Source organism: Culex pipiens, chromosome 1 (assembly GCF_016801865.2).
Source record: "Culex pipiens pallens isolate TS chromosome 1, TS_CPP_V2, whole genome shotgun sequence".
NCBI lineage: Eukaryota > Metazoa > Arthropoda > Insecta > Diptera > Culicidae > Culex > Culex pipiens.
Window position 1 is genome coordinate 67,225,829 of NC_068937.1, and position 72,089 is coordinate 67,297,917.

The window sequence follows — 72,089 nt, forward strand, 5'->3', positions numbered from 1 at the left end:
GAGAATGTGTGCGTGAGAAAACGAGAAATAAATCAGCCGTGTGTTTTGCTTGGGCATGAAAAGACAAGTCTTGTTATTTGAATCCGAAATATTGGTAAATCGTGGAATAAATCAGGTGAAAGTCACGACAATGGAGCAGCAATTGCTCCCATCGCGAGTGTGTAGAGTAATTTTGTGAAAATGAAGTGAATTTTGCGTTTTTGCTAGGCGAAACGTATTTGCAGTGCAGCAGCAGCAGCAGCCATGATGGCGTCGGTTTTTGTTTGACCATGGTAGTAGCAGAAGATTTGTAGCCGAGCTTTATTGTTTGGAATGACGGAGTGGCGATTTTTCACTTCCTTCAGTTGTGTTTGGATGGTTTAAGAAGAAATTTTACAGCAGCTGTGTTTGTGAGATTGTTTGGCGTGCGGCTATGAGCAGCCGCCATGATGGCGTAAGTGTTTTTTTTTTTGAAGTTGCAGCAGTGTTGAAAATCTGACGCCTGTGACCTTGGTGGCAGCAGAGAGGTTACAAACGAACTGTGTTGTGGGGAAAGACATATTGGCGATTTTTGTTTTTTTTTTTGTTGTGCTGTGTTCGGGTGGTTCTTTTTTGCTGAAAGTTTACAGTAGCCCCCGAAAGAAAAAAAATGTAAAAAGGAAAAAAAAGATGACATCTGAGTGTATGCGTTTCCCCCGCTAAGGTAAGAAGAACAAAGTACAGATAAATGTGGGCCGGCTTTTCACGAAGGTTTTTGTATAGTAATCACTCTACTGTTGGGCCGATGGCGGTCCGATGTTGGACGGAATTTTAGATTTTTGTAGTACCGGTGCTGGAATTGAAGAGTTATGTACGACTAATACTTTTCTCGAGTGTTGTTGTTTAACAACAAGATTAACGTTGTTGAGATTTAATCATGGGTAATTTAAATGCATAATGTTTGGACTGCTTCTAGTGAGAGGCTCGGATTGGTTCGGGTTAGTTTTGCGGTTAAAATTGTTTAATAATTGAGAGGCTGTATAAAAGTTTTCAACGGCTTTGTATGCGATTTTAAGGTTTCCTCGTTTTATCGTTCAGCAGAAAAATATGAACGATCTGTTTGCCGATCATTGGTCTGGAAGACTCGTGGTAAACTTGCCTGGACATTATCACGTTGAACCTTGAAAACAGTAATGTCGTTGTTTTTTGTGCTTGAGTGCTAGAGTCTGCGAGGATAGAGCGTGATTGTTGGAGTTTTTGAGCTTGAGTTCCCTGAGAGGGTAGAGCGTGATTATAAAAACTTTGAGCTTGAGTCCCCTGAGAGGGTAGAGCGTGATTGTTGGAGTTTGTGAGCTTGAGTCCCCTGAGAAGGTAGAGCGTGATTATAAAAACTTTGAGCTTGAGTCCCCTGAGAGGGTAGAGTGTGATTGTTGGAGTTTGTGAGCTTGAGTCCCTTGAGAGGGTAGAGCGTGATTGTTGGAGTTTTGAGCTTGAGTCCCCTGTGAGGGTAAAGCGTGATTTTTGGAGTTTGTGAGCTTGAGTCCCCTGTGAAGGTACACAGCTAAAAAAGTAGTAATCCAGCTGCGTGTAAAAGGCCAGGGTGTAAAATAAATATTGCATTATTTCATGCAATTTGATGTGATTTTACACCCTGAAATATGTAGCTCATTCGTATGGGAAACCTACTTGACCGAATTGTCAAGCGGATATATGCGTTCATCCTTTCCATTCTTCATCGGTCTGATGGCCGAGTGGGCTAAGGCGCCAGTCCTTACTGTTGGTGCTGGGTTTGAATCCCGTCGGTTGCAACTTTTTTTTGAGTTTACAAAAATTGTACATGCAGTGTGTAATATTAAGTGTTTATTTTGACGAAGGTGATGTGCATGCTTTTGCATGCGATTTTACCATCTGATTTTTTGCTGTGTAGAGCGTGATTTTTTGAGTTTTTTTGTGCTTGAGTCTCCTGTGAGGGTAGAGCGTGATTTTTGGAGTTTTGAGCTTGAGTCCCCTGTGAGGGTAGAGCGTGATTTTTGGAGTTTTGAGCTTGAGTCCCCTGAGAGGGTAGAGCGTGATTGCTGGAGTTTTGAGCTTGAGTCCCCTGTGAAGGTAGAGCGTGATTTTTTGAGTTTTTCTGAGCTTGAGTCCCCTGTGAGGGTAGAGCGTGATTTTTTAAGTTTTGAGCTTGAGTCCCCTGAGAGGGTAGAGCGTTATTATTGGAGTTTGTGAGCTTGAGTCCCCTGAGAGGGTAGAGCGTGATTATAAAAACTTTGAGCTTGAGTCCCCTGAGAGGGTAGAGCGTGATTGTTGGAGTTTTGAGCTTGAGTCCCCTGTGAGGGTAGAGCGCGATATTTTGAGTTTTGAGCTTGAGTCCCCTGTGAGGGTGGAGCGTGATTGTAGGAGTTTTGAACTAGAGTCCCCTGTGAGGGTAGAGCGTGATTTTTTGAGTTTTTTTGAGCTTGAGTCCCCTGTGAGGGTAGAGCGTGATTGTTGGCCTTTTTGAGCTTGAGTCCCCTGTGAGGGTAGAGCTTGATTTTTGGAGTTTTTAGCTTGAGTCCCCTGTGAGGGTAGAACGTGATATTTTGAGTTTTGAGCTTGAGTCCCCTGTGAGGGTAGAGCGTGGATGATAAATATTTAAACTTGAGCCCCCAGCGAGGGTAGAGCATGGAAAATGATTTTTTTGAGCTTGAGTCCCCTGCGAGGTTAGAGCCTGGTAGATGAAGCTTTGAGCTTTGAGTCCCCTGCGAGGGTAGAGCCTGGAAGATGACTTTTTTTAGCTTGAGTCCCCTGTGAGGGTAGAGTGTATTTGCTGGAGTTTTGAGCTTGAGTCCCTTGTGAGCGTAGAGCATGACTATTGGAGTTTGTGAGCTTGAGTCCCCTGAGAGGGTAAAGCGTGATTGCTGGAGTTTTTTTAGCTTGAGTCCCCTGTGAGGGTAGAGCGTAATTTTTTGAGTTTGTGGGCTTGAATCCCCTGCGAGGGTAGAGCATAGAAGATGATATATTTTTTTACCTAAAAATATATTCGGAGAGTTATATTAAAGGATAAATATAATCGATTGCTGGAAAAGTATGTAATTTTTAACGAAGTTTCAATCTTTTGAAGTGATGATTTAAGAATCGATAGGCTTATAACCTACACGGCTTAAATTTGAGCTCATGTTTGGATTTTAAAAGATAAATTTTATCGATTGTTGGAGAAGTTAGGAATGGAATTTTCAGATTTTTAATATTGTTAAAGTTATGGTTTTGAGAATCGATAGGCTCATAACCTACACGACCTAATTTAGAGCTTATTTTTGTGTCCGAAATATTCAAAATTCATGGAAAATTTGGCTCGTCAATGATTGGAATTCGTATATTGTTATATTATCGATTGCTGAACAAGCTGAAGTGATGATTTAACAGACAATAGGCTTGTAACCTACACGACTAAAATTTGAGTTTATAATTGGATTCAGGGAAGATCTATTAATACATAAATATTATCGATTGTTGGAAAAGTTTGGGAAGACTTTTTTTATATCTTTGAGAAATGATTTATGAATAGACAGGTTTAAATTCGTGCTCATGATTGAAATTGAGGGAAGATTTAAAATCAAAAATCAAATTATTCGCTCTACAGCATTGCCTTGGCGTTCTCGATTGCGAGATTCCTACTCGAAACTAGGTGTCCGAAGGCTTGATTGTTGAGGCAATTGCAAACCTCTTTTTACACCTTAGCTTCCATCCACCCCGGGATTCGAACTGACGACCTTTGGATTGTGAGTCCAACTGCCTACCAGCGACTCCACCGAGACAGGACCCAGGGAGACGACTCCTACACCTGGATTGAGCTAACGACCTAACCTCTAGGTTAGACCGGGACCAACATTTACTTCCCTGTCCGACGGAAGCGTGATCAGACAAATCTCGTCTCAAAATTTGCCACCGGGACCGTCCGGGATCAAACCCAGGCCGACTGGGTGAGAGGCAATCACGCTTACCCCTACACCACGGTCCCGGAGGGAAGATTTAATAAGAGGTAAATTTTATCGATGTTTGGGAAGTTGGAAAATTGTTTTCAGATTTCAATATTGTTAAAGTCAAGGGGTAGGACAGAGAGTTATATTGAGAAAGTTTGAATAATTTTGAGTAACATTGAGCCACTCAAAGTTTTTCAATCCTCCCAAACGACGTAACGAATTTTGACACTGACATTTGGCACCAGAGAGAGACGACTGATTTTGACAGACACAAAACTAAGCCCTAACGTGGAGCGGAAAAAAGATCCCGTTCCGGTTTTATTGCTGGCAGCTATTTACGGCGTCGATCCTACCCAAGGCTGTCATGGATCCTACCCAAGATCCTACCCCTTGCAGGACCAGTTCCATAGAAAAATCCGGCATCTCATGCAAGCCGGAATCGGAACGAAATATTGTGTTTTGGGTATTTCGCGCCGAGCAGCTGCAGGACGTCTTCGGATTGTCATCCGGAGGAGGATGATCTGAAGGTGTGTAGGGTGCTGGTGGACATTGCAGAGATCACGTTCCGCTGCGTGAAAAAAAAACGCTCTTCGAAATCGGTATCGCCGAAACGATCGTCCAAATTATGAAAATCCACGAGGTCAGTAAAATTCCTGAGCCACGGCGCCGAGAACGCGCTCAACCAGGCCCTGACCGATCATTCCTCGATTGCGCACGACGTTAAGTCGGTGTTGCGTGACATCGGCCTGGAAGTGGCGTGGACAGCACACTCGTTCATCCAGAACGAGGACTCGGAGGACATCGGCGCCTTTCAAGACTGTTTACCCAACCTTTTTTTTCTGCGGACCAAAGGCATCGAAACCGCATTAAAAAAAAACTAAGCAAAAAGCAGAAATAAACACTTTTATTTATTTGTTTTGTTTGAATCTTTTGGCAAAAACTGATTTCTCGCAAGTACCGGCAGGACAAACCGGAAATCGACTGCTGGAGGCTTGGGTGGGACCAGGAAGACGATAGCGTCATCACCAGACTTGATGGACTTTAGATGATCCTCGGTGGACTTGCCGGAACGACGAAAGATGTTCTCCTTGATCTTGCTGAACTCCCTAGCAATGTGAACGGTGTGGCAATCCAGCACGGGGTATCCGTTAGAGATCTGACCGGGGTGGTTCAGCACGATGACCTGGGCGGTGAAACTTCGAGTCATCGGCGACGTATCCACGACGCAGTTCCTTGACGGGCACGTTCTTGACGTTGTCTCCGGGCACAGCCTCCGGCAGGGCTTCTTTGTGCATTTCGACGGACTTGACATGATTTTTTAAGAATCGATAGGCATCACTTGCAAAACTTAAATTTAAGGTTATGATTGGATTCAGGGAAGATGAAGCAAAAGAATTTTAGGAATTTTGAAGGAATTGTTTAAATTTTCAATCTTTTTGAAGTGATGATTTAAGAAACGATAGGCTTGTAACCTAAACGACTTGAATCAGAGCTCCTAATAATATTTCTTGGAAGATTGTAGGGTATATTTCCAGGTGTATTATTCAATCAATTAATTACACGATAGCTTTTCAAGTTGTCGTAATATTCAATGTTTGGCCCTTTTGAAATGTTAGTCTAGATTTGAAAATTTTGAAAATAATGTTTTCGAATAGATCGGAAAATTTCACAAATGTTTCATATATTAACATTGAAAATCGGACCATTAGTTGCTGAGATATCGACATTAAAAAATGGTGGGCTGTTTGGGTGAGACTTAGAAAACATCAATTTTCCTGTTTTTAAACCTTTGCATTGCAATATCTCAGCAACTGAAGGTCGTATCAACAAAGTCCAAAGAAGCAAAATATAGAGAATTTTCTCAGCTTTTTAAAAATATTTTTTCCAAAAGTGTGCAAACATGTGCACTAATTTAAAAAAATGAAAAACTGCGACTATTGAGCATGAGCATGAGCATGAGCATGGTTGACTGCCAATGAGCTGCTACTCCGTTATTGACGGATCAGCAGAAGTTACACAATGAACCAACAGATGAATAGTGGGAGCTAATCATCCTCACTGTATCTCTGCTTTTAGTCAATACCGGCGCCCCCCAAGGAGATGCAGTTCAACAAAGGTAGGAATGTTAGTCCGATAGTTGAAGTTGCAGACTCATCAGACACAGAGTTTGTCCGCTGCCAGACCGTTGAATCCACAGCATCTCCTTCAAGCATCACGGGAAGTGGGGGAATTGTGTTAGTAGGGGAAGGAAAGGGAAGGTCAGGATTCATCTTGGTAGATGATATGACCAGAATGTGAATCATAATCGTTGCCTTCTGAGCTACGGCGCTGTGAGAAGGACTTATCATTCACGTATTTTTTACTTCAAACCGCCGGCGTGCCATCCGAGCATCGATGCTATGGGAAGGTCTTTCAAAACGAAATGTAATTATAATTAACGATTTACGTGCAATCGAAAATAGATCAGGATTCAATCTAAGTAGATGATATGAATAGAAAGTAAAACATAATCGATGCCTCCCGAGTTACGACGCTATAAGAAGGACTTATCAATTCTTCACTCGCGTAATGTTTACTTCATGTAAACCTCAAATAGTGTTCATATACCCAACTGTTTCAATTAATTCTAAAAACTTCGTTGAGTTCTTCGCGCACGATTTATTCACAGCAAACTTCACTACGAATTTACCCCGTCCGGAACGCGAGCAACCGGCTCAACTGCAGAAATTCAACATACACACGACAACGAGAATGCCTTTTTCAATGATTCCAGAATCTTCCACCACTTTCTTGCGGATTCTCGCGCGCGACATCACACACTGATCCCCCCGACGAACACCACACGACTGATGGCCCAACTTCCAAGGCCTCGACGCGAACCTCTTTTTCAATGATTCCAGAATCTTCCACCACTTTCTCGAAAAAAAAAAATGAAAAACTGTGACTATTTTTAAAAAAGTCACCTAAATATGGATTTAACTTGAAAACGGTGCACTTTATCAAAATTTCAGTAAAGTACTTTTTGATTGCAAATTTGATTTTACATCAAAAAATAAAGTTGAAAAAATTTTGCGACAAATATTTCGATTTTTTGAAAAAATCAGTATTGATTAAAAAATTCATAACTCGGTCAATGATTTTTTGCACAACCTGGAAATTTCTGAAAAGTTGGCATTTTATGTCCTCTAAAACATATCAAAAAATAAAAAAAAAATAAAAATAGTGTTTTTTTGCAAATCAAGTTTTAGTGATAAAAAGTTAAATAAAAAAAATCACCAAATTTTTTTTACCGTGTATCATTTTTTTCCAGTGTAGTCCTTTTCTCATACCTACAACTTTGCCGAAGACACCAAATCGATCAAAAAATTCCTTCAAAAGATACAGATTTTTGAATTTTCATACATCATTTTTGTATGGACAGCTGCCAAATTTGTATGGAAAATTATATGGACAAACTAATGATGCAAAATGGCTTCTTTGGGCATACCGAAAGCACCAAAAAAGTTTCAGTCGGATTAAAAAATACAAAAATTAAAATTGAAGAAAAAAGACCGATTTCGTAGAGAATTGCTCAGTAGGAAAGAACGAGGATGTAGTGAATGAGTGTGGCAGAGAAGAGAGAGAGAGTGAGAAGAGAGAGCGTTCATGTAGCGTAATGAGAGAGCAGGTCAGCCGAGAGAGAAGTTGAGAATGTGTGCGTGATAAAACGAGAAATAAATCAGTCGTGTGTTTTGCTTGGGCATGAAAAGACGCGTCTTGTTATTTCACGGAGAGACTGTGCCCAGAAATTTTAACAATTAAAATTGTTGATTTTACTTTCGTTAATTTTAACAAAAACGTACTTGTTACTGTCAATTTTCAGTTTAATTAACCAAAATTCAGTAATAATTTAATAACCTGTTTGTTGAAAATGCTAAAGGCAAAAAGCTAACAGATTTCCCGAACTCGAATGAACGTGCTCGACTGTTAGCTTTGGTTTTAGGAAAATCAAAAATTTTGTTGTTTGAATATAATTTACATTAGGTTGAATATTTAAAAGATACACTTGGGTTTGTTTACGTCTGTCATTTGAAGTCAGGCTTCGAACGAGAGCGGTCGATTTGTTGAGTTTGTGTTGTTAGAGGATGTGAAAGGTAAAAATTACACTATTTAGCTAATGTTGAAGTGGCAAATCAAAGTGTTGCAACTGGGGAGGTGGAATTGGTGAGTAGGTTTGTTGATGATTTCTTTGCATAAACTATGAAGAGCAAGAGGACGACCTTCGCCATGAGGACCTCTAATGCGAGTGAGTTGAACACGTTATAAGAATGTTTGATGGAAAGAGAGGGCAATAGAAGGGAAATGTGGGCCGACTCTTCACGGATAGAGCAGCCCGGGCAAATTTAACAAAATGTTGGTTAATCCAAGTAAGTATGGGTTTATTTTTGCACAATAATTTATCTAATGTGATTTTTATTAGAAAACTGAATCATTAAAAATCTTCGTGCTCACGACGGATAAAATCTTAATGAACCATTATTTTTTTCAGAATCATCAATTATAAATTACATAGAAATGCGTACACATGACAACATAAAAAATTGAGATGAAGTAAAATATAATAAAATAAAAATATGTAAAATATATAAAAGAAGATAATTATTATCTTGAAAGTTCTGTTGCAATACGTCTGCTCAATAAACTGGTAAGTAAAACTTTAAATATTTTTTTCAGGAATCGGAGTACGTTGAATAAATTGAATCAAATGCAATGATAGTTTGTTGCCAAAACTAATTGTTAAATTAATGCAAGCTTGGTGAGTAGCATTATTGATATTTCTTCTTTCCTCAATATAATTACATTTATTTACGTTTCTTTTTTCAGTTTATAGCCGAAATTAAGAATTTTGTATTAAATTACTAATACATCTCCCATGTCTATTTGCAGCAAAAGGTTCACTTAGTGAAAATTCTGTGTCCAACCACAAGAAAAATAACTAAACCTGAGACCATTGTAGATGATGATGACTTATCGGAAGATTTCACAATGAATGCAACACTTAATTTTATACAACATAATAAAAATATAAGCTTAAAACTTGGTGAAAATTTTGCTCGGTTTCTATTTTTAAGGAATTCACGAGAAATTAAACATCTTTTTTAAATATGTTTAACAAAATTTGTAATATGCTTTTTTATTATTTTTTAGTTTAATGCAACGTAATTATATAAAACATTAATTAAACTTTACAGGTTTTATAACAACAGTTAAAAAAAGTTTTGTTTTGATGCTTTTAAACAGTAATTTAACAACTTCATGCAAAAAAAAACAAAGTAGTACAAAACGTTAAATTTTTAGGCAGATTAAATGCGATTATAAAAACATTCATCATTAATTTGTGAGGCATTATTACAAAATTTACTGCAAATTCAATAAAATATTGCTAACAGCTGCTAGTTATTGACTACATGTACAAATATTTTTCTGTATTCAAGTAAGACATTAGTTAAAATATAGCTAGAAATTCAGCCCAGCCTGTATCGTTAGATAATTAAATTTAAAATATATATCAACACTTACATAAATTATGTCTAATTAAGAAATGTTTTGTTATAAACCACTAATAATTTGCTGCATTCAAAAATATTTCGGTTGATACAACGAAAAAAAATTGTTGAAAAATATTTCCCAGCCATTTTTTAACAGAATATTCCACAATATTTCAGCTGAAAACAAGAAATTTTTAGTTAATTTTCTGAAAAAAATATTCTAGCAGTCGACAGCTAGAATTTTTTTCGGCTGATGTCTTGGACTTATGTACAGACAACAATTTGAAGACGTGATAAAAATGATGGAGGCATTATCACATGGTATGTAAAGTGCAGCGACCTCAAATTTAAATTATTAAATTTGTCCATTTTTCGATCCTCACCACAGTTCTGACCATGCGCGCTTACGCAAGCATAAATAATTTTACACGTCGACTCGCGTTGCGCGACAAATAATTAAGCTTATGTACAGGTGTGGATCATGAGTCATCCTCACCTGAAAAGCCCTTTATTAAATTTCGCCAATTGTTAGGCAATCAAAAAATGGTTAATTATGAATGTGCGATGTTATTACACAGGGGAAATTGAGGGTGTGGCTTAACCAAATTCATTGGCATGTTTGTTCAATGGAGAATTCGACCTTCTCATTATTGACCAACATTTTTGAGAATGTTTGAGGAACATAATTTTGATATTCCAATAACATAATTTAAAGTTTCACGACAATTGTTCGAATCCATGACTTCCGATTTTGAGGTGTACTCACTACACCATACGGAAAGTCATGAAGAATTGCAGAGGTCTGCATAATTTAATTCATGAGGTTCATCGATGCTTCTCATCGAAACGGACCACTTTTAGCAGAACAAAATTTAGTAGAGTTTTCGGGGACTGACTATGAAAACCCCAAAATTCTTGAGGAGGGCAGTTAGTTCCAATCAGTTCCAGCCAGTTCAAGCCCAGTCCAGTTCCAGATCCTGAAGAAGCCCCAGACCAGCCGGACCCGCCAGCAGCCACCAGTAGCAGAGGCCCCAGTCCAGCCGAACTTAGCGGTGGAGGCCGCAGTCCGCCGGGACTTAGCCGCTGTGAAGAGTCCGCCGGGACTTAGCCGCCGTGAAGAGTCCACCCGGGACTTAGGAGTTCGGGTCTGGCATGGCTCGGCGAAGAGGTCTGGAGGACAAGTCTGGCTTCAACGTAGAGAATTGGCTCGACAAAGGTCTTAATGAAATTAGCAACAAAAAGTTGAGTGATGTGATCGTGCGCGTAAAAGTTGAGAGTGTTACCGCAAAAATGTAATCGTTAAAAAGTGTAATATACAAATAAGTGAAGTTTACTGATCTGTTTTGACTCTACAAGTAAATATCACAAAAATCCTGAAAGCCTAAACCGCTCGGGCCGTTCAAAAGCTACTGTATTATTGCAGTTGTGAAGTTAAAATGCATACAAATATATTTTACCAATTAAGAGGTTACATACATGTAAATCGGCAAAAATGTTAAAGGTTGATACACGGAGAGACCGGCCGGGGCAAATCTAAGAAAATCTTGGTTAATTTAACTAAAAGTATGGGTTAATTTTTACACAGCTTTTTTTCAACAATTGATTGTTGATTTTGTTAACCCGAAATTGCTGACCACCGATAATTAAAATTAACTAAAAAATACTTGGAATTGCCATTTTTGTTGGTTAAATGGCCGAAAAAAATTCTAGCAGTCGACTGCTAGAATATTTTTTTCAGAAAATTAACTAAAAATTTCTTGTTTTCAGCTGAAATATTGTGGAATATTCTTTTGAAGACTGGCTGGGAAATGTTTTTCAACTTTTTTTCAACATTTTTTTTTCGTTGTATCAACCGAAATATTTTTTCATGCAGCAAATTATTAGTATTTTATAACAAAACATTTCTTAATTAGACATAATTTATGTAAGTGTTGATATATATTTTTTTTAATCATCTAACGATATAGGCTGGGCCGAATTTCTAGCTATATTTTAACTATTGTCTTACTTGAATTCAGAAAAATATTCGTACATGTAGTCAATAATTAGCTGTTGTTAGCAATATTAATATTGAATTTGCCGAAAATTTTGTAATAATGCCTCACAAATTAATGCTGAGTGTTTTTATTTTCGCATTTATTCTGCCTAAAAATTTAACGTTTTGTACTAATTTGTTTTTTTTTTGTGCATGAAGTTGTTAAGTTACTGTTAAAAAGCATCAAAACAAAACTTTTTTTTAACTGTTGTTATAAAACATGTAAAGTTTGATTAATGTTTTAAAAAATTACGTTGCATAAAACTAAAAATAATGAAAAAGCATATTACAAATTTTGTTAAACATATTTAAAAAAAGATGTTTAATTTAACATGAATTCCTGAAAAATAGAAATCGAGCAAAATTTTCACCAAGTTTTAAGCTTATATTTTTATTATGTTGTATAAAATTAAGTGTTGTATTCACTTACCATTACTGTGAAATCATCCGATAAGTCATCATCATCTACAATGGTCTCAGGTTTAGTTATTTTTCTTGTGGTTGGAAACAGAATTTTCACTAAAGTGAACCTTTTGCTGCAAATAGACATGTGAAATGTATTAGTAATTTAATACAAAATTCTTAATTTCGGCTATAAACTGAAAAAAGGAACGTAAATAAATGAAATTATATTGAGGAAAGAAGAAATATCAATAATGCTACTTACCAAGGTTGCATTAATTTAACAATTACTTTTGGCAAGAAACTTTCATTGCATTTGATTCAATTTATTCAACGTACTCCGATTCCTGGAAAAAAATATTTTGAGTTTTACTTACCAGTTTATTGAGCAGTCGTATTGCAACAAAACTTTCAAGATAATAATTATCTTCTTTTATATATTTTATATATATATATTTTTTTATATTTGCCCGGGCTGCTCTATCCGTGAAGAGTCGGCCCGCATTTCCCTTCTATTGCCCTCTCGTCCCATCAAACATTCTTCTAACATCTTCAACTCACTCGCATTGGAGGTCCTCATGGCAAATCGTCCTCTTGCTCTTCATAGTTTATCGCCTGCAAAGAAATTATCAACAAACCTACTCATCAATTCCACCTCCCCACTATTTAGCTAATGTTGAAGTGGCACATCAAAGTGTTGCAAAATAGTGTAATTTTCACCTTTCACATCCTCTCACTTCATAATTAACAACACAAACTCAACAAATCGACCGCTCTCGTTCGAATCCTGACTTCAAATGACAGACGTAAACAAACCCAAGTTCATCTTTTAAATATTCAACCAAATGTAAATTATATTCAAACAACAAAATTTTTGATTTTCCTAAAACCAAAGCTAACAGTCGAGCACGTTCATTCTAGTTCGGGATAACTGTTAGCTTTTTGCCTCTAGCATTTTCAACAAACAGGTTATTAAATTAATGCTAAATTTTAGTTATTTTAACGGAATATTTGCAGTAACAAGTACGTTTTTGTTAAAATTAACGAAAGTAAAATCAACAATTTTAATTGTTAAAATGTCTGGGCACTAGCGTGGTTCACGTTTCTATGAAAAAGACAAAAGTTGTTATTTTGTCTTGCATCAACCGGAATTTCGTTCTTTTATGTCCCCAGAAGCACTCCTGTAAATTTGAGCCCATTTGGTAAGGTCTAGGAGCTCCAGTTTTAATTTGAAATTTATATGGGATTTTGATTTATTTTCCATGGGAAACTATCTTTTTTTACATTGTATTAGGATTTTTTTTTATAAATCGATGAAATGACTTGATTCTTATAGTAGGAGATAGGTTTTGAACTGGGGAACAACTTTGTAGAACATACCAACATGCTAGGAAGTGACCCTTTAAAGATACAGATACTTTTAGATGGTGGCTTTTGAAGGGGCCAGCCACCATCTAAAAGTATCTGTATCTTTAAAGGGTCACTTCCTAGCATGTTGGTATGTTCTACAAAGTTGTTCCCCAGTTCAAAACCTATCTCCTACTATAAGAATCAAGTCATTTCATCGATTTATAAAAAAAAAACGAATAAAAAGGAAAAAAAGATAGTTTCCCATGGAAAATAAATCAAAATCCCATATAAATTTCAAATTAAAACTGGAGCTCCTAGACCTTACCAAATGGGCTCAAATTTTCAGGAGTGCTTCTGGGGACATAAAAGAACGAAATTCCGGTTGATGCAAGACAAAATAACAACTTTTGTCTTTTTCATAGAAACGTGAACCACGCTACTGGGCACGGTCTCTCCGTGTACATTTTTATCTATTAACAAAACAAATTTGAAAACAGATTATATGGTAGACAAACTTCTTATAGGTCGATCGTCGCGGGTGCTCCGGGATTTGTAGTGAATTTTCGTGTATTTTGTCATTCTGTAGTGCTGGAGATGTTGTGAAGATATAATTAGTGACGCGCGTTCTCCGATAGAAGTGTTTTTCAGCTTTGTTTGCTGTTTTAAAAGACATTCCTTGAATTTTTCTCTTAGCAACAAGTGATGTTTGTTTTTATTTACGCGTAGCTTTTTCACTACGTTTCATTTCCACCGTTCCTTCGAGTTGGCAATTTGACAACAAGTCAATGATAGCTTCGGCTCTGTTTTGCTGAGAGTGAGCTTTTGCGCAGTGGTGTGAGATCGTTTGAGCTTTTTGAGTGTATTGAAAATTTATTGAAGGAAGAACCGATGCAGTTTGAAAAAATAGTGATAAAGAAGAAGAATAGAAAGTTTCGCACTACTAGAGCATTGCTTTCTACCTAAGGTACTCGCGATTGAGTGTGTAGTAGTGCGGTTGTCAAAATCGTTATCTCTGACTTTCTCACTCCACTGCCACTGACATTGTTTATGTTTTGCTTTTCCTGGCACGGTCCATTGTTCGTTTGTTATTGTTTTGGTTTTAGTGGCACGGAGTCATGCACTCACACTAATGCAAAGTTCTCCTTCTTCATTTTCTTGTTTTCTTATTGCTTATTGCTTATCATCCCATTTTTTAAGTCATTCTTTAATTTCTATTTAACAATAATTTCTCAGCTAAAAAATCTCTCCTTTTGTTCTGATTATAATCATTCACAATGTTGTTTTTTAGGGAACTATCTCTTGTGGAATCGATCGTCGCGCTTGAAATTCGTCGTCGTTGACTTGTCTGTTTCTCCCCTTATGTATGCGTGCATTTATATTTTCATTTTCATTTTTGAGTGTTCCTTTCGGGCGGTTTGCGTGAGTTGACAATTGATTATGTGCATTCTGGCGGTTTCGCCTTGACCGTCGGGTTTGAATTTTAAATTTATTGCAGAAATTCGTTAAATATAGACATCTTGTCATCGCCACGTTTTTGATTAAAAATCGGTCGTTAAATAAAAGCTATTTTCGGTATTATAACCTTTGTTTACAATTATCTCTTCACGATTTCGCGATTTCAATAGATTTCGATCCGTTATGTAGCATTTATGTCGCATCGCAGATTATCACGATCGTACGCTTTACGTTTAATTAAATAATCAAGTATGTAGATCGCTCCAAATAACTCACTGAGATTAATATTTTACCCTCTTTTTACATATAGCTTTGGTTTTATCTTTCCACAGTCGGCTGTCTAAGATTACACCATATCATTTAAAATTTAACAACAGATAAACGGGAAATGTCTCATCCGATTGCTTGTCTTGAGAATAATATTGTGGATTTTGCTCGTAGCTGGATTTTCTAGCATCTTCTCACGGTCATTGGAAACGGTCGTGGATAGACCTAGGGGTTCCCAGTTGGAGTGAAAATATTCAATTTATAGAAATATTATGGATTAAAATTTTGCTTTTTTATCACTTCTCCGACATTATGAATAATTGTTTGAACATGCTCGCAATTTTTTTATTCGGTCGGAAAAATATTATTTTTCTTGAAAAAACTTTCATTTTTAATCACATGATCACCCCTAATTCTGGCTCGATGCCACCATCATTCGACCGCGTGCTCCGTTTGTTTGTCAACAAAGCTGCAGCTGGATGGTGAGACGAAGTGAGGGGGGAAGAGTTTTTGACATTTTTATGCCCGCATCTGGCTCGCCACCTATTTCGTCGGTCGTTGAGTTGCCGGTCGTTTCCAGTGACCTAGTCCAGCTAGGAACTGATCGTACAATACATCATCCCTCTAAACAAAACATTCGATTTTGGGTCACATCATCATCTTCTATGATGAATCCTGACCAAACACCCTATCCCACTAACACATTTTCAGGTTCCTGTCGCTCGTGGGGTGTAATCACAGAGTGAATCTGCTGCCCTAGTAGCAACTTGCGCTAACTAACATTCCCGTCCCTTAAAATCGAGATCTACAAACTGACATGGCGGGCGCCGTTGGTGACCAATGACTGTTACCTATTCGCAACTGATCTAGTTTTGGCAATCACGGTGTTTTATCTTTTCAGCGCATTCATACATGCTGTTGATAAGGGAAACGCCACTAGATCTCCGAAGCCTATGATCAGTAGTTCTGAAAGGATATTACGGTTCTGTTCAGCAACGGAGGGGCAACCATGGGTGGTCTCTCATGCTCATGCTCATGCTCTTTTCGGAACTCAATCGGTGAATGTATATTTTGAATAGAGACAGGAAGCTGGTTCCAATTAGCAACGCCCCTAACAAAAAAGCTTTCATTGTAATGTGATGATCTGTGCTGTGGTATTATATAATTTCTTGTTCGTGTACTGCGAGAATTTAAAAGTTTATCAACTAGATATTGTACGATCAGTTCCTAGCTGGACTCGGTCACTGGAAACGACCGGCGACTCAACGACCGACGAAATAGGCGGCGGGCCAGATGCGGGCATAAAAATGTCAAAATCTCTTCCCCCTTCACTTCGTCTCACAATCCAGCTGCAGCTTTGTTGACAAACAAACGGAGCACGCGGTCGCATAATTAGGGGTGATCATGTGATTAAAAATGAAAGTTTTTTCAAAAAAATAATATTTTTCCGACCGAATAAAAAAATTGCGAGCATGTTCAAACAATTATTCCTAATGTCAGAGAAGTGATAAAAAAGCAAAATTTTAATCCATAATTTTTCTATAAATTGAATTTTTTCACTCCAACTGAGAACCCCAAGGTCTATCCACGACCGTTTCCAATGACCGTGAAAAGATGCCAGAAAATCCAGCTACGAGCTAAATCCATAATATCTAGGGGTAGAAGTATTAATTATTTTAAACAGAGTAAGACATGACCCAAGTTCATAAAAGTTATTAAAAGAACAGCCAAGTAAATTATGCTGGAGGTGAGAAACCCTGTCATATCTTGATGGATTATTTATAGATATAACGTACGCACGCGTTTAAGGCAACACGTTTGTTTGACGTTTGGTTATAATTACACATGTTTACGGTAGTCGAGCTCTTACTTGTGTCAAACGCGCTCTGACCTGAAATCCCTTTGGCCAGTTGTCACACTTACATCAATTTTCAAGCAGTGTCAAGTTAGCACGAGACGAAATATTTCGGTTTTTATTGAATATCTCAGGATTGAAATCGAATTTTGGGTATCTGCACGGAGAAAAAAGAGTTCCCAAAATCGTGAACAAGCGTTCATGAAAATGGGAACCTCGAACAAAGTGTTCAAATCCCATGGTACGATTTTGAAAAAAAAATACAACAAAAAAATCCCAAAAATGGTTTACAACTCGCGCGCGGAGCTTGAATGAAAAAAGTGCATTTTTCCAGTATTTTTCAGAAATGCGCGTAACAATCATACTAAAGACATTCAAATTTGGTCCTTTGGCTTTAAGTTATAGTTTAATGTCCCCTGAACAAATTCTTGTACAGACATAGTCCATAAAAGCTTGTGTTTGGGCATGGCAGGGCGTTTTGGGGAGAAAAATTTGTATTTTTTAGCCAAAAAAAATTCAAAAACCACTCTCTAAAACGAGCCAAAAATTTGGCAGCCAAAACTAATGCTTATAGGAAATTTTACGGAGATCATTTTGCTTTTTTTAACATTCAATGTATGTCCACGCAAAGTCGAGATATTAGTGAACAAAAAGTGACGAATTTTCAAAATTCTTGGTATATAAGCGTTTTTAGCATAAAACATTGGCTACTATGATTACAAACGAGAAAGCATATATTTTGGATATATTTATTTTGTTCGCTCAAAAACGATATTTGTTGATAACATTTCATGAAAAAACATGAGATTTTCTCACAATGTGACGTAAACGACATACTTATAAGTACTGCTCTGTGCTCTTCTCGATATGAACAAATGAACACAATTAACAAATGGGTAACTTTTTTTTTGAAAAAATATGTTTTTTTATAAATAAATTTGTTTTATTCGAATGTACATACAAAAAAAATCACGTCCACAGCTTGGAGATATGAACTTTAATAAAATTAATTTTGATTTATGATTATTTGTCGTTTACGTAACATTGTGAGAAAATCTCATGTTTTTTCATGAAATGTTATTAGCCTTACTTACTTTACTTTACTTTTACTGCTCGTACAACCTCCGGGTCATGAGCTGTCTCCAGATGCGCTGCCACTGAACTCGGTTTTGGGCTGCTACTCTCCAATTCCGACTCGGAACTCCCACACTTCTCAGATCTTCCTCCACTTGGTCTAACCACCTCGCACGTTGCGCCCCCCTTCGCCGCGTTCCAACCGGCTCCGAATTAAACACCAACTTCACCGGGTTGATAGTCTGGTTCGGTTGGCGCGCATCCAGCGCGTCCGGCATTCTTGCGACGTGTCCGGCCCACCGGATTCGGCCAGCCTTGGCGACCTTCCGAATACTTGGCTTGCCGTAGAGTTGCGCCAGCTCGTGGTTCATCCTTCTCCTCCATACAGTGTTCACACGCACGCCGCCAAAGATCGTCCTAAGCACTCGCCGTTCGAAAACTTCAAGCGCTTGCAGGTCCTCCTCGAGCATCGTCCCATCTCGTGCCCGTAGAGGACGACAGGTCTTATCAGCGTTTCGTACATGGTACACTTTGTACGCCGGGAAAGGTGACCAGACCGTAAGGTCTTGTGGAGTCCGTAGTAGGCACGACTACCGGTGATGATACGCCTCCGAATTTCTCTGCTGCAGTTGTTGTCCGACGTAACCAACGATCCGAGGTACACAAACTCCTCCACAACCTCGAACTCGTCGCCGTCGATCGTCACGCTCGGTCCTATGCGAGTCCTAAGGGACTCGGTTCCTCCTGCCAGCAGATACTTCGTCTTCGCAACATTCACCTTCAATCCAACCTTATCCGCTTCCCGCTTCAATTCGGTGTACCGCCTGGCCACATCCTCGAACGTTCTGCCGACAATGTCCATGTCGTCGGCGTAGCAGATGAACTGGTTGGACCGGTTAATGATCGTGCCCCGCATGTTGAAGCCCGCCCGCCTCATAACACCTTCAAGCCCAATGTTGAAACAGAGGCCGGAGATACCGTCGCCTTGTCGCAGTCCCTTGCGCGATTCGATCGGGTCGGACATCGCTCCCGAAATCTTCACGCTGCACCGTGCCCCGTCCATCGCACTATGGGCCATCTCCATACAAACAGGCGGCCAAATTATTTTTTTGCTTTTTAAATGTTTTTTCATACAAATTTGGGTAATTGTATGGTATTGAAATGATATACGTCGATTTTTATGACTTTTCATGTTTTTCAATAGTTGATTGTTTATAATAAATAGTCTTTTCATACATTTGCAAGTGCAACAGAATTGCGTATATATTGTATTGCAAGTTTATATTATTAAATTATGGATAAGCTAATACATCCCCACTTTAAGAACACAACCCCTCCCTCCTCTTTCTTCCCCCCCCCTCTCCTCCTCCCCTCCAACAAAATTTTGTTAAGCGTAATAAATTCATTTTAAGTCAAATATTTATTATTTACTGCTGTGTGTTTCTTTTTGTGAGTCCATGACATATAACTTGAGTCCCGGGGTTACGGGCATAAATTGTGAAAATTTTAATTGTTAAATCAAATAACAGAAAAATAAATTTTATTCAAAATATTAATTATGAAGTAAAACGATAAAATACAAACCATATTCTTAAAATTCATTTGATTATAGAGTTTGTGACAGCTTCAGGATATGTTAAAGGTACTTTTTATGATGTTTTGTACTAACCAACATAGAACATAAATGTGGATCAGTTTCATGGATTGATCGCAGAAATTCATCATGCTAAGTCAACATTTTGCTGAATACTTTTTCCGGTATCAAACTGAGATTCTCCAGTTTCGCTTGAGAAACTTCGGTACGAATACCTTATTTTGACTAAGGTACTCAATTTTAAATGTAGGCAACAGAAAATTCCAATAAAGTCATTTCGAACTTCTTGAAACCAGGTATTGATTTTTGAAGCGACGATGCCCACGAAGTAGGTAGCAAAGCAAGTGAAAAAAGTGGACATATGTAGATTGCAGCAAATTTTGATAAAACGTAAATGTTCAAAATGGCATATTTCCGAAAACGCAAAAAATCGCAGGCTGGAAATTTCAGCAATGTTAGATTATAATCCATTCTTTCAAGTGATCTTAGTTTCATGTTTAGCATCGGTTAGCAAAAAAAGTACTCGATTAACAAACACAAAAAAATAAGTTTTGTCAAAAAAATGCTTCAGTTATTCGATGAAAACTTCAGTTTTTGGTTTGGAAACAACATTTTATCTATTAATAGTTTCAAAGCTTATCTCATTACCTTTCCAACGATGTATATTTGTCCTAATAAAACTTTTGTGTATGAGCGCGGTACGAGGGTGGTCAGGGTTGTCCCGGTATCGGAACCGGATTAGGCGCACAAGACACAATAAAAAGAAGTAGTTTAAGAACTAAAACGTGTATTTACTACTATGGGCGAAATGAGAATGAATCACGACACAAGAGCAGTGACAGATGGAAAGCATAACATTTATGCGCTGTTCTGCTTCACAGGGTGATAGTCTGGCCAGCACTCGTGAGCCAGCGGCGTGCGAGGGGCGAGACACCTCGCACAATTCTTCTGTCCACAACATCTCCCCTCTTAAGTTAGCTGGCGGCAGTCGAACCTGTCAAGCGATCATGCGCTGGATGAGCGCCAAGGTGAGCGAACCAGCTGCGGAGTGACGGATGACTTAGACGAACTCGCTAGGAACCGTGAAGCCGGAGAAGATGTTGATGCTGACGTGGATAGATGTTGAAGCTGCGAGGCAGGGGACGCGCACATGGTGTTGAAGCTTGTTCCGCTGTTGAAAATGCTGGAAACGATGCGGCTGCAGCTTGGAACCGACGATGCTGCAGAACATCCTGCTGGTTCAGTGGTGCCACACGATCGGGTTCAGCGCGGTTTCGTTGTTGTGAGCGGACGTTTCCACTCATCGAAATGGTGGGGCAACCTTTTTGCGTTCGTGTTGCGTTGGAAATCGATTGCACATCCTCTCTCCCTCCTCGAAATTTGTTGAAGGTTTGCGTGGGAGAGCAGAACGCGGGCGTTGGAGGCGGCCAAGGCGGAAGATGATCAATGAACGTTTCGATTTTACCTTGATCTGGCCGCGGTCCACGGCTGATGATGCACAGCAAGAGGGAGCCATTCGCGTTGGCTGCGACCTTGCTCGTTGAAGATGGGAACTGCTTTTGCCGACTGAGCTCCTCTTTGGCGGCACCGTATGCTGCATACGACGCCGGACGGATGACGAGCTGCCCCCGAGGCTGGCCGATGACGTCGACGGAAGTGCTGTTCTTCGCTGTGGTCGACGCTGGAGCTTCGGTGACCTGGCAGCTGAACGGGTTCGCAGGCTTGGGCTGGAACCGCTGGCCGAAACTGTCCGCTCCGTCTTGCTTGGGGACATGGACGATGAATCTGCGATGGTGAACGTCGCTGGTGACGTCACTGATTGTCTCACCTGCTGATTGTGGACCGTCTTCGGAAGCTGCTGGGGCTCGCTTCGGCGATGCTGGAGCCTGGCTTACGGTCTGCTGCGAGGTGGAGATGCTGCTGGTAACGCTGCTGTGAGGTTCGCTGGACTGGCACAGGTGACAGGGCTCTTGGTCGCAGCGGGTGGATGGCATAACCTCAACGTGTTGCTGTGGCTTGGGCACAGGCTGGATGATTGTAGAAGATGGCGCGGCCGCCATCGCGCTTTGCATGGCCGAAAGCGCTTGCTGAAGCTGGAGTTGCTGCTTGAGTAATTGCTCCATCAGCTGCGAGAAGCGGATCATCATTTCGCCAGAGGAGAGCTTGGATGAACTTGCGGCGGCGCCGGGGTGCTGAAGAGCTGCGGCCGGCAGATGAATCTGCGACGGTTCTGCTGCGACATGTCCCGAGCTGGCGGACACGAATCCGCGCGTCTTGTGCTGGAACTCGACAGCGTTGTTTGATGGTGGCTGTTGCGGAACACGGCCCGAGCCGACGGAAAACGGTCCGTCCATTGGCTGCTGCAGCTGGAGGTTCACGTGGCCACCATGCGGAGAACCGGTCGATGGCGATTTGTCCTGCCAAAAGTCCATCTTGTTTTGCTCCTCCCCGCGTGGATTGACTGGAGTGGAACGATTCCACTACAGTACCGGACTCGTCGCCACTTTTGTGTATGAGCGCGGTACGAGGGTGGTCAGGGTTGTCCCGGTATCGGAACCGGATTAGGCGCACAAGACACAATAAAAAGAAGTAGTTTAAGAACTAAAACGTGTATTTACTACTATGGGCGAAATGAGAATGAATCACGACACAAGAGCAGTGACAGATGGAAAGCATAACATTTATGCGCTGTTCTGCTTCACAGGGTGATAGTCTGGCCAGCACTCGTGAGCCAGCGGCGTGCGAGGGGCGAGACACCTCGCACAATTCTTCTGTCCACAACAAAAACATTTAAAATGGCTGAGCAATGTTAAAATTAAACAATCAGCCTTTTTTTCGAAAAACGCTAGTTTTTTACTCCATTTTTTGACTTTCAGCTTGCGTACCTCCGTAATGAACAAACTTAGAGCTTTGAAAATTTGGATTTTTCTTAGTTAGAATGTTTACTTTCGAGAAAAAAATACCAAAAAATATTTGGAGAAGGTCACTTTTTTGAAACTTGGCCACCCAATGTACCATAGTGCATCGTCGATTTCACCAGTCTGATCAGCTTCCCGGGAAAGCCGTTCTCGTACATGATCTTCCATAGCTCTTCGCGATCGACCGAGTCGTACGCGGCTTTGAAATCGATGAACAGGTGGTGCGTCGGGATCTGGTACTCGCGACATTTTTGGAGGATTTGGCGTAGCAAAAAGATTTGGTCCGTCGTCGATTTCCCCTCCACGAAACCGGCTTGGTACGTCCCAACGAAATCCTTTGCTCGCTCCGACAGACGACAGAAGATGATCTGAGACAGCACTTTGTAGGCCGCGTTGAGGATTGTGATGGCACGGTAATTCTCACAATCTAACTTGTCCCCCTTCTTGTAGATCGGGCATATTACTCCCTCTTTCCACTCCTCCGGTAGCTGTTCTGTGTCCCAGACCTTGACTATCAGCCGGTGTAGACAGGCCGCCAGCTTGTCCGGGCCCATCTTGATGAGTTCAGCACCGATACCATCCTTACCCGCTGCTTTGTTGTTCTTCAGCTTCTTGATGGCATCCTTAACTTCCCTCATCGTGGGTGCTGGCTCGTCCTCGCCGTCCACCATACCGCTGACGTCGTTTCCCCCGTCGCCCTGGTACTCCGCCTCCGGGCCGTTCAGGTGCTCGTCGAAGTGCTGCTTCCACCTTTCGATCACCTCACGCTCGTCCGTCAAGATGCCTCCGTCCTTGTCCCGGCACATTTCGGCTCGCGGCATGAAGCCCGTCCGGGATTGACTAAGTTTCTTGTAGAACTTACGTGTTTCGTTGGAGCGATACAGCTGTTCCATGTCCTGGCACTCCAACTCTTCCAGGCGGCGCTTCTTGTCCCGAAAGAGATGGGTTTGCTGTCTTCGCAACTGTTTGTACGACTCCTTGTTCCCACGGGTGTTGTGCAGCAGTCACTTGTCCCGCGCTGCTTTCTTCTCGTCCCAAATCGCCTGACATTCCTCGTCGAACCAGCCGTTCCGTCGAACTCGGTCCACGTACCCGATTGCGCTCGATGCCGCTGCGTTGATGGCTGCTTCCATATGGCTCCAGCAGGCCTCCAGAGGGGCTTCGGCAAGCTCACCCTCGTCAGGCAACGCAGCTTCGAGTTCCCGCGCGTACTGGGTAGCGACCTCAGGATCCTTAAGCCGCTTCAGATTATACCGCTGCGGGCGACGGTACCGGATCTTGTTGACCTCAGACAGGCGTTTTTTTTTTTTAATTTATATTTATTTTGATTTTCTCTTCCATGTACATTCATTCAGTTAAAATATTATTGAGTGTCCAATCACAATCGATGACTTTTCACCTCAATTTTAAATACTAGCAACTTTCATTTATTCATGAAATATTGTAGCTTTCGCTATTCAGTGATTTCAAATGTAGGAGGTCCTACATGTACAAAAGGGAAAAGGGATACCTTAAAACTAACTTATAAACTATATAAAGAGCGGATCAATGCAGCTGAAGACTGCAATGATTTTTGTCGAAATGCATCAATTATCTTATTGGACATAACATCCAAAGTGTCAACTTCGGCTAATTGATGAAGTTCACTGGTGCTGAACCAGGGAGGAAGTTTCAGAATCATTTTCAGAATTTTGTTCTGAATCCTCTGAAGTTTTTTCTTCCTGGTTAAGCAACAGCTTGTCCAGATCGGCACAGCATAAAGCATGGCAGGTCTGAAAATTTGTTTATAAATTAACAGTTTATTCTTGAGACAAAGTCTAGAATTCCTGTTTATAAGTGGATACAAACATTTAATATATTTGTTACATTTAACCTGGATACTTTCAATGTGATCCTTGTAAGTAAGGTTTTTGTCAAAAGCAAGTCCAAGATATTTCACTTGATCCTCCCACTTTAAATTTACCTCATTCATCTTTATAATGTGATGACTTTTTGGTTTAAGAAAATCAGCCCTTGGTTTGTGAGGGAAAATAATAAGTTGAGTTTTTGCAGCATTTGGAGTAATTTTCCATTCTTTCAAATAAGAATTGAAAATATCCAAGCTTTTTTGTAATCTTCTTGTGATGACACGAAGGCTTCTACCTTTGGCGGAGATGCTTGTATCATCAGCAAAAAGTGATTTCTGACATCCTGGGGGCAAATCAGGCAAGTCAGAAGTAAAAATATTGTATAAAATTGGACCCAAAATGCTTCCTTGAGGGACGCCAGCACGTACAGGTAGTTGATCAGATATGCTGTTCTGATAACATACCTGCAGAGTACGATCCGTCAAATAATTTTGAATAATTTTCACGATGTAAATCGGAAAATTAAACCTTTTCAATTTCGCAATCAAACCTTTATGCCAAACACTGTCAAATGCTTTTTCTATGTCTAGAAGAGCAGCGCCAGTAGAATAGCCCTCAGATTTGTTGCTTCGAATCAAATTTGAAACTCTCAACAACTGATGAGTAGTTGAATGCCCAAGGCGAAATCCAAACTGCTCATCAGCGAAAATTGAATTTTCATTAATGTGCGTCATCATTCTATTAAGAATTATTCTTTCTAATAATTTACTAATAGATGAAAGCAAACTAATGGGCCGATAGCTTGAGGCTTCAGCAGGATTTTTATCCGGTTTCAAAATCGGAACTACTTTGGCATTTTTCCAACTACTGGGAAAATATGCCAAATCAAAACATTTGTTGCAAATTTTGACCAAGCTACTTAAAGTTGCTTCAGGTAATTTTTTAATTAAAATGTAAAAAATGCCATCCTCACCAGGGGCTTTCATATTTTTAAACTTTTTGATAATAGATTTTATTTCATTCAGATCCGTATTAAAAACATCATCTGATGAAAACTGTTGTTCAACAATATTCTGAAATTCTATTGAAATTTGATTTTCAATAGGACTCAGAACATTTAAGTTGAAATTATGAGCACTCTCGAACTGCTGAGCAAGTTTTTGAGCTTTCTCCCCATTAGTTAATAAAATATTATCACCATCTTTTAAAGAAGGGATTGGTTTCTGAGGTTTCTTAAGAACCTTTGAAAGTTTCCAAAAAGGTTTGGAATAAGGTTTAATTTGTTCGACATCTCTTGCGAACTTTTCATTTCGCAGGAGAGTGAATCTGTGGTCAATAACCTTTTGCAAATCTTTTTGAATTCGCTTCAGTGCAGGATCACGAGAACGTTGATACTGTCTTCGGCGAACATTTTTCAGACGAATCAGAAGCTGAAGATCGTCATCAATAATGGGAGAATCAAATTTGACTTGGACTTTAGGAATAGCAATATTCCTAGCATCCAAAATTGCATTAGTTAAAGATTCCAAGGCTGAATCAATATCAGCTTTGGTTTCTAAAACAAAATCATGATTTAAATTGTTCTCAATATGATGCTGATACCTATCCCAATTAGCTTTGTGGTAATTAAACACAGAACTATTGGGTCTGGTAACTGCTTCATGAGAAAGTGAAAAAGTTACTGGAAGGTGATCAGAATCAAAATCAGCATGAGTCACTAAAGGACCACAATACTGACTTTGATTTGTCAAAACCAAATCAATTGTTGATGGATTTCTAACAGAAGAAAAGCAAGTTGGCCCATTCGGATATAAAACCGAATAGAGACCAGAAGTGCAATCTCTGAATAGAATTTTACCATTGGAATTTACTTTTGAATTATTCCAAGATTGGTGTTTGGCATTAAAATCACCGATGATCAAAAATCGAGATCTATGCCGAATAAGTTTATTCAAATCCCCTTTGAAATAATTTTTATTTTCCCCAGTGCATTGGAATGGTAAATATGCAGCTGCAATCATAATTTTCCCAAAAGAAGTTTCAAGTTCAATGCCCAAACTTTCAATAACTTTTAACTTAAAGTCACGTAACGTACTATAAGTCATACTACGGTGGATAACTATTGCAACTCCACCGCCATTTCGATTCATTCTGTTATTGGTTATAACTTTATAATCTGGATCACTTTTCAAATAAGTGCCAGTTTTTAAAAATGTTTCGGTTATAACAGCAACATGCACGTTATGAACTCGTAAAAAGTTGAAAAATTCATTTTCTTTCGCTTTTAAAGAGCGAGCATTAAAATTCATAATATTGATGGAATTACTTAGATCCATGATTAAACTTCAGGGTAAGAACAACATCATTCGCAAATTTTAATCCAATCTGGATAGCTTCCATCATTGTTTGAATCAAACCAAACAGTGAGTTTTGCAAAAAAGTCATTTTTTCAAACGTAACATCGCCGAGATCAGAAGATCCCAAAGCGTTGCCAGCAGAAAATTTTCAAATGAAATTTGAGGTACCTGCCCAATTTGAAAATTGGTAGAGGATTTAAAATTCGTGGATGAACCCGAACCCGAAACGACGTTGGCATAAGAAATACCATTAGTGTTACCTAACTTTTCCACGGTAGGGATATTGTTTGAGTGAGACAGCACGAACGTTTGATTTAAAGATGCAAATACAACCTGACTTTGAGAAAATTTCGGTTTGGATTTCGGCTGATGCTTAGCACGAGAATCCAAAACCTTTTTTCTGATGGGGCAATCCCAGAAATTTGATTTGTGATTTCCACCACAATTTGCACATTTAAATTGGGTGTTTTCTTTCACGGGACAATTGTCCTTGTCATGAGAAGAATCCCCGCAAACCATGCATTTTGGAACCATGGCGCAATGATCAGTACCGTGACCGAATGCCTGGCAACGCCGGCACTGGGTCAGATTCTGGCCATTACCGCCATGTTTCTTAAAATGCTCCCACTTTACCCGTACATGGAACAAAAACTGAACTTTGTCCAAAAGTTTCAAATTGTTGATTTCATTTCTGTTGAAATGAATCAGATAAAATTGTGAAGTCAAACCAAAGCGAGAAATATTAAAAACGAAGTTGACTTTATAGCTGTCGGCCACCCAAGAAGTTTGATACGTCGCATGACTAGTTTACGCTGTTTCCTAATGCGGTTCCGAATGTGGCCACCGGAGATAGGTGGAATCGGTTCCGATGGGTCCTATGGCATTTAATACTATTTTAGGATTGCTTTGCGTGACTATTCATGGTAGAAGAAAGCTTATCAGTCCACAATTGGAATAATCCGACACTTTTTCCAAAAATCCGGATCTTCCGGTGGCCAGTACTCCGGCCACCGGTCCGTGCAGTGCGATTTTTCATCGGATTATTGTTCCTGGTGCAAAAACGAAGCTTTTGGTGTATAGCAATCGATGGTTTGCGCGAAATCATGTTGCGGTAATTTTTTGGGCCCTTTTTTCCCACTGTGCATTGCTAGTACCAACCAGTAATGTCTTCCTTTTTATCTACAAGGACTTCGCCGCCCTGGGCTCCTAAGTGTATGAAAGTATGGCACGGAGCGACGGCGCCGAATACCCATATTTACACAAAGAATTTTAGAGCGCCCGCCGCGGGATTCGAACCAGCGACCTCTGGATTGTGAGTCCAGTGCGCGGTCCGATTGATCCACACGGGCGGGACTGAGAAATATTCCCGTTTGATTTTTTCTTCATTGGTATTACTTGGGATGGGGCAAAGCCAAGCAACACCTTAAGTTCGTTTTTGATCTCATCCACCGACAAGTCGTTGGACCGCCTTCAGGACCGCCTTGAATGAACGAGCATTCTTGGTCTCATACGTGTAGAAATTGTGTTTGTGGTTTTTCAAATAACCAACAAAAGTTTGGTGATCTTGTAAAGATTCCGTCAACAAGCGACATTCTCCTCTTCGACCAAGCTGGAACGAAACCTTCAAATTGCAAGTTTCCTTGCAATTCTTCAGTTGCGTTCGAAAGCTGGCCAAATCGGAGACGGAAGTCACTACAATTGGCGGAGCCTTTACTCGTTTCTCGACGGCAGAAGGCTCAGTACGAGGAGAAGGATCCTTGTCAACAGTTTCGGATAAAACACCGAAACTGTTTGCCAATGGAATTGGAGGATTGACCTCACTTTCAGAATCAGAATCAGACCTCGGATGAGGCTGTTTCCTTTTTCTGTTTCCGTTAGCCGGTTTAGCGTTCAAACGCTTCACCGACGTAACGACCAAATCTTCAGAAGATTTGCGTTTACCTTTGTTTTGACGCATTTTGCAAGCAAAGTTCTCTTAAAAAGATGGCTTCGTTTGTAAAATACAACAAAATTTCAGGTGGGGTTAGTCTTGAAAAGACTGTTTAGAATTTGGGAAAATAACTCAGGTAGTCTTTAAAAAGACTGTGAATTTTTTTTGAAATAACTCTAGTAAAAAATACCGCAGCTCTAGTGTCCGTTCACCTCGAAGGTTCGCAAGACGACCTCAGACAGGCGTTGGCGCAGCTTTGCCACCACCAGGTAGTGGTCCGAGTCGATGTCCGCGCCACGGTAGGTTCTGACGTCGATTATGTCCGAGAAGTGCCGACCATCAGGGAAGGTATTTGCCGATGGGCCTCCAAAAAGTTTTTTAAATTTATTTCCTTCCAGTTAAGGAATTTACTATAATCATGTATGGAGCACTTGTTGATATTTTACTAATGAACAACTTTGTAGAACATTGTTTTGTTCTAGACTGAATGCTGTTGACATTAGAGCGTAAACAAAAATCCCCTCACCATCGCGATTGAGGGACGCCGATGGTGGCATTTTTAGACATTGTTCACGCTCTAGTGTCAACAGCATTCACTTTGGAACAAAACAATGTTCTACAAAATTGTTCGTTTGTACAAAATCTACAATTGCTTCATATATCCTTTTAGTGAATTCTGTAACTGGAAGGTAATAAATCAAACGAGGGCTTCGTGATGGTTTTTTGCCATTTGCCATCCCTGCCGACCATCGATGAGAACATGGTCGATTTGCGTCTCCGTGTCGTTTGGTGATCTCCAGGTGTACTTGTATAGGGAGGTGTGCTGGAAGAAGGTACTACGTATGGCCATGTTTCGGAAGGTAGCGAAATCGATGAGTCGTAGGCCGTTCTCGTTCGTCTGCTGATGAGCGCTGAACCTCCCAATAACCGGTCTAAACTCCTATTAGCATATATCGTTTTTGAGCGAACAAAATAAATATATCCAAAATATATGCCTTCTCGTTTGTAATCATAGTAGTCAATGTTTTATGCTAAAAACGCTTATATACCAAGAATTTTGAAAATTCGTCACTTTTTGTTCACTAAAATGCAAATATCTCGGCTTTGCGTAGACATAAATTGAATGTTAAAAAAAGCAAAATGAATTTCCTATAAGTTGGATGCATTAGTTTTGGCTGCAAATGTTTTGGCTCGTTTTGGGGAGTGATTTTTTATTTTTTTGGCTTAAAGATACATTTTTTTCTCCCTAAAACGCCCTGCCATGCCCAAACACAAGCTTTTATAGACTATGTCTGTACAGGAATTTGTTCAGGGGACATTAAACTATAATTTGAAGCCCAAGGCGACCATATTTGAATGACTTTAGCATGATTGTTACGCGCATTTCTGAAAAAATACTCGAAAAATGCACTTTTTTTATTCAAGCGCGCGCGAGTTGTAAACCATTTTTGGGATTTTTTTGTTGTATGAAAACATTGTTCCTGACATCCTAATCTATCATTCTAGGGGTGAGCACCGAAGATTTGACAACTTTTCATTTTTCGGCCTATTCTGCATTGATCGCCACTTCTCCGAACCCGGTCAGGTGGTCAGGCGCGCGCGGTTCTGGGCAACGGGCATACCCGCCTTACCGGGTTCGGAGAAGTGGCGTTCGGGGAAATGGCCGTTCGGGGATATGGGCATTCGGGAAAATGATTTTCAGGGATGTGGAAAATTAGGGGAAGTGACGGTTCGGGGAAATGATTCTCGGGTAAATGACATTTCGGGAAAGTGTCTTTTCGGAGATGTGGCATTCGGGGAAATGTCCTTTCGGGAATGTGGGTTTCGGGGAAATGTCATAGATTCTAAAAAAACATACACATATTTTTTTATAGGGATCAATAACTTGCATTCATGGCTTACGACTTTATTCACTTCTTTGGACTGTTATGGTACATTCTTATCTTCAACTTTATGCTGTGGGTGAAAATCGAGTAAGTATTCAAAGAAATATTAAGTAATGTTTATCATAATTGTTTATTTGTTATTTATTTTAATAAAAACACAGCTAATACTTTCAAATCAATTAGTAGAATGTTATCAAGAGTTGTTTACATACACATAACAAATTAATGATAATATTCATCAGGAAAAATATATACACGCAGAAAAATAAGGCATATTTGAATCAACAAAACGTTTTGTTGATTTGAAAATCAAGATTTTTATTGAATCAACGCTAAACGTCAAAGCAACTTTTTCAAAACAACAAAAGATTTTTGTTGAATTGAGAAAATCAAGGTTTGTTTCAACGCAAAATCGGCGTTGATTATATTCAACATCAAACCTCGTACAGGCTGATTCTACAAAATATTTATCTGCGTGTATCAAAATCTGCAATAGTGGATTTGCTGCAGAAAATGTTACCTTTTATAACAGTTTTTGTAGCAAGCTCATAGCTCATGTTTGCCCGCGTGTAAATATGTTAGCGATCTGCAGTTCTCACTAACACATATAATGCTGACAAGTCGCCGAGCAACACTCCAGAGAGAAGTTTTTGTTGGCGGTCTGTCCCTCTCTATTCATCAAATGTCCATGGCGCGGTGGTAGCGTGTCGGTTCAACAACCAAGAGGTTGATGGTTCAATGATCGTTCTGTTAAGATTTTTTTCTGCATTACAACCAAACAGTCGTCGGTAATGTCGATAATTGTCGGTAACGGGCAAAAATGCCATACCGCAAAAAATGCATGAGGACAGATTTCATGCAGATTCTGATATAATTTCATGCAGTTACACAGAAAAAAAAATCCGGTAAATTTACATCATTTATGATGTACCAAAAGTGCATGTCATTAATGATGCTGATTTACAACGTTTTCGTTTACGTTTCATCCAATGTAAATGCGCCCTGATAAGTTGGCAACCACCGCACTCTGTTTGCCCCTACGACGCTCAAGCCCACTGGGCACACGCGGGCTGCTGCTGTTTGACAGCTGCACTTCCGCTACCAGTCTGTAACCAAACAACAAAGAGATTACACGCTATTTTTCTTTTCGCTTAAGTTAAACCGCGTGTTTTATTCCGGCCTCCCCGAAACCTCTTTAGGTTGTGGGCCCAAGTCGCGTTTTACGGTCAAACGGAAAAGTGCGCGGAATCGTCGGGCGTCATGACGGACGCAAAACCCGCTCCGGTGCAGGTGCCGATGTTGGACGAGTCTAACTTCAACCCGTGGCGGCTCCGCATGCTAGCATTCCTGGAGGAGCACGAGCTCTTGGAGTGTGTGCGGACGAGTGTGGGTGACGTGGCGGAACTAAAGGAAAGAGCGGGAGAAAAGCCGGAGGAAAAGACGGCCCGGATGAAGCTGCTGGACAAGCGCATCAGGAAGGACCGTCACTGCCGTTCGCAGTTGATGGCGCGGATCAGCGATGCGCAGATGGACCACCTGGAGGAGGACATGTCCCCGAAGGACATCTGGGACAAGCTGCACAACATCCACGCGCGGAAGAGCGTCGCGAGCCGGATGCGGATCCAGCGGCAGATCGTGACGATGCGCTACGATGGGGGAAAGCTGCAGCAGCACTTTTTGCAGTTCGAAAAGTTGATCCGGGAGTATCGGTCCGCCGGCGCGAAGCTGGAGGAGATCGACGTGATTTGCCACCTGTTCATCTCGTTGGGATCGGCGTTCTCCGGTGCTGTGACGGCGCTGGAAACCATGTCGCAGGAGGACCTCAAGCTCGATTTCGTCAAGAACCGGCTCTTGGACGAAGAGACGAAGAAGGGCATCGAATCGCCCACCCCGTCCCAGAGCGATGCTGCGTTTCACGGGGCGAAGCCGCAGAAGAAGCAAAAGTGTTTCGGCTGCAACAAGGAGGGCCACCGGGTGGCCGACTGTCCCGAGAAGAAGAAGCCGCAGCAGAGCAAGAGGAAGCAGAAGTCGAAGGCGAACGTGGCGGATTCCGGCAGCAACCGGAAGGAAGTTTGTTTCGTGAGCGAGGCGAACCCCCAGCAGGCGCGGACGCGCTGGTTCATCGATTCTGGTGCGACGGACCATCTAGTGCGGGACAAGGAGCTGTTCTGTGAGCTGCATCGTCTGAAGAAGCCCATCGAGATCGCGGTGGCCAAGGACGGTGAAACGATCCAGGCGGAGCACTCCGGCACGGTGAAGGTGGTGGCGGTCGTTGACGGTAAGAGAGTGAACTGTACGATCAAAGACGCGTTGTACGTGCCAAAGTTGCGCTGCAATTTGTTTTCGGTGCTGCGCGTTGAACAAGCCGGGATGCGCGTCGTGTTCGAAGACGGGAAAGCGACAGTGTACAGTGGTTCCGAAATCGTCGCGTGTGCTACTGTGCAGAACAAGCTGTACGAAATGAACTTTCTGGCTCGGCACGGTACGGAAGATTCTTCGCTGTTGACGTGCGGTCGCGTGCGGAAGGGGTTCGTGCTCTGGCACCGTCGTTTTGGACATTTGAACGAGCAAAGCCTCAAGTGTCTGGTGCAGAAGGAGATGGTATCCGGACTCGATCTCAGTACCGCCGGGACTGACGATACCATCGTGTGTGAATCGTGCGTTGTCGGCAAGCAAACGCGGAAGCCTCACCCACCGCGTGAAGGTCGTCGATCGTCGCGAGTGCTCGAATTGGTACACACCGACGTGTGTGGTCCCGTGTCGCCGGAGGGACTCGACGGGATGAAATATTTTGTGACGTTCATCGACGACTGGACCCATTTCGTGATGGTGTACCTGATTCGCTCGAAGGACGAGGTCATGGAGTGTTTCGAGGAGTACGAGGCTTTGGTGACGGCGAAGTTCGAGCGGCCGATCTCTCGGCTGAAGTGCGACAACGGCGGCGAGTACCGGAACAAGCGTTTCGAGGGGTTCTGCAAGAAAAAGGGGATCCGGATGGAGCCTACTGTCCCCTACACGCCGGAGATGAACCCGTTGAGCGAGCGCATGAACCGGACGCTAGTCGAGAAGGCGCGGGCGATGCTTGCTGATGCTGGCGTCGACAAGAAGTTCTGGGGGGAAGCCATGCTGACGGCGGCCTACCTGACGAACCGAAGCCCGACCGCTGCTCTCGAGATGAAGAAAACGCCGTACGAGTTGTGGGAGTCCAAGAAGCCGGACGTGTCGAACATTCGTGTTTTTGGCAGCGATGTGTTCGTCCACGTCCCGAAGGAGTTGCGCCGTAAGCTGGACGACAAGGCGTGGAAAGGAACGCTCGTCGGGTACTCGCACAACGGGTATCGAGTCTGGGACCCCAAGAAACGGACGGTCGTCACGGCGCGCGACGTGGACTTCGTGGAGTCTGTCGTGGAGCAGCAGCAGGTCGCGCAACCCAACTCGCAGTTTGTGCCACTTGAATCTGATGAAGAAAGCTGCGTCGATGACGCGAGCTGTGCCGACGATGGAGACGAGACTTCGGAAGACGAGTTCAGCAGTGCTGCCGATGAACCCGAAGCTGAAGAAGCTGATGGCAGCGGCCGACCTCAAAGACCGAAGAACCCTCCCGCTTGGCACAAGGATTTCGAGGTTGAGTACGCCAGTTTTGCACTCAACGCGATGAACTTCATCGAGGACATCCCGAGTTCAGTCCCTGAGCTGAAAAAGCGGGACGATTGGCACGAGTGGAGAGCTGCGATGCAAGACGAGATGAACTCCATGAAGCGCAACAACGCCTGGACGCTGGTGAAGTTGCCTGCAGGACGCAAAACCGTTACCTGCAAGTGGGTGTTCAAGGTGAAGCGGGGCGACGCTGAGAAACCGGACCGGTTCAAGGCGAGACTGGTCGCCAGAGGCTTCACGCAGAAGCCCGGGTTCGACTACACCGAGACCTACTCTCCGGTGGCGAAGTTGGACACGCTGCGGGCGGTGTTGGCGCTGGCCAACGAGAATCGGATGTTCGTGCACCAGATGGACGTGAAGACCGCGTTCCTGAACGGTGAGTTAGCTGAAGAGATCTACATGACCCAGCCGGAAGAGTTTCAGCAGGGGAATGGTCTGGTCTGCAAGCTGAACCGTTCCATCTACGGGTTGAAGCAAGCGTCCCGGGCGTGGAACGACCGATTCCATGGCGTCATCAGCAAACTCGGATTCGTCCGGAGCGCCAACGACATGTGTCTCTACACCCGAGGAGCTGGAGACAAGAAGCTGATCCTGGTACTGTACGTCGACGACATCCTCCTCGCCGGAACGTCGTTGAAAGTGCTGGAGGCGGTCAAGCAGAAGCTAACCGAGGAGTTCGAGATGACGGACGAAGGTGAGATCAAGCAGTTCCTAGGAATGCGCTTTGAACGTGACAAGCTGAAAGGAGTTCTGAAGATCAGTCAGCGCGACTACTTCGATGGCCTCCTGAAGCGTTTCCGGATGGACGACTGCAAGCCGATCTCGACACCGATGGAGCACCGGCTGAGGCTGGTGAAAGGAGAGGAGAAGCAGAGAACGTCGAAGCCCTACCGTGAGCGAGGATTCCCGAGACTGCAAGCGCCTGAAGCACGTGGACACCAAGTTCCACTTCCTGCGGGAGCTGGTGCAGCAGAGGACGATCGAGATCGAGTTCGTGCGCTCTGCGGAGCAACAAGCGGACATCATGACCAAGGGTCTACCGGCAGTTGTCTTCAAGGATCTTCGCGCCAAGCTGGGATTGGAGGAGACGTGCTGTGATTGAGCAGGGGTGATAAGTTGGCAACCACCGCACTCTGTTTGCCCCGCTCAAGCCCACTGGGCACACGCGGGCTGCTGCTGTTTGACAGCTGCACTTCCGCTACCAGTCTGTAACCAAACAACAAAGAGATTACACGCTATTTTTCTTTTCGCTTAAGTTAAACCGCGTGTTTTATTCCGGCCTCCCCGAAACCTCTTTACGCCCAAAATGCGCCAAAGCAAAACTTTTCAAAATCGTGTAAATTTCCGATGAAAATAACGTAAATTTACCCAATCCTAAAAATTATTTTCTCCGTTGAATCTAGAAACTAATGTGATTTTCAAAAGCTCTTATGGCCTAGCGCATTTAAGGAAGGCATTATTTTTACCTTTCTGGCACCAATTAATTTAAAGAGTACTTTTATTTGACCAGAAAGACGAAAATAAACCTTACTAGACTGCGAAAAGCAAAACATTTTTGTAAATAAGCTAGTGATTCTAGATTCAACGAAGTAATGCACACATTTTTTGACAAACGCATGATGTTTTTGTATCTGTTATGAAAACATCACAAGCAACTAATGAAATCTGGAGCAACATTTGAAAGGGGCGGTTCGACATTGCTTTCACGGCCTTTCGTCCCATTTAAACGCGTGTAATGAAAGGCAGTAAGAGCAATGTCGTACCGCCCCTTTCAAATGTTGCTCCAGAAATCTAGCAAAACAATGTAAATGCGCCAATTTGAGTTTGTAAACAAAGAAGAGGGAGTAGGATACACTCTTCGATCACAAACTCAAATTGGCCCATTAAGGTTGCTATAAATGAAACTCACCTGGATTTAAAAGATTATCATCGTTGCGATTTCGGTCGCTCAACAATGATTGTAATCATGTGACCCATGGGCTTACGAAGTCGTACATGGCGCGATTGGAGAAGTTCTGAAATGAAAAGTTCTAAAATTACAAACAGACTCATACATTTCAGCCTAAGATAGAACTTACTCTTGCTCGATTAAGCTCACCGGACGATGCATAAATGCCATGATGTTTTGGCGGCCAGAGTATACGTTGTTATTATCCAAATCCATGTGAATCGCCGCCAGCGGGTTATTAGAATCGTCATTCGTTTGCGAGTGGCCATTATTTTAGCAGGAATTCGCCAACGTTGGTCCCTTTTTGATTTCAAGACTGTTTCAGCGCCAACATCCCACAGTTTCTTCTTTCGTGTTTATCTACTTGAACTGCCGTTCTACGCATAATTGTCCCATGTTCAAAAATGTGCAACTGAGAAAAACGTGATTGAAAATTTTCGACCGATTTCTGTGTTTCTACGCATAATTGTCCCGTGGGTTCCTATTCGCCCTATGTGTCCCTAATCGCCCCAGTTAGCAGTTTATCATTCTTATTTGTGATTCTCTTGCTATACAACAGGTAAACAAGACATAATGCTTCGTAAAATTAATGATTTCGTGATAGAAAATACTTGGTGGGACAATTATGCGTAGAAGTACAACGATGAGACAAACAGACTTGATGTGGAGTTTCCGAACAATGTACCAGATTTTATGTGTTTTTCTTAAAGTACACATCAAACTAAACTTAAAAATGTCATAAAGTCAAAATCGACCAAAACTGACATGGGACAATTATGCGTAGAACGGCAGTGAACGGATAGCAATTTTTCTTGGAGCTTGGTGGCAAAAGAGTTAAATTTTTGAAGTAGAAATAATGTTACTTTTTAACCTGGCCATGGTCTTCGTTTTCTACATACACGAATGGTATTCCGGGTCTATAGGACCCAGAAATGATTTCAGCTGCCAAAATTCGAGATTGTAACCGATTTTGGATGTCTTGACCGCAAATGAAAGGCTAGGATGTCTACTTTCTGAATCCGACTGGCAGAACCGGTTTTGGACACCGTGGCCACCGGGAACCTGCTATAACCGAAAAAAGTCCTTTTTGAGGCCCCTACTTTGGGGACCTGTATCTCCGAAACGATTGCACATAGCAGGTTGCTTCCGGTTGCATTCGACAGATAATAACCTGAATTTTAAGCCCCAGAAAAAATAATTGGTCCATAGTGGCCACCGGTTCCGGTAACCCGGAACTTCCGGAAAACTTGATTTTTGCAGTTTTTGACATAAAACCGTCACACAGACCAGTATTTTGAAACGGATTATTTTGCAAATCATTGCAGAATGATACTACATACTACTCCTGACTATTTGGTATCGGTTCTGGCCAACTCTGGCCAATCCGGAACCGGTTCCAGGGTACCACTAAAACGGTTCCAATAATTGTCACGCTAGAAACCCGTCATGTTGCATATCAAACTTCATGAATTTGCATGTTATGACCATCTGAGGTCATGCCGATGACCTTTGACCCATCCTGGTCACTCCGGAACCGGTTACCGGTGGCCACCGGGGGACACTATCGGAATATGCAATGAACCCTATCATCCGACGTATCAAACTTCATGAAATTGAAAGTTATGACCATCTGAGGTCACGCCGATGTCCTCTGACCCATCCTGGTCACTCCGGAACCGGTTACCGGTGGCCACTGGGGGACACTATCGGAATATGCAATGAACCCTATCATCCGACGTATCAAACTTCATGAAATTGAAAGTTATGACCATCTGAGATCATGTCGATGTCCTCTGACCCATCCTGGTCACTCCGGAACCGGTTACCGGTGGCCACTGGGGGACACTATCGGAATATGCAATGAACCCTATCATCCGACGTATCAAACTTCATGAAATTGAATGTTATGACCATCTGAGATCATGTCGATGTCCTCTGAACCATCCTGGTCACTCCGGAACCAGTTACCGGTGGCCACTGGAGGACACTATCGGAATATGCAATGAAACCTATCATCCGACGTATCAAACTTCATGAAATTGAAAGTTATGACCATCTGAGGTCATGCCGATGTCCTCTGACCCAACCTGGTCACTCCGGAACCAGTTACCGGTGGCCACTGGAGGACACTATCGGAATATGCAATGAACCCTATCATCCGACATATCAAACTTCATGAAATTGAAAGTTATGACCATCTGAGGTCATGCCGATGTCCTCTGACCCATCCTGGTCACTCCAGAACCGGTTACCGGTGGCCACTGGGGGACACTATCGGAATATGCATAAACCCTATCATCCGACGTATCAAACTTCATGAAATTGAAAGTTATGACAGAGCTGAAAATGTCAGGGGTCCTGACGCGAAAATCGGCGACGCATACACGATTCTTTCAGATCCATTCACTGAACCGCAAAACCGTGACATAAACAAACCCGACTCAGTCGTGAGTGCCCTAGCTCACTGAGCAACTGCAATGCGAGGCAGTAGTCGACCAACGCTCATTCGACGTTGCACGCACACACATAAAGAAACAAATTTTTTACACAAAAGTTGGTATTTATGTGTGGAAATGTAATTTTTGAATATAAGTTATGGTTGTTTTAAGTGTTTTGCACAGTCTAGAACCATTCAATTGTTTAAAAAAAGTCAAAATATTGTTTAGAGAGGATTTTACGAGTCAGTCATACGACACGAATTAAGTGAGTGTAGCTCATTTTTTTACGTCTCTCATTCTCCAGCAGCCGACCGGCACGAGTCAGGCGGCAGTGGTTGAACGGACACAGTAAGCTTACAGTCAGATGCTAGCAGTGAACTGACATTTTGGTTTGCTTCATGTGTACGCTGGGTTGGAAACATTATGCAGGCCTGGTTATGTCCATGTGTGGTCATGCCGATGTCCTCTGACCCATCCTGGTCACTCCGGAACCGGTTACCGGTGGCCACTGGGGGACACTATCGGTAATATGCATATAACCCTATCATCCGACGTATCAAACTTCATGAAATTGAAAGTTATGACCATCTGAGGTCACGCTGATGTCCCCTGACACACCTGGTCACTCCGGAACCGGTTACCGGTGGCCACTGAGGGATACTATCGAAATATGCAATGAACCCTATCATCCGACGTATCAAACTTCATGAAATTGAAAGTCATGACCATCTGAGGTCATGCTAACGGTCGGTGAACTTATCTGGTCACGTCGGAAGCGGTTACCGTTGGCCACTTGGTGACACTCTCTGAGTATGTAGTAAACCCTATCATCCGGACGTATCAAGAATTCATGAAATTGAAAGTCATGACCATCTGAGGTCATGCTAACGTTCTTTGAACTTATCTGGTCACTTCGGAAATCGGTTTCCGATGGCCACTTGGGGACATTTGTGGAATATGCTAGAAACTCCTATCATCCGAAATATCAAACTTGAATAGAAACCCTATCGTCCGACATATAAAACTTCATGAGGCCGTCTTTCTCTCAAACCGAGTGTTGCCGAGATTTGGGTGCAGAAACTCTTTCATCTAACCTTTGATTTTGATATTTTAGAAATTATAGACATAGTGTGATAGTGTGATAGTGTCCTCCAGTGGCCACCGGTAACCGGTTCCGGAGTGACCAGGATGGGTCAGAGGACATCGGCATGAACTCAGATGGTCATAACTTTCAATTTCATGAAGTTTGATATGTCGGATGATAGGGTTCATTGCATATTCCGATAGTGTCCCAAGTGGCCACCGGTAACTGGTTCCGGATGTGACCGGTTGGGTCAGAGGACATCGGCATGACCTCAGATGGTCATAACTTTCAATTTCATGAAGTTTGATACGTCGGATGATAGGGTTCATTGCATATTCCGATAGTGTCCTCCAGTGGCCACCGGTAACAGGTTCCGGAGTGACCAGGTTGGGTCAGAGGACATCGGCATGAACTCAGATGGTCATAACTTTCAATTTCATGAAGTTTGATATGTCGGATGATAGGGTTCATTGCATATTCCGATAGTGTCCCCAAGTGGCCACCGGTAACTGGTTCCGGAGTGACCAGGTTGGGTCAGAGGACATCGGCATAACCACAGATGGTCATAACTTTCAATTTCATGACGTTTGATACGTCGGATGATAGGGTTCATTGCATATTCCGATAGAGTCCCTCAGTGGCCACCGGTAACTGGTTCCGGAGTGACCAGGTTGGGTCAGAGGACATCGGCATAACCACAGATGGTCATAACTTTCAATTTCATGACGTTTGATACGTCGGATGATAGGTTTCATTGCATATTCCGATAGTGTCCTCCAGTGGCCACCGGTAACAGGTTCCGGAGTGACCAGGTTGGGTCAGAGGACTCGGCATGACCTCAGATGGTCATTAACTTTCAATTTCATGAATGTTTGATACGTCGGATGATAGGGTTCATTGCATATTCCGATAGTGTCCCCAAGTGGCACCGGTAATGGTTCCGGAGTGACCAGGTTGGGTCAGAGGACTTCGGCATAACTACAGGGATGGTCCATAAACTTTCAATTTCATGACGTTTGATACGTCGGAGGATGATTATGGGGGGGTTCATTGCATATTCCGATAGCGTCCCTCAGTGGCCACCGGATAACTGGTTCCGGGAGTGACCAGGTTGGGGTCAGAAGGGACATCGGCATGAACTCAGATGGTCTCTAACTTTTCAATTTCATGAAGTTTGATATGTCGGATGCGAGGGTTCATTGCATCTTCCGATTAGTGTCCCCCCGTGGACCACGGTAAACTGGTTCCGGCAGTGTCCAGGTTAGGGTCAGAGGCCATCGGCATGACCTCAGCTGGTCATAACTTTCATTTTCCTGAAGTTTGATACGTCGGATGATAGGGTTCAATGCCTTTTCGATAGGGTCCCTCAGTGGCCACCGTGTAAACTGGTTCCGGAGTGACCAGGTTGGGTCAGGAGGAAATCGGCATGACCTCAGAGGTCATACTTTCAATTTCATGAAGTTTGTAGTTCGATGATTGGGGTTTCATGCATAATTCCGATAGTGTCTCAGGTGGCCACCGGTAATGGTTCCGAGTGACCAGGTTGGGTGAAGAGGACATCGCATTGACCTCAGAATGGTTCATTACATGTTTTCCAATTTCATGAGTTTGATATGTTCGGTTTGTTAGGTTTATGCATTATTCGATTGTGTCCCTCGTGGCCACCGGTATCTGGGTTCCGGAGTGCCAGGTTGGGTCAGAGGACATCGGCATAACCACAGATGGTCATAACTTTCAATTTCATGAGTTGTTTGATACGTCGATGATAGGGTTCATGCATATTCCGATAGGTCCCTCAGTGGCCACCGGTAACTGGTTCGGAAGTGACCAGGTGTGGGTAAGAGGACATAGGCATAACCACAGATGGTCTTAAACTTTCATTTTCATGACTTTTGATTTCGTAGGATGATAGCTTTCATTGAATATTCAGATAGTTTCTCCAGTGGCACGGGTTATCAGGGTTCCGGAGTGGACCAGGTTGGGGTCAGAGGAACATTCGGCATGACCTCTGATGGTCCATAACTTTGCGCGAAGTTGAGTCATGTGAAGTTTGATACGTCGGATGAAGGGGCACGTTGCTATATTCGGATTGTGTCCCAAGTGGCCATCGGTAACTGGTTCGGGAGTGACCAGGTTGGGTCAGAGGACATCGGCGATGACCTCAAGATGGTCTTAACTTTCAATTTCAATGAAGTTTGTAACGGTCGGATGATAGGGTTCATTGATATTCCGATAGTGTCTCAGTGGCCTGTCGGGTAACTGGTTCCGGAGTGACCTGGGTTGAGTGTCAGAGGACATCGGCTGGTTGACCTCTGATGTCATAACTTTCAATTTCATGTAAGTTTGCTACGTCGGTTGATTGGGTTCATTGCATATTCTTCGTTGTGTGTCCTGCTTCTAGTGGCCACCGGTAACTGGTTACGGAGTGACAGGTTGTGGTTCAGAGTGGACATCCGGGATTGACTGATGGTCATACATGCAATTTCATGAGTTTTGAATATGTCGGATGAATTAGGGTTTCTGCATATTCGATAGTGTGTCCCTCAGTGGCCTCCGGTAAACTGGTTCCGTGTAGTTGCGCAGGTGGGGTCAGAGGAGCATCGGCATAACCACAGATGTGTGGTTCATAAGCTTTCAATTTTCTATGAAGTTTGATACGTCGGATGAAAGGTTTCATTGCATATTCCGATGTGTCCTCGTGGCCACGGTAGAAAATCTGGGTTCGGAGTGACCAGGTTGGTCAGAGGACATCGATGACCTCAGATGGTCATAACTTCAATTTCATGAATTGATACGTCGGATGATAGGGTTCATTGCATATTCTGTGAGATTATGTTGTCCCTCTTGTGGACGCAACGGGTTAGTGTAAGCGTGGTTCCCTGGAGTGACCTGGTTGGGTTTCAGAGGACTCGGTCTTACTGACCTTCAGATGGTCATAACGTTTCAATTTTCGTTGAAGTTTGATACGTTTATCGGATGATAGGGTTTCATTGCATTTTCCGATAGTGTCCTCCTTGAGTGGCACCGGTAACAGTTTCGGAGGTGTACCAGGTTGGGTCAGAGTGGACATCGTTGTGACTCTTGATGTCATAAAATTTCTATTTCATGAAGTTTGATACGTCGGATGATAGTGGTTCATATGCCGTTATCCGATGTGGGTCATCCAAGTGGGAGCAACGGTATCTGGTTCCGGTATGACCAGGTTGGGTCTAGAGAGGAATCGGAATGATCAGAGATGGTGATAGTAATTCAATTTACTGAAGGTTTAGATTTACGTCGGATGATAGGGTTCATTTTGCGATTTTTCGATAGTGTCGACTTCAGTGGCCACCGGTAACTGGTTCCGGAGGTGACCAGTTGGGTTCGATTTCAGAGGGACATCGGCATGACCTCAGTTTATGGTCATAACATGCAATTTCATGATTTGTGAAGGTTTGATATGCAACATGACGGGTTTCTAGCGTGACTATGATTATTGGGGTGAACCTGTGTTTTTGCTGGTACCCTGGGACCGGTTCCGGTTTTGGCCACGAGTTGGCCAGAACCGATACCAAATAGTCAGGGGTGTATGTAGCATACTTCTGCAATGTTTTGCAAATAATCCGTTTCAAAATACTGGTCTGTGTGACGGTTTTATGTTCAAAAACTGCAAATAATCATGTTTTTCCGGAAGTTTACGGGTTACCGGAACCGGTGGCACTATGGCGTCATTTGTTTTTTCCGAAAGAAGTTTTGGATCGAAATAAATATTTTTTAAATTGACACAACCCAGCAGCTATGTCAAATTTTGACATTTTGTGGTGGATTTGTTTTCTCTAATGGTCAGCTCGGGTTACATTATCGTGTACATTTTCCTAAACCTGTGTACTTCTGGAGCAACATTTGGAAAGGGGCATAACAAGGCCAACCATTTCCATTTTTACCCTAAACAAAAACAATGACAGGCTTATTAATTTATCCACTTTATCCATTTTTTTTTTCTTCAGTTCAACCCGTATAACACATTTCTAGTTCTAGTACTTGAACTAAAATTTGAATGAAAAAGTTAAAAACAATCTCGAAAATTTGGGAATGATTATTTTAGTCCTCATGTTGCGTGAATTGCTAGAATGGGAAACCCCTTTTTAATCAAATACCTATATTTAAACTGAACACATATAAAATTGCTCTATAATGTGCTCTACAAATTTAAAGATTAGAGTTTTGTGGTAATCTGAACTAGAAAACAGCGTGCTCAAAACTAATCTTAATTACGGGTTTGGTTTAATGTAGGAATAATTGTATATTTTGAGCTGGAAGAGCTGGAAGTGTCCGCAGTTCCTGGAGATGGCAGTCCCCCAGCGGCTGATCAAGGTTAAGGAGAAGCAGCTCTGCTTCAACTGCCTCCGGGCGGGACATACCTCAGCGCAGTGTGTGTCCACAAGACGTGCAAGAAGCGGCACCACACCCTGCTGCACGCCGAGTGCCGGAGAAACCCCAAGCAACCGACAACACAAACGAAGGTGGAGCAACCTGGTGCTCCACAACAAGCCAAAGTGAGTCGAGGGACGCCAGAGGCCAGCTGCTCTGGACATCTAGCGCCCGACGCGCTGCCAGCCGTCGCGGACTCTCGGAATAAACCCTGCAGCCCACACCCCTGCCGTGGTTTATTAATAACTACACAACATGAATTGGATTGGAAGTGGCGCAGCACACGAAGAAGCGGTCCTGATTCAAGGCACGGAGTTTGAGGATCGACCCAACTTGGAGCAGCACACCGAAGCCTGCGCACGAGAAGTTGGAATCTACAAGGAAGCAAGTGAGGTGAGTGATCTAGCGAATTTGAAGCAAGTTTACCTGCCGTTCCACGTGATACTGCGAACATTGGAAGACGACGCTGGCTTTTCAAGCCAAGCGATTCCTGACCAAGGACACAAGGTTCAAGGTCCCACGACGCAGCGCTCTGCTGCACTCAGCGTACTTGAGAAGACTACAAACGCATGAGGAGGAGTAACGGTGCGTACAAGGGCGGCCTCGGCGCCGCACAAGACTGCTGCAGTTGACACACAGCTGAGCGATGAGCGTTCGAAATATCCAGCAGCTGCAGCACCGGCATGGAAGAAGCAAAGGAGTGACACTGAAGGATTCGTTCCACACAAGCGGTCGGTAGACACCGATCTACTAAAGCGAGCATCAGCTGGAGGCACTGGAGATGGTCCAAGTGGAAGCAGAACAAAATGCCGGTTTCCTACAATCGGCAAGCACATCCCACGAGTCGGCCAGGCCTTTTGGCAGCCCCTGCGACTGTTAACTGCGCTGACCGGTGCATCCTGTAAGAACGCAACGAAGATTAGCTCGGTTCTGTACAACAGGGCGAAAAGGATTCGCATCGACTTGCGGATCCCAAGAGCACCTGGCGAAGAATTGAAAGAACACACACCTGGTCAAAGTACGGCCACACCTGGTAGACGAAAGAGTGACCTCTGGATCGCCTGGATATCAACGGCAGTTCTTCGCGGGTGGAGGATGTCCGAGCTTGACAAGGTCAGCTCGAAGAAAATTCTGGTTTGGTTTGGGCAGCACTGTGCCTGCTGCGACGAGAACGGAAAAGAAGGTGGCAACCCAGCCTGCGTCGTTGCCAACAACAACAAGAAGCGCGCGCAACGACTTGCGCGAGTTAGCACGACGACGCCCGAAAGGGAGAAAGAAGCGCACAAACGATGTGCGCGGCAACAGCGCGCCGTTGATGACGACGGTGCTAGAAAGAGAGCGACAACCCGAACGACGACGAAGAGAGGAGAGTTTTTTGGCGCGCAACGGACGAGTTAACGCGATCGTTCGGAGAAGCAGCAAGTTTTTCGCAAGCAGCCGAACCGGTCGGACGTAAAGTCACCTCGTCGCGATCGTCGGAAGAGACGCTAGTTTTTACCACTAAATTTATGTTAAGTAGCCGTAAATAGATTAGTGAAGACAAAAATCTAGTGTTTCTGTTTGCCTGTGATACTTCCGACCCTCCCAAGCTGGTTCCCCAAGTCCGCCTGAAGTGAAGTGAAAATACAGTCCGCTCCGATCATAAGGTTTTCTTGTCATTTTGAAAAAAAAGCTCCTGAATATTTAGTTGCTCATATTCCTAGGTGGCGCAAAGTGGTGCACCAAATTAAAACGGTCGAAAAACATGCAAATTCGGTCCAAACTCACAATGTTATTCACAGGGATTCTTGTCCAAGGTTCAAATGATAACAAAACATTTTTTGTTTCATACAATTTTGTGTTTGGTAATTTTTACGGGCTTTCGAAAACAGGTCTTTTTTATTTCCCTATAACTGGCCATTTTTGTTTACTTTTCGAACTGTAACTTTGCTTGTGCTTAACCAAATTTAGTAAAATTTGAGGAGATGTTAATTTAGGTACATCCTACTGTGGTGACGGAACAAAACAAAACAATTTATTTTTTTCAAAATCCACCTCTCGATTTCTCGCGCACATCCTACTCTTTTCGCGTTCGTCAAATGACTGTCGTTCTCGAGCAAGCAGCTAACAAAATTCAACCATGCACGCTGAAACGCGACAACTCATTCAAAAGTTTAATGTAATTCTTATGAAACGCAACTCATTCTTCTAGGCATTCTACCCAAATTTGAGTAAAGAAGGTTTGACCAAACAAAAAGTCGAACTTTATTTAATTATTTTGCATTTACCTTTTCCTTATTATTTTCGGTTTCTTTTATTTCACATTAGCATTACTCATTCCCTACACCTGCAACATAAAGCACTATGAAAAATTTTGTCAGTGCCGGGATATTTGAGTACACAATTTTGGTATGGGAGAGGCTTAAACAAATTTGTATTCACACCTGTCTTTAATACGCATCTTAAAAATTGTTACAACGAAAAATGTCAGAGAAATAATTTATCTGCGCGACATTTTTAATAACGTTTGAAACCGTATTTATAAAAAAATGCAGTTCGGAGGAGCAAAACATTACGTAACACAAATCTATACATAATTTTCATGTTTGAATTATATATTGAATTAAGACCGTGCTGGGCCAGCACACGCAAAACCAAACGATTCCGGATGAGTTCCTCCTGCACACCCAGCTGAAGACGATTGACGCGGCCTACGAGGAATTCAACCACTTCCAGAATAAGATCTACGATCCACGCAGAACTCCACGACGGCTACGCCGAGCGCAGGACCAGCCGGAACGACGGCGGTCACTGCCTCCTGTGTGATCTACCAACAACGGGCGCTTCCTCGACGACGGTGGCAAGGCCCTGCCCTGCCGCGTACTGCTAGATTGCGGTTCACAAGTGAATCTGTGTACGGAGAAGGTTCCCGAGCAGGGGTAAATAACACGGGAATACCAAATTTTGGTATTACTTGGGCAAATAACAGAGACCAAAATGTGCCCTCGGTTGCCCGCAGTAATAGATGGTAAAATACCATGAAATCATACCAAAGTCTTGTATGTGGAAGGGCACAACAATACCAAAGCATGTTATTCCAAGGGTTAAATAATACCACAAAATAGAACCATTTCAATCCCAAGTTGAGGTCTTCTGGATTTTTGAACATTGCTTGAATACCAAAACTTGGTATTGCCAAGGTTTTATTTTTAGGTATTCCCGCGCCCTTGGAAAATCAGATTTTGGTATTCCTGTGGTCTTCCACCTACATGATTTTAGTATTATTTCATGGTATTTTACCATCTATTATTGGGCAACCAAGAGCATATTTTGGTCGCTGGTATTTGCACAAATAATACCAAAATTTGGTATTTTCATACCATTTTTGTGCAACAGTTGCAGTTAGTGAAAAAACGAAAAATGATCCATACACAGAAAAAAAAACCGATGGTAAAATCGCATGCAAAAGCATGCACATCACCTTTGTGAAAAAAAATCACTTAAAATTACATCTACGAATGTACTCTGAAAAAAGTGTGATATTACACAAACCCCATTTTGACCCCAGGGATAGATATCGAGTTGGTTATTTTTGATTAGAAATGACAATTTAAACATAAACAAACCGATTTTTTTTTCAATTTCATTTATTGCGCAGAAAATTTGTGATTTATTAGTAATAAAGTTGTTCTACCATGTAAACAGGCCAGATTTTCGACGCAGCGCAGTATATTCCGCGCCACCACGGAATCAAGCGACGTCCCAAATTCTTGGAGCAGCATCCGGTGGATGCTCGGTTGTGAACGATATGATCGCGAACAGCCCTAGTGTGGACGAGGCGAACATCTTCTTCCTGGCCAACCTTCCATCCGTGGTCGTGGTGCTGATGATCGAAAAGGACCGGGTGTGGTTCCTCTTTGCGGCCAATCTTCCTCTCGATCGAATGTTTCGTGGCCGAGGAATAAAAAGTCCTGAATATCGCAGCTAATCGAACTCCCGGCGTTGATTGGTGAAAATCTAACCAGATCTGTGGAAGGAAAATAAAAAATAAGTTAAATTGTGTCAAAATCGTCCTTTTTTGTAAAAATATAATTCGATTGAAAGATTCACTAACTGCTGTTTCGATGTTCGATTGGGATGATCAAGAATGGCCCGGTTGTGAACAAGGTGCACATCCTCTCCGTCGCCAACCTTCCTTCCGTGGCCGAGATCCTGGTTATTTTCCTTTATTTCCTGGTTATCGAGAAGAACGATTCGGGAGCGGACGAGGTGCGCATCCTCGTCGTGATCATCCTTCCTTCTGTGGCCAACTGTTGATAATCGAAAAGGTCCCGGATGCGCACTTCGTTATCTTCCGAGACGTTCCCGATCATCAGCAACTTGGTCACGGCGGGAAGGTTGGCCACGATGAAATTGCACACCTCGTCCACTCCCGGGTCGTTTTCGTTCATCAGCATCTCGGTCACGGAAGGAAGGTTGGCCAGGAAGAAGATGTTCACCTCTTCCACTCTCGGGTCGTTCTCGGAAGGTTGACCACGACGAGGATGCGCACTTTGTTCACTCCCGGGACGTTTTCGTTCATCAGCATCTCGGCCACGGATGGAAGGTTGGCCACGAAGAGGATGCGCACCTCTTCCACACCCGGGTCGTTCTCGATCATCAGCAACTTGGCCACGGCGGGATGGTTGGCCACGATGAAATTGCGCACCTCGTCCACTCCCGGGTCGTTTGTGATCATCCGAATCTTGGCCACGAAGAAAATGGATGGATGGTTGGCCAGGAAGAAGAAGTTCGCCTTGTCCACTCCCGGGTCGTTCTCGATCATCAGCAACTTGGCCACGGAAGGAGAGTTGGCCACGAAGCGGATTTGCCTTTAGCAGCAAAAATGTTATCTGTAAAAAGTTGATAATTCTTTTATTTTGAAAAATCAAAGCGGAGAAAAACTACTTACGACATCCAAATGGCTCCAAGTGGAAATTCCAAATGACATTTCTTCATCTGTTCAACGATTAGAACTGTCAAAGTCAACTACATGAATTTTCGGTAATTTTACACAAAAATAGGCAGCGAATGTTGTACACAACATTGAGAGCAATATTGCATAATTTTTTTTAGCAATATTACACGTTTCTTGAGTAATTGGTGTTAGTATTTTTTATAAATCGGTGTGCTGAATAAATGTGTAATTTTACAACTATAAAAATACATTTCGATGTTTTACATGCAAGCATTTTACTACTTTTTTTGCTGTGCAGCAAAAAAATCGATGGTAAAATCGCATGCAAAAGCATGCACATAACCTTCGTCAAAATAAACACTTAATATTACACACTGCATGTACATTTTTTGCAAACACAAAAAAAAGTTGCAACCGACGGGATTCAAACACAGCACCAATAGTAAGGACTGGCGCCTTATCCCACTCGGCCATCAGACCGATGAAAAACTGTAAGGATAAACGCATATATTAGCTTGACAATTCGGTCAAGTAGGTTTCCCATACTGATGGGTTACATATTTCAGGGTGTAAAATCACATAAAATTGCATGAAATAATGCAATATTTATTTTACACCCTGGCATTTTACACGCAGCTGGATTACTACTTTTTTAGCTGTGTACCATTTATATAACTCCATATCAAATAAACGGGAATTGTCTCAACAGCAGCATCCGATTGCTTGCCTTGAGAATAATATTTAAACTAATAAAAATATACGATTATTTGGGTCACATCATCATCTTCTATGATGAATCCTGACCATTACCCTTCCCTACTAACAAAATCCCAAGTAGAAGTAGTTTTCCGGCACACGCGGGGGTGTGGATATCGTATAGAACCCACCCTTGGTAGCAGCCTGTGCTAACTAACATTCCCGTCCCGTTCCCTCGAGATCTACAAACTGACATGGCGGGCGCCGTTGGTGGCCAATGACTGTTACCTATTTGCATACATTCGTGTTTCAGCGACCTTGGTGTTTTATCTTTTCAGCGCATTCATGCATGCTGTTGATAAGGGAAACACCACTAGATCGTTAAAGCGTATGATTGGTTGTGCTGATAGCATATAACGGTCCTTATCAGCAACGGAGAAGGACAACCATGGGTGGTCTCTCATGCTCATGCTTATGCTCAATTTAGCGATATGCAGAAAACATTACGTACATCGCAAATTGCCTCAAAAATAAGTTGTTCTGATTTTAAAAATCGAAAATGCTTTTGAGTGAGTACTGCTTACACCCCGCCATGGCGTATGGGGCAAAAAAAAGCGCTTTTCAATTATATAAATAAATCAGATTTGTTTTTGTATTGATTCATTTATGCACAATTCTTTATTTAGCTATTCCTTTGAAAATTAACTGCCGTTATCTTCCTTTTGTAAGAAAGGCTATATCTCACCCCAGGTGGGATTAAAGCGGGTTTTGCGATGGGATTGTGCAACTCACCAATAAAAACACATTTTTTTATTCTCAACTTATTTTTATTAGGTCAGTTTAGGTGCTGTGACCAAGGCTGTGACCAGGTTAGGACCGAGGGACGGTTCAAAATAATATAGAATACAAAAAAAAAAATGCTCATTTTGCTCCGTATTTGCCGAGCATGTAGCTAAAAATTCTTAATTGGTCCATGCGGGTCTTGCAGGTCTGGAACCTGGCGCTGTACTCGTTGAAAATGTGCCACAGCTCAGTCGAACTGTAGAGCACCTCCTCTCCTACCGCCGTAGGGGTGGCACCGGCGCCGGAGCCGGTATTTACTTGACTGCTGCGGGTCGAGGGCGATCCTTTGGCTTCACGTCCAAGACTGCGCCCGGCAGCGGAGGGAACTCCGCCGGCGTGAACGCCGGAACTGCTGGACTCTGCTTCTCCGCCTTCCTTGCCGGCGGTTTCGGTTTCGACGCCTGCTGGCGCCTCTGGATGAAGTCCGCGCGCTTGGGGCAGCTGCGGTCCGTGGCTTCGTGGACTCCAGAGCAGTTGGCACACTGTAGAGTCCTAATTATTCTCTGTGTCTCGCTCCGTGCGCACAACTATTGTTTTGTGATGGCCTTCCACCCGTCCGCCCGCTAGCCATCGATTCATCGCGTCTGTCCGTACGACTCACAATTATTCCCTCTGCTCAGGCCGGTGGCTTACTAACAATAATCCACCACGCGCTCTTCTGTCATAATCCGCAATAATGCATGGGTTGCATACAAGGTGTGATGCAAGCGCGATATACGCATGCAAGTTTGACTTGTGTCGCATAGGACCCTACACCCCCATCTTACCTTATTAAAACACAAATGGCTGTCTCATTTACTGTTAAGCTCTGTTCTAGAACCAATCTCCAAAATGGTATATTTTCATTCGCTCCACGAACTTACTTGAGGTTAGCCTATTGTAAAACCATAATGCAGAAGATTATTAATGAAGAATTAAGCGCGAATCGTTATGCTATGCTATGGTATGCTATTAAGCGCGACTCGTGAGACTCTTAAACTACTCCTCATTTTAATTAGATTTCGTGCTGATTCTATACTCATCTTTTCAGTAAATAATTAAACAATCATAGCGACATTCGCTGTTACTCTAGAACAATAGCCTTCTTCATGTTCATAACAAATGTTCCGACTTTTTTTTAAATAGAACACATACGAAGATATAAACATTAGAACTAAAGTTAGTGAATTCACAGAACCTATTTTTATGATGGTTGATTGTATGATGCTCTTTTATTAAACTTAATTCTATCCACACCAGACAAAAACAACTAGAATATGATTATTCAAAACGCGCAATGCTCTAAATTCTCCCATGAATTGACTCTCAAACATTGCAAGAAGAATTGCTAGAATAAATATGCCTAAAACTAATATGTTTCATGCGATTCCAAAATACAACTCTTCTCGAAGAAAAATAAAACTTTTTTTTTACACTCTACTAACGATGGCAATATACTAAGATTGCTTGCATTCTTTCATGCATCAGTACCATCAAATACTGATGTTACTTCAGTGTAGAATACCAGATAATTCAACAGTCTCAATGAAGGGAATCTCCTGCACAGCAATCGCAACTTAGGAATCAATCAATTTACTCTCTCTTAAATAATAATTATACTTTCTTCACGGACAAACTGAATCTTCCTTTCCAAACCAGGTTAAGATTACCACCCTCTCTTATTTGGCACTGCTTCCTAAAAACCTTTTTTTTTTATTATTATTTAGTTTACTGTGCAGAAATATACCGTTTTTTTCATTAAAGCAAAACTGATTTCATGTAATGGTCAACGATGGGAATTCTCTACCAAACACCCTACAATTATCGAACATCTCAGTTGTAAATGCAAGTTCTATTCTCAGCACGTTCAACTCCAAAATTCAGCAAAACATACTATACCAATAAGCATATAACTCCTCCCTTTTCCTCCATCCTAAGCTCTTAGTAGCCAGCTTTTTTTTTTTCTTCTATCGTCTTTGAGTTGGTTGCGGCCAAAGATCTTTTCAAAGGAACTGTCTACGAACATCCTTGCAACGTGATTAGTCCACCAAAGAAGACCGAGCATCGCCTCGTAAACGAGAAAAAGCGTACGGTTCAGGGATATAAAAATATCATACTTTCAATTCTCAGCAACTACAATTATCATGCCCGAAATATCATCTCCTAATATTCTGCCCTTTTCAACTGCGTGATTCTCAGCAGGGCTGTGGAGTCGGAGTCGGAGCCGGAGTCGGAGCCGGAGTCGGTGGAGTCGGGTCTTTTTGGGGACCTGGAGTCGGAGTCGGAGTCGGAGTCGTCAAAACTCGATCAGCTGGAGTCGGAGTCGGAGCCGGAGTCGTAAATTTCTGATAGACCCGGAGTCGGAGCTGGAGTCGGAGCTGTCAAAATATTTAATATAATTTATGAACTTATTTATTGTTCAATATTTTTATAATTTAGGTTAATTCCCAATTTTGACAAAGAACTTTGTCCTAAGGTTTCTATACGGGGTGTCAATCCAAAATTTTCGCGAAGCGAAAACGTTACGTAACGAATTCCCCTCTCGGCAAATTTCCCCTCTTTTTGGTGCACGCTGGTTGGTTGAACAAACGTTTCCCAATCAGTCAATATAGAGACGTGAGATTGATGTATCTAAAATCACCCCCACTCTACCTCATAATTTTCGGATCGTCGACGCGGCAAAAAGCGAATAAGGAGATGTAGGAGAATGGGTGCAAAGAGGCGGGGCATACGTCCCCGATCTAAATTAACAAAACTCGGCTCGGTCGGTCCCGAAAATTCATTCTGTTGCTGGACGTCGACGAGAACACATCAGGAGCAGATGGCCTGGTGGCCCGTTTGCAGACGGCCTGGAGGCCCGGGAGCAGATAGCCTGGAGGCATGGACACGCCAAGACATGCCAGCCGGCATGAGCGGGAATTGGAATTGGCCACCACTTGGAGTGGCCGGAGTCCCCGGCGGGTGTTCCGATAGGGGGACTTTTCCCGAACCATAAGAGTTGGGGCAATATGGGTATCAAACTTTAGGGTTTTTGATACTGGATATGAAATTTGACATTTCGGCAGTAGTGGCCACCACCTGGAGTGGCCGGAGGCCCCGGGGATGTTCCGATGGGGGGACATTTGCCGAACCATAAGAGTTGGGGCAATATGGGTATCAAACTTTAGGGTTTTTGATACTGGATATGAAATTTGACATTTCGGCAGTAGTGGCCACAATCCGGAGTGGCCGGAGGCCCCGCGGATGTTCCGATGGGGGGACATTTGCCGAACCATAAGAGTTGGGGCAATATGGGTATCAAACTTTAGGGTTTTTGATACTGGATATGAAATTTGACATTTTGGCAGTAGTGGCCACCACCTGGAGTGGCCGGAGGCCCCGGGGATGTTCCGATAGGGGGACATTTGCCGAACCATAAGAGTTGGGGCAATATGGGTATCTAACTGTAGGGTTTTTGATACTGCAAATGAAATTTGACATTTTGGCAGTAGTGGCCACCACCTGGAGTGGCCGGAGGCCCCGGGGATGTTCCGATAGGGGGACATTTGCCGAACCATAAGAGTTGGGGCAATATGGGTATCAAACTTTAGGGTTTTTGATACTGCACATGAAATTTGACATTTCGGCAGTAGTGGCCACAATCCGGAGTGGCCGGAGGCCCCGCGGATGTTCCGATGGGGGGACATTTGCCGAACCATAAGAGTTGGGGCAATATGGGTATCAAACTTTAGGGTTTTTGATACTGGATATGAAATTTGACATTTTGGCAGTAGTGGCCACCACCTGGAGTGGCCGGAGGCCCCGGGGATGTTCCGATAGGGGGACATTTGCCGAACCATAAGAGTTGGGGCAATATGGGTATCTAACTGTAGGGTTTTTGATACTGCAAATGAAATTTGACATTTTAGCAGTAGTGGCCACCACCTGGAGTGGCCGGAGGCCCCGGGGATGTTCCGATAGGGGGACATTTGCCGAACCATAAGAGTTGGGGCAATATGGGTATCAAACTTGAAGGTTTTTGATACTGAACATGAAATTTGACATTTCAGCAGTAGTGGCCACAATCCGGAGGGCCCCGCGGATGTTCCGATGGGGGGACATTTGCGGAACCATAAGAGTTGGGGCAATATGGGTATCAAACTTTAGGGTTTTTGATACTGGATATGAAATTTGACATTTCGGCAGTAGTGGCCACAATCCGGAGTGGCCGGAGGCCCCGCGGATGTTCCGATGGGGGGACATTTGCCGAACCATAAGAGTTGGGGCAATATGGGTATCAAACTTTAGGGTTTTTAATACTGCACATGAAATTTGACATTTTGGCAGTAGTGGCCACCACCTGGAGTGGCCGGAGGCCCCGGGGATGTTCCGATAGGGGGACATTTGCCGAACCATAAGAGTTGGGGCAATATGGGTATCTAACTGTAGGGTTTTTGATACTGCAAATGAAATTTGACATTTTGGCAGTAGTGGCCACCACCTGGAGTGGCCGGAGGCCCCGGGGATGTTCCGATAGGGGGACATTTGCCGAACCATAAGAGTTGGGGCAATATGGGTATCAAACTTGAAGGTTTTTGATACTGAACATGAAATTTGACATTTCAGCAGTAGTGGCCACAATCCGGAGGGCCCCGCGGATGTTCCGATGGGGGGACATTTGCGGAACCATAAGAGTTGGGGCAATATGGGTATCAAACTTTAGGGTTTTTGATACTGGATATGAAATTTGACATTTCGGCAGTAGTGGCCACCACCTGGAGTGGCCGGAGGCCCCGCGGATGTTCCGATGGGGGGACATTTGCCGAACCATAAGAGTTGGGGCAATATGGGTATCAAACTTTAGGGTTTTTGATACTGGATATGAAATTTGACATTTCGGCAGTAGTGGCCACAATCCGGAGTGGCCGGAGGCCCCGCGGATGTTCCGATGGGGGGACATTTGCGGAACCATAAGAGTTGGGGCAATATGGGTATCAAACTTTAGGGTTTTTGATACTGCACATGAAATTTGACATTTCGGCAGTAGTGGCCACAATCCGGAGTGGCCGGAGGCCCCGCGGATGTTCCGATGGGGGGACATTTGCGGAACCATAAGAGTTGGGGCAATATGGGTATCAAACTTTAGGGTTTTTGATACTGAACATGAAATTTGACATTTCGGCAGTAGTGGCCACAATACGGAGTGGCCGAAGGCCCCGCGGATGTTCCAATGGGGGGACATTTGCGGAACCATAAGAGTTGGGGCAATATGGGTATCAAACTTTAGGGTTTTTGATACTGGATATGAAATTTGACATTTCGGCAGTAGTGGCCACAATACGGAGTGGCCGGAGGCCCCGCGGATGTTCCGATGGGGGTACATTTGCCGAACCATAAGAGTTGGGGCAATATGGGTATCAAACTTTAGGGTTTTTGATACTGGATATGAAATTTGACATTTTGGCAGTAGTGGCCACAATACGGAGTGGCCGGAGGCCCCGCGGATGTTCCGATGGGGGGACATTTGCCGAACCATAAGAGTTGGGGCAATATGGGTATCAAACTTTAGGGTTTTTGATACTGAACATGAAATTTGACATTTCGGCAGTAGTGGCCACAATACGGAGTGGCCGGAGGCCCCGCGGATGTTCCGATGGGGGGACATTTGCCGAACCATAAGAGTTGGGGCAATATGGGTATCAAACTTTAGGGTTTTTGATACTGGATATGAAATTTGACATTTTGGCAGTAGTGGCCACCACCTGGAGTGGCCGGAGGCCCCGCGGATGTTCCGATGGGGGGACATTTGCCGAACCATAAGAGTTGGGGCAATATGGGTATCTAACTGTAGGGTTTTTGATACTGCAAATGAAATTTGACATTTTGGCAGTAGTGGCCACCACCTGGAGTGGCCGGAGGCCCCGGGGATGTTCCGATAGGGGGACATTTGCCGAACCATAAGAGTTGGGGCAATATGGGTATCAAACTTTAGGGTTTTTGATACTGCACATGAAATTTGACATTTCGGCAGTAGTGGCCACAATCCGGAGTGGCCGGAGGCCCCGCGGATGTTCCGATGGGGGGACATTTGCGGAACCAAACTTAAGGTTTTTTGATACTGGACATGAAATTTGACATTTCGGCAGTAGTGGCCACCACCTGGAGTGGCCGGAGGCCCCGGGGATGTTCCGATGGGGGGACATTTGCCGAACCATAAGAGTTGGGGCAATATGGGTATCAAACTTTAGGGTTTTTGATACTGGATATGAAATTTGACATTTCGGCAGTAGTGGCCACAATCCGGAGTGGCCGGAGGCCCCGCGGATGTTCCGATGGGGGGACATTTGCCGAACCATAAGAGTTGGGGCAATATGGGTATCAAACTTTAGGGTTTTTGATACTGGATATGAAATTTGACATTTTGGCAGTAGTGGCCACCACCTGGAGTGGCCGGAGGCCCCGGGGATGTTCCGATGGGGGGACATTTGCCGAACCATAAGAGTTGGGGCAATATGGGTATCAAACTGTAGGGTTTTTGATACTGCAAATGAAATTTGACATTTTGGCAGTAGTGGCCACCACCTGGAGTGGCCGGAGGCCCCGGGGATGTTCCGATAGGGGGACATTTGCCGAACCATAAGAGTTGGGGCAATATGGGTATCAAACTTTAGGGTTTTTGATACTGCACATGAAATTTGACATTTCGGCAGTAGTGGCCACAATCCGGAGTGGCCGGAGGCCCCGCGGATGTTCCGATGGGGGGACATTTGCCGAACCATAAGAGTTGGGGCAATATGGGTATCAAACTTTAGGGTTTTTGATACTGGATATGAAATTTGACATTTTGGCAGTAGTGGCCACCACCTGGAGTGGCCGGAGGCCCCGGGGATGTTCCGATAGGGGGACATTTGCCGAACCATAAGAGTTGGGGCAATATGGGTATCTAACTGTAGGGTTTTTGATACTGCAAATGAAATTTGACATTTTAGCAGTAGTGGCCACCACCTGGAGTGGCCGGAGGCCCCGGGGATGTTCCGATAGGGGGACATTTGCCGAACCATAAGAGTTGGGGCAATATGGGTATCAAACTTGAAGGTTTTTGATACTGAACATGAAATTTGACATTTCAGCAGTAGTGGCCACAATCCGGAGGGCCCCGGGGATGTTCCGATGGGGGGACATTTGCCGAACCATAAGAGTTGGGGCAATATGGGTATCAAACTTTAGGGTTTTTGATACTGGATATGAAATTTGACATTTCGGCAGTAGTGGCCACAATCCGGAGTGGCCGGAGGCCCCGCGGATGTTCCGATGGGGGGACATTTGCCGAACCATAAGAGTTGGGGCAATATGGGTATCAAACTTTAGGGTTTTTAATACTGCACATGAAATTTGACATTTTGGCAGTAGTGGCCACCACCTGGAGTGGCCGGAGGCCCCGGGGATGTTCCGATAGGGGGACATTTGCCGAACCATAAGAGTTGGGGCAATATGGGTATCTAACTGTAGGGTTTTTGATACTGCAAATGAAATTTGACATTTTGGCAGTAGTGGCCACCACCTGGAGTGGCCGGAGGCCCCGGGGATGTTCCGATAGGGGGACATTTGCCGAACCATAAGAGTTGGGGCAATATGGGTATCAAACTTGAAGGTTTTTGATACTGAACATGAAATTTGACATTTCAGCAGTAGTGGCCACAATCCGGAGGGCCCCGCGGATGTTCCGATGGGGGGACATTTGCGGAACCATAAGAGTTGGGGCAATATGGGTATCAAACTTTAGGGTTTTTGATACTGGATATGAAATTTGACATTTCGGCAGTAGTGGCCACCACCTGGAGTGGCCGGAGGCCCCGCGGATGTTCCGATGGGGGGACATTTGCCGAACCATAAGAGTTGGGGCAATATGGGTATCAAACTTTAGGGTTTTTGATACTGGATATGAAATTTGACATTTTGGCAGTAGTGGCCACAATACGGAGTGGCCGAAGGCCCCGCGGATGTTCCGATGGGGGGACATTTGCGGAACCATAAGAGTTGGGGCAATATGGGTATCAAACTTTAAGGTTTTTGATACTGAACATGAAATTTGACATTTCGGCAGTAGTGGCCACAATACGGAGTGGCCGAAGGCCCCGCGGATGTTCCAATGGGGAGACATTTGCGGAACCATAAGAGTTGGGGCAATATGGGTATCAAACTTTAAGGTTTTTGATACTGAACATGAAATTTGACATTTCGGCAGTAGTGGCCACAATCCGGAGTGGACATGAAATTTGACATTTTGGCAGTAGTGGCCACAGTCCGGAGTGGCCGGAGGCTTCGCGGATGTTCCGATGGGGGGACATTTGCCGAACCATAAGAGTTGGGGCAATATGGGTATCAAACTTTAGGGTTTTTGATACTGCACATGAAATTTGACATTTCGGCAGTAGTGGCCACAATACGGAGTGGCCGGAGGCCCCTGGGATGTTCCGATGGGGGGACATTTGCCGAACCATAAGAGTTGGGGCAATATGGGTATCAAACTGTAGGGTTTTTGATACTGCAAATGAAATTTGACATTTTGGCAGTAGTGGCCACCACCTGGAGTGGCCGGAGGCCCCGGGGATTTTCCGATAGGGGGACATTTGCCGAACCATAAGAGTTGGGGCAATATGGGTGGGTATCAAACTTTAAGGTTTTTGATACTGAACATGAAATTTGACATTTCAGCAGTAGTGGCCACAATCCGGAGGGCCCCGCGGATGTTCCGATGGGGGGACATTTGCCGAACCATAAGAGTTGGGGCAATATGGGTATCAAACTTTAGGGTTTTTGATACTGGATATGAAATTTGACATTTCGGCAGTAGTGGCCACAATCCGGAGTGGCCGGAGGCCCCGCGGATGTTCCGATGGGGGGACATTTGCGGAACCATAAGAGTTGGGGCAATATGGGTATCAAACTTTAAGGTTTTTGATACTGAACATGAAATTTGACATTTCGGCAGTAGTGGCCACAATACGGAGTGGCCGAAGGCCCCGCGGATGTTCCAATGGGGGGACATTTGCGGAACCATAAGAGTTGGGGCAATATGGGTATCAAACTTTAGGGTTTTTGATACTGGATATGAAATTTGACATTTCGGCAGTAGTGGCCACCACCTGGAGTGGCCGGAGGCCCCGCGGATGTTCCAATGGGGGGACATTTGCGGAACCATAAGAGTTGGGGCAATATGGGTATCAAACTTTATGGATTTTGATACTGGACATGAAATTTGATATTTCAGCAGTAGTGGCCACAATCCGGAGTGGCCGGAGGCCCCGGGGATGTTCCGATGGGGGGACATTTGCCGAATCATAAGAGTTGTTGCAATATGGGTATTAAACTTTATGGATTTTGATACTGGACATGAAATTTGATATTTCAGCAGTAGTGGCCACACTCCGAAGTGGCCGGAGGCCCCGGGAATGTTCCGATGGGGGGACATTTGCGGAACCATAAGAGTTGGGGAAAAATGACTGTTAAACTTCTGAAATCTGTTTCTGGAAATTTAGAATAACTATTTCGTAATCAATTAGAGCCCTGAATTGGGCAGTTCAGCTCCACTTGCAATTTTCATCCCCTTAGTTCGATAGGACGTTGATATTATGTCTTAAAACTTTACAAATCAAACAGCCTGTTTCAGAGCCACGAAATAGACCACAAAAGAGTTGTCTTGTGTAATTATAAGGGAATCATGGGGAAATTTGGATCGGACGTTCTAATCGAAAATTTCAACAATCATCTAGCAAAGTTCTTTGTCATACTGGTCATGTGTAACATAACCACCTGCACCTTTTTTAAGTTTATTTATTGAATCGCGTGCACTGCGTTGACATTTTTTATTTAATTTATTTTTTGGTTGAAGATATGTTATCGAAGCATTTTTATTGTGTTTTTTTACTAAGATCACTGAATGATAATTTGTTAATCCTCTTTTGTCAATGTTTGTATACACTATACTATAGTGTCAAAACTCATAAAAAAGTAAACAATTGTGACTGTGTAGTCGAAAAATTAAAACATATTAACATTATTAACTTTGTAGACGCTTATGTAAGCCATGTTTGTGTATATGGAGCCAGTTTCAGTTCGATATTTATTTGTATTTCGGAATTTAAATATTTCTGTATCTCGAAGCCGTTGCATCGTATCAAAAAGTGGTCAAAGACAAACTTCCGAAAAAAATACACTCACAGAAAACAACACGCCACTTTTATGAGATTTTTTTATTTAAAAATTTTTTAAGTCAAATTTGAGGCTAAGCCCACGATTTTTTTCTGTTCAAAATTTTTGTGAAAATAGCCTAAGATGTTACAAAAAGACTCACGGAAAATGCAGGATGGAGCAATCATCTAAAATAATACAAAACTCATTTACTTGAAACATTTTTTTTGAAAAGTGCTCGTCAAAATTTTCAAACACCGAATGCGGGATTCGATTCTCCAGACAATTTTACATAAAAGTCTCTATAATTGACCTTTGTTCTAAGTCTAATCCTTGTGAAGTTACAGCGGTTTTAATAATAAAATGTTAAAAAAAGTGGGTTTTCGATAGTTTTCGACAATTTCTATATGACAGACTTGATTATTCAGTCTCGTAAATATTTTTACCAGAAAGCTCGTCCTATTTCATTGCATAACTTTTATTTAGTTTATACAAGAAGTGGGACTCTAACTGTTTTCTATTTAGAGTTATGAGAATTTCGGTAAAAAAAATCTTAGCAAAAAATGTTTGCGTGTAGTGGATCCTTAAATAATATTGTTGAACCTGTATATTTTTTTAAATATCTAAAATCTGTGTAATATAATTGATATAATTTTAATTTATTATTCAAATATTGAATTTTCTCATGATTTATATGTTTAATGTGTGTACTGGGCTGGATCATACAATTTCCATGTACGTCTTCTCAAATAAATTCAAAAGAGCTTCAAAAAATAGTTACTTTGAAAATTGTTTATTTCAAAACCAGGGTATCTTTGATATTTACTGTGTTTCTTTAAAATTCCAGCCTAAAAGTATGCAAATAGGATTTTTATGTCAATTCGATCGTGAAGGCAAACTTTTTTTTAATATTTCATTAAAAAAGGACAATTAAAAATTAGTGTAGCTAGCTTATAAACTAAAAAAATTAAAGAAGTTAAATAAAAAGTTCCCATTTTTCAACCAACAAAATTCAAATTTACTTAGAAAATTGTTGTGCTGAAAATGGGTTTAAATCTGAAGATATTTTTTATTTTTGTTTCAATAATGCTGAAAACATGTAACATAGAACAACGAACACTTTTCTACCAATCTTAGTATGATTCCATACCACTCTTTTTGTATAAATAATTCGTATTTATCATTTTGCAAAACACCCCGAACATAAATGTCACCCCGGTTTACAGTATTCGCGCAAGTGTGAACTGAAAAGTGAGTGATGTGATTAATTCATATTTTTTAAATATTTTTAATACAGATTAGGTGTCGGAGTCGGAGTCGGAGCCGGAGTCAACAAGTTGTGGAAAGCTGGAGTCGGAGTCGGAGTCGGAGTCGACTAGATTTGGTAGGCCGGAGTCGGAGTCGGAGCCGGAGTCACCAATTTGTAGAAAGCCGGAGCCGGAGTCGGAGTCGGCTTAACTCAGAAAGCCGGAGTCGGAGTCGGAGTCGGAGTCGCTTGAAATATGATCCGACTCCGCAGCCCTGATTCTCAGCAACAAAAATAACCGTTCTCTATTTCGTGTTAAGAAAATCCCGAGTGACAATTTCTTTTTCTCTCTCATCAGACTTACCTTTTGACGGGTGCGACAACGGTTTGCTATGATACCGGTTTTTCTATGCGCACCATTTCTCGTCACGACCCAAAACCCGACACAACTCGGTAGCTTGATCGGTGCACCAAACCGAAGTTTGGTGTGACGGCGGTGTGGATCGGGTACACAAAACTGACATGGTTTCTGCGCCTACCACACGGGAGAAGTTTGGAACTCTTGATGCCTTGCAAGCCAACTGAACTCAACAGTTTTTAATGGTGTGGTTGTCAAAGGCAGTGCAAGTATTTTAAAGGTTCTTGGTTCGAATCTCGACAGTTATTATTTTATTTTTTGAATGTTTTTTATTTGTTTAGAATAGTTCGTTAGGAATAGAATTTCGTAGTGTCATGAAATATAAACTTTAACTTCTCGTGCATATAACCCTGAAATAGGCATTTTCACTTAAACCTGCCTGCATAATATGGAATGTTTTCACTATTCCACTACAAAAATCCATTCAATGTTCTAACTCTTTGACTAAAGCGTCGCAGGTTCGAAGAAGTTACTTAAAAAATGTATATAATCAGCAATTTTGACAGCAAATATTGAAAAAAAAATCCTCAAAAATATTTGTACCCAGGATTGAACCAGGAACCTCGTGGTAAAAAGACGGAGACAACAACCGCCACGCCATCCCGAAGTTGTGAATGATGGCTGGCAAACCTCAATCAAAACAATGTCGCCTCCGGTTTACTTGGATCAACCATATGTTGAGTTTCATCCTTGGTATACAGTTTGGGTGCACCGGTGGTGTACCAAGGTGCTTTCGGTACAGTTGCTATGGTGTGACAACAAACAGCTCGGTTTGGTTTCTAGAGTGACACGAAAACCGCACCACGGCGCACCAGATCTTGGTGTTCAGTGAAGCCTGTCTCTCATTCTCACATTCACAATCGCCAACGCCAACGCAACTTAATGGGAAGTAGTGAATGATCTGTTTCCAATTCTCCTCTCGCTTTCCTTAATTTCGGTTTTCATGTTCCTATCCTAGGTCTCTGTATCAATCCGCACAACACCATCGTCAATAAAACTCTCAGTTCCAACTATAACAAGTGATATTCTTTCATTGACTCTTCATCCTGAAATCCTGGATGCCTACCCTATTCTGTACCATGTACCGTGCCAACCCTACTCTGTACCGTGAAGTTTGTCAAAAAATTGTCATTTTTTTACACATTTCTAAGATTGCTCGACTTACAATTCTTTGCCGTTTTAGGAGTCATTAACACCCTACATCCTATCTAAAGAAATTGTTATCTTATCTTAAATTTCTGCGTCTCAATGATCTCAAAACAGTTGGACTTCATCGAGTCCTCCATGCCTCAATTTCAATCACATCTCAACGTCTATCGAACCTCATATTGTTCCATATTGGTATCAATCTCTTGCACATTTCAACTTCATATCAAACTCTTCCACTTCTCAACGATGGCTCAACCTCTCAACGATCCACGCAGTTATCGGTTGCACATCTGATTAAATCGGCTCATATCGAACTCTAGCACAACCCAGCGATAGCCGAACTTCCAATTGATCCACACAGGCTCCGATCTTTTGCACATCTCAACGATGGCCGAACTTCTTATCGATCCACGCAGGCATCGATCTCTTGCACATCTCAACGATGGCCGAACCTCATATCGATCCACGCAGGCATCGATCTCTTGCACATCTCAACGATGGCCGAACCTCATATCGATCCTCGCAGGCATCGATCTCTTGCACATCTCAACGATGGCCGAACCTCATATCGATCCACGCAGGCATCGATCTCTTGCACATCTCAACGATGGCCGAACCTCATATCGATCCTCGCAGGCATCGATCTCTTGCACATCTCAACGATGGCCGAACCTCATATCGATCCACGCAGGCATCGATCTCTTGCACATCTCAACGATGGCCGAACCTCATATCGATCCTCGCAGGCATCGATCTCTTGCACATATCACCGATGGCCGAACCTCATATCGATCCTCGCAAGCATCGATCTCTTGCACATCTCAACGATGGCCGAACCTCATATCGATCCACGCAGGCATCGATCTCTTGCACATCTCAACGATGGCCGAACCTCATATCGATCCTCGTAGGCATCGATCTCTTGCACATCTCAACGATGGCCGAACCTCATATCGATCCACGCAGGCATCGATCTCTTGCACATCTCAACGATGGCCGAACCTCATATCGATCCTCGCAGGCATCGATCTCTTGCACATCTCAACGATGGCCGAACCTATTATCGATCCTCGCAGGCATCGATTACTTGCAATCCCTAAAACTGTCGAACCTCTCATCGATCCACACTGCACATTTATTGCACATTTCGACGATGGCCGAAGGCGTATCTCAGAAACGACTGAAACCCCTTTTTTAGATCATATCTGTTTATCTGTGCTATTATGTGCAACACACTGCAAACACAAGATCTTCTCATCTCAAAAGAAATCTTAGCTCGATCTCAGGTTTTGCTCACCATCAGTTTTTTTTCCGTTTACGTACATTCAAAATACAAAATGATAACTTTCGCTTCAGTTTAGATTGTATGCACACAATTGTACCAACACGTATGTGTTACCACCTTTTAAAAAAAAAACCTGTTCCTGCTGTTAGCAACCAACTTACACTTCCAGCTGATTTTTTTTCAAACTTAATATTTTAAAATAAAGTTGCTAACATCCCTAACATAAACTTCCAAAACAAAACAACTAAGCAGAATTTAAATCAACATAAACTTTGTAACTTTTCGAAGCAATTCACTTAAGTGAAATTTGTTCTAACTCTCACCTTTTTTATTGCCTTTGGTCTATGTTTACTGTTTTTCAATAAATCTCTAACAAACGCCATTACTCATACACAAAAACCAAAACAAAAACTTTTTTTTTTCACAATCTCACAATTTCACATTTTTCTCTAACATGTCAGCACTTTCCCCTACAAATATGAGATGCTGCACAGCATCCGCGGTTGAACCAAAAATACGCACACACACACTGTGGAAAACAAACAAACAAAGACAATTTTTTATTTTCTCGGCCTCGATTTTTTTTATCCTCGTCGCCAATTGTAGAGTCCTAATTATTCTCTGTGTCTCGCTCCGTGCGCACAACTATTGTTTTGTGATGGCCTTCCACCCGTCCGCCCGCTAGCCATCGATTCATCGCGTCTGTCCGTACGACTCACAATTATTCCCTCTGCTCAGGCCGGTGGCTTACTAACAATAATCCACCACGCGCTCTTCTGTCATAATCCGCAATCAGATGGTCCTACTCTTACACCGATAAACACGCAAATACTCGAACTAACGACCGATCAGGACGAGCGAGAAAAGTAAACGAACGAGATCGCGACGTACATCAAGCAGCAGAAACTTGATTGTATTTGGAATAGAAATAAGGATAACGATTGGAATTTTCTCACCGGAAATAAGTCCATTACGATGGTTAAGATGATCGTTACCACACACCCGCGACGACTACAACAATGTCAATATGGCGATGGCTACTTGGACGCGCGAGTTGTCTAAACTCCCATGATCGGCTGTTATCGAATCACCTGCACAGGAAACCCTATCCTATTCATTCTGACATATTCATTCCAACAAATACACACTCACAACGACAGCGACATCCCTACTTGAATGTTCCTTCACAATTCTAATAGGAAATTTTCGCGTGTATTAGTATGATTCATACGTCCGAAATCAATGGCATCAGGTCCTTTCACTTACATAACCAAAAACTTGCAAGTTGTCACGTGATTAGAAGAAAAAGTACGACGAATTAGGGCCGCGCGGAGAAAAATATTGCAAATTTACGAAAATTACAATTTAACTCGCAGATTATGACGGTATGTACGCGTTCCTAATTTCTGACCGAATTTACACTATCCTGTCCAATTTAGGATAACAGCAGCTGGTGTAATTGATGTTGAATTTGAGTTAGGTTAAAAATTTAACCTCTCCTTTTGTTACAGAAACGGACGATGAATGAACCATAAAACAACTAATCAGAAGTCTTTGAATTATTGAAAGTGAGCAGCAGTGAATTCACAGAGAAGAAACAGGAATAACAATAAAAAGAAGACAGACATGGAACGAACTCACCAATTTGATGTTTCAGACCCTGCACAACACTCATTTATTTAACAGGGACTTAATCTTGACGCCACCCAGACTGTTGGGCTACGGACCTTCGATTCAGACCAGTTCCTCCGCAACCTCAACACAACCAAATTCCTGGCCGACGGACTTGTGCAGCCCCGCAGGGGGGGGGGGGGGGGGAATGTAGCGTCTAACTGCTACAGGAACGCTTCTAGTTTGCCACCGCCAATGTCCAATAAAACGCACCACTTAGAAACACTCGCACATACGAAAACTGCGTTTATTACACTTAGCAAATTATATTAAATAACATTTATAGTTGGTTACAAAAGTTAAAGTGTCCGGTGTGCCGGAGTTCCGGCGACCCGGTTCCCGTTGTCCTTTTCTGACTAACTTGTCCTAGCTGCGATCTGAGACCACAAGCCCTAAAGTTGCCCTTCGGGCCCTGGCGATGTTTTATAGTTCGGGTTCTGATGATCATGAGAAGAGAGTACAACTCTCGGTTAAAGCCCATTTTCCCGCGTAAATCAATATCTCACACAAATCGATTACCCAAATCTCATCGATACAATATCCAGGGTTGAAGCCCAAATATGATTAGCTTACAATCAAACACAGACATTATGCCATGTAGCCTTGTGGATAAACAATAACATATCTACGCCCTTTGATCGAAGCAACACATCTAGGACCAATTTTAGTTTCTTCTGTACTCTTCAGCCGTTTAAAAAGAAACACCTCAGCAGCTTTCACAATTCACAATTTGCACTTCAAAACTACAGTTTCAAATTCCCTGAATCAACTTTCAATTCTTTACACAATAACATTCACGCTATCAAAGGACAATTACTCATTACATTCAAATTCACTACTAATACTCCTGAGTATGAACAGTTTTCTGATAACGGAACTTTTTAATCCAATTGGAATTTCCGTCCAATCTTATTCCGCAATTTCTAAACTGTCAACAGCTGATTCTTCACCACGGATCACCACCAACACCACTAAAGCAATTCAAGCGTCTGCAGTGTCAAATCTTTGAAGCATCTGACGATCCCTGCGGGAAATGGTGATTATGAATATTCGCAACTTGCATGCAAGTTGCAACTGACACGAGCACAAATGATGCAAAACTGATCTTTTTTTCAACGCGCCCGGAAAACAAGATGCCTGAGCAAAAACTACTTCGATATTTGCAAAACTTTTTGCATAAATAACTCGAAAAAGAGATCAAGTATCTCTGAATCTACATCGCGCTGGGCAAAAAACACAACATAATTAAACTTTGAACCACTTTTAAGGTAATCTCGTCTCAAAAAACAACTGAAATTTGGCAAAAATAATCACGCCCCGTAAAACAAACACTACCCGATTTCACTTGCACCCTACACTCTGTTTTCTGCATATCGCTAAATTGTTCGTATTCTCTGAGTGTTTTTTTTTAATTATTCAAAATATCAAGCATTAACAAGAAAACAAAATAATTCCGTCTTGCTCCAGAGCGTTAAAGCATAGACTAATTAAAGACTAAACACTCCGAACATTTTTTTCAAAAAAATATGACTCATATGCTGTGAACCGCGTGAACCACGTTGAACCGCATCGGCTTACCCTCCGTATGACAGATTTCCTTGGCCGCACTGCCTTTTTTCGATTTTGCTTTGTGCTGCTTTGCGCGCGCATTGTATCGAGGCGCGCATCGTGTTTGTTTTTGTTTTCGCATCAGCTGGACGGTTGATTTTTTTTGCTGCAGAACTTTTTCGATTATTATTCAAACAAAATGGTAAGATTTAAGTGTTTTTAAATGGCACAAATTAGTTAAGTAGCTCAAACTCATCTTGCGATATGAGGATTTGAACATATTAGCCAGATTTTCCTATCTTAAACGAAAAATCAATTGCCTCTTTCCAGGGATTTCGCTTGCTGTTATGTCCTTGACTAAGTTTGAAAATTATCGGAGAGCACTCAACCACATGCGTTCACCGGCTTCCCAGATAAATGGAGCGGGGTCATTCGGTGGCCACTAGCACCAAAACAAATTGAAGGAACTTGGAAATGCAGGAACTGGCGGAGAAGAAACGCTCGAGGGAAGGCGCGAAATGACCAGGCTGAAGAGTGCTGTTGGCGTTCCTCAAGGACGTACGTGCAAGAAGAAGGCTTCCCTACCAACTTAGACCCTGCCACCGAGAAGAACCGCATCCGCGAGGGGAAGGCACATCCTGCGGCTACCGCAGCCAAGTCGTCGACTTATGTGTGGGTGTATGTGTGTGTATGTTACTGATGTACATTTGTGGTTAAGAATGAATTGAAAATATATAAAATTTACGGCTTTTTGTCAATGTTTTAATCAAATATGGCGTTTCCCAAGCCGTTATGTTAGGACCTGGTTGTAAATTCCTTAGCCACAGAAATGTCTTTTGATGACCGTGACTTAGCAAAATACAATAATGTTGTCACAAGTCTTTTACATATTGAATTTGATTGTAAAATGATGAAATGATGATTGGTCTAATCAACACTCTAGACATCTTTTTTTTTTAATTTGAATGAACTTTTCGATTGAAAATTTAATTGATACTAAACAACTCCACCTTACAGGACATTTCCAACCGAGCTACCTTGGTTGGAAATGTCCTGTAAGGTGGAGTTAGACAGCATGCTAATCAGGAGGGCTTGCGTCTAAGATAAGCTGAATCGTATGAATACGTTCGATTCTACGACTTCCCCCGGGGTTCCATGTACCGGAAGCTTTCACACCGACCGCCATCGTGGTCATGCAGCACCCGGAACCGATGCCGAAAGGCCATTTGTTCCATCGGTGACTTATTAAGAAATCGACAGAAATAGAAGGCAAATTTAAAATTAAAAAAAATCATGGCCATCAGCCTGGACAACCTGTCGGTCCTTCCGGTTCTCCGATATTGCTGGGATGGCAAATGCATCCTCAAATAAATCGAATGTGTGTGTTTGTTTAGATTCACCAATCAAAACAAAAACAACCCAAAAAAAAGAAACGTCAGAAAATCGTCAGTGGAGCCAGATTCTGACATTTTGATCTGTCATTTTTGACAGTGAACCGGCCGAGCCAAGGGGTCATAAAAAGGTTGAGTCATGGTTCAGATCCCACTGTGCAGTCTTTTATTAGTCTATGGTTAAAGTGCTTACAAAATGACTGGCAGAAAGTGTTTCCATACCCGAGATTTTGCCGTGTTGTAAACGATGTAACGGTAAAGCCGCTTAAAAGTTCTTAAAAGCTTTAAAACGCCTACTGGATTTCACTAAACTGACATTTAGGCGTTAGGCAAAATTGTGAGCTTTTAATAAGCAAGCCAGAAAATTATGTAATATGCATTTAGGCGTTTTTGGGATTGGGAAGTATACTGCGACTGAGCGCTCGGTGAGACTTCACTACGACAAACGCAAACGTACCGAGTGAAACACCTTGGCTCATACGCTGGTTTCATTGCCGACGAGCCGACGCGTGTCTTGGTGCGCTGGTACGATGAAACAAAATATTAACACACAAAAAGGCTCGTACCGAAGCTAGAAACCAAGCTGCGATGTGCGTTTTCACTGGCGCAGAGAACGAGCAAGAAAAAAAAAGAGAGGCAAAAAATGAGCATGGGGCTTCAGAACGGATAGCTACTTGCATCGTGTTTGGGTTCACTGAAGCTTAACATAGATAATCATGATAGGCCCCTTTTTGTACTAGTTGTCCTATCGAATGCTTGTACATCACACAAGCAATAGATAGGACAACTAGTACAAAAAGGGGGTAATCTAGTATCAAAACTCTATACGCGCCAGCATTACTCGCGTCTGCATGTTAAGCTCAACTTTGAAACTTGGCGACGAGGTGACGAAAATGTATCGTCCATGATTTTTTGCAGATTTTTCGAATGAATATTTCTCGAGAAATGATTGGATTACGAAGCTTGATTTTGAGTCGGAGCCAAAAGCAAATCCTATACCTTTCTTTAGTAAGAAAGGCAAAAATGGAAATTTTCTAAAATCTGAACGGTAAATCCGATTGAGGTCAAATTTGTTTCAGAAGCTCGATTATGATATGGAGAAAAAAAAAATGAGATAAAATGCCAAAGGAATAGTTTTGGAATTTGGTGAATAATTGGCTTTTTACTTAATTTATCATGCTAATTCTTCAAGCCGAATGAGTACAGAAATTAACAGTGCGAGGAAAAAGCTACCGCACATCTGGCGCGCCGGGGAATCGAACCCCGCTCTTTCGCATACCGTGCGAGCGCGTACACCACTTCGCTAACGCGCCGTGCTTGCCGAGGCAAGTTCAGCTAGTTGTTTTGTGATCTACCGTTCTCCACCGATCGTACCAGTGTACGGTTGCTTCTTCCACAACACTATTATTCTGTTCTCAAAGGCTTCTTTAGAATACTGACACACGGATCAAGTATATTTTTAGACGCATTGTTATTGTCAAGTTCACAGACAAATGGACACCTACTTAGGTTGCTTTTTACATTTTTTAGGGTTTTTGCCTCACAGTAAATAAGTCCTCAAGCTGTAAATCGAGAACCACATTAACGACATGGATGAAAATTTGGGAGGATGCAGGGCTCGAAAAATGCAATTTTTCAGATAAATAAACGATTTCAATATTTCAGAGGTCTAGTGAGAAGGAGCTGGTCGAGTTCGGATCGTCGTCGCGCGCTCTTGCCTTGTAAATTTTTAGTCATTAGTTTCGGTCGAATTGCTTGGTGACACGGATTGATCGATTCAGGGTCACTCCGGGAACGTCGTGGTGATCGAAGATTTGTTGGCTACCGTTTCGTAGTTACGGAAATCGCGTTTTTAAATCGGGTTAATTCGGCGATTTAGTTGCTTTTTTTCCACGCGTTGCATTTGCATGGTGATAGCACAGACAAACAGACGTGACTCTCCATACAAATTACTTTGAAATCCATCGTCCTTCATCAAACCACCAAATCACGGCGACGCCAGCGCTGCCTGGTGAGCTTATGCCGAAGCGCAGCCCAAACACACCAATACAAACCCATTACTATCATGTGTCATGTCAGTGTATGCGTGAGACAATCAAGCCTTAACGATTGTAAACATTAACAGCTGTTTCGAAATAATTTTGTTGTTGCTGATCATCAGTAACAAAATCAAAATAAATAAATCAAGACCGACGGCCGAAAATGACGGTGGGTCGGTTCCGTTTCCAATGGCAGAACCTCATGAGGCAAATCATGCGGCAGCACCTGCAGCGATGCAAGACAAACATAATGACAGAGACCACACCACTGGTCCTCCCCGTTGCTTGCATGTTCCGTCTAAGATTCCTCCTCCACCGAAAACATGAACCATTACACCTGACACCAGATATCCCGGTCACGAAAACACCAGTAGTGGCCGCCGGAATAGGAAAATCCAATTTGAAACTAATGGAATTGATCCCCACGATGATTTGGAAACATCTGCGGGGAACGTGTCCATGGCGCAATTAAGTTGCCAGCCAACAAAACCAAAAGGGCCGAATGAGACGAAAAAAGTCGTGAAGAGTGGCGCTCACGATCGACACAACATCGTCAAAATGCCAAAAGGACGACCAGCAGCAGCAATCTGAGCAGCAGTCCACGAAGGATAAGCAGGTTGCTCCACCACAGGATCCGGCTTTCTCCGCAGAAGCGGGCGCCTCAGCAGCAGCCTCGACTTCGGCAAGCAGTGGAGCAGGCCTATCTGGTTAATAGTGGGGTAAAAGCAAGAGTGTGCCACTTCAGGTTTTCGGCACGGTTCTGGCA

General features: G+C 42.8%; 1 protein-coding gene, 1 long non-coding RNA gene and 1 pseudogene across 6 annotated transcripts; all 3 read right to left on the reverse strand.

Moving 5' to 3' along the window:
- Positions 1–3,319: 3,319 nt before the first annotated feature.
- LOC120428375 (elongation factor 1-alpha-like) lies at positions 3,320–18,799 on the reverse strand (annotated as a pseudogene).
- An 11,601-nt stretch (positions 18,800–30,400) lies between these two features.
- On the reverse strand, positions 30,401–46,260 carry LOC120428385 (uncharacterized). 2 transcript variants are annotated; one of them, XR_005607084.2, is made up of 4 exons: positions 45,987–46,260; positions 36,151–36,432; positions 35,982–36,087; positions 30,401–30,485 (listed from the first exon to the last, which is right to left on the reverse strand). It is a non-coding gene; the product is annotated as an uncharacterized LOC120428385 (long non-coding RNA). The 2 variants fall into 2 exon arrangements; XR_005607085.2 differs by having other exon boundaries at positions 36,151–36,397; positions 45,987–46,259.
- A 908-nt stretch (positions 46,261–47,168) lies between these two features.
- Positions 47,169–53,717, reverse strand: LOC120428382 (uncharacterized). Of its 4 annotated transcripts, XM_039593380.2 has the most exons (3): positions 48,883–53,667; positions 48,484–48,823; positions 47,174–47,958 (listed from the first exon to the last, which is right to left on the reverse strand). In XM_039593380.2, the coding sequence occupies exons 2-3, from the start codon at positions 48,754–48,756 to the stop codon at positions 47,605–47,607; spliced, it is 627 nt and encodes a 208-aa protein (XP_039449314.1). In that variant the 5' UTR covers positions 48,757–48,823; positions 48,883–53,667; the 3' UTR covers positions 47,174–47,604. The 4 variants fall into 4 exon arrangements, with proteins under 4 accessions (XP_052562010.1, XP_039449314.1, XP_039449315.1 ...); XM_052706050.1 differs by having other exon boundaries at positions 47,169–47,958; positions 48,431–53,717; XM_039593381.2 differs by having other exon boundaries at positions 48,484–53,668.
- Between the last annotated feature and the right edge of the window lie 18,372 nt (positions 53,718–72,089).

Excerpts from the sequence above, each read along its gene's own strand:
- LOC120428382 (XM_039593381.2), bottom strand. The coding sequence starts at position 48,756 with ATGATCGAGAACGACCCGGGAGTGGACAAGGCGAACTTCTTCTTCCTG. Across the intron at positions 47,959-48,483 it reads ACGTCCCGGGAGTGAACAAA|ATCTGGTTAGATTTTCACCA; the intron begins GTGCGCATCCTC and ends TTCCTTCCACAG.